The 61,712-nt window shown below is 43.2% G+C and overlaps 1 protein-coding gene across 2 annotated transcripts; it reads right to left on the bottom strand.

Moving 5' to 3' along the window:
* Nucleotides 1-1,381: 1,381 nt before the first annotated feature.
* On the bottom strand, nt 1,382-46,266 carry DISP2 (dispatched RND transporter family member 2). Of its 2 annotated transcripts, none has more exons than XM_075927093.1 (8): nt 46,159-46,266; nt 27,427-27,879; nt 24,163-24,192; nt 16,338-16,461; nt 11,814-11,929; nt 10,886-11,004; nt 9,109-9,206; nt 1,382-7,369 (listed from the first exon to the last, which is right to left on the bottom strand). In XM_075927093.1, exons 2-8 carry the CDS (start codon nt 27,741-27,743, stop codon nt 3,956-3,958), a joined length of 4,218 nt encoding a protein of 1,405 aa, XP_075783208.1. In that variant the 5' UTR covers nt 27,744-27,879; nt 46,159-46,266; the 3' UTR covers nt 1,382-3,955. The 2 variants fall into 2 exon arrangements, with proteins under 2 accessions (XP_075783208.1, XP_075783207.1); XM_075927092.1 differs by lacking the exon at nt 46,159-46,266 and adding an exon at nt 44,263-44,462.
* Nucleotides 46,267-61,712: the final 15,446 nt, after the last annotated feature.

The raw sequence follows: 61,712 nt of genomic DNA, 5'->3' as shown, positions 1-61,712 counted from the left end.
TCCCTGTGGGCCAGCGGCCCCAGACCACTCCATGTGGCTCTGCACTGCTCATGCACCTAGAAATATAGCTCAGCTCCTACTGGCAGTGTAGACATACCCTCAGGTCCTCTTGGCCAGAGACCAGCCAATGGGAGCTGAGAAATTGAACTGTACTACCCCCCCACTCCCTGACAATATTTCTCAGCTCTCATTGGCTGGTCTCTGGCCAAGAGGACCTGAGGGTATGTCTACACTGCAGAGTTTTTTCGGAAAAACATCAGTTTTTCTGAAAAAAAACACTACAATCATACCTTTTTCACAAAAAGTCAAAAGAATGCAGGGTTTTTTCTGACAATGGTAAATCTCTTTCTACAAGGAAGAAGCCTTTTTCTGAAAGAGCTCTTTTGCAAAAAGGTGTGTGTGGACGGGGACGAGGGTTTTCTTTTGAAAGAAGAGGCCTCCAGGAAATAACACAGGTGCCCTGGTGCCCACTCCGTCCATAGTAATCACAACTGAAATGCAAGATAGCGTCCAATGAATGTGGATGCTGTCTTTCGAAAAAGCAGATCGCTGTTTCGATGCGCTTTTTCTGTATGGACACTCTCTTTCGGAAGAAGTTTTTCTGGAAGATCTCTTCCAGAAAAGCTTCTTCCAAAAGAAGCCTGCAGTCTAGACATAGCCTGAGAGATCTTGCTGGGGCAAGGGTAGTGCATGAAACCTCCCTCCATCCTCGCAGTGCAGAGAGCCACAGGGAGCAGCCAGCCATTTTGAGTGTTGTTTCTCTATGCTGTAGAGGTAGGCTGTGGACTGGATCAAAAGGCCTGATAGGCTGGATTCAGCCCGTGGACCATATCTTGCCTGCCCCTACTCTAACACAAGCAGCAAATACTTTGATCATCCCTAAACAGCTGCCCTTAATGATTTCAGACATAAGAGGACATTTCAACTATTGAATTATGCATGTCACTGGTAGTGCATAATATGCACTACTATAAATATGCTACATGCACTAATATATTGTGCACTACTACTACTACTGACATGTCAGGAAACAACAAAAATAATGCACAAAGAAAATACAATACAATTTTAAACAAAATCTAGAAATTTTTGCAAAATGATTTTTTTTCCATTTTGAAAATTTGTGTGTAAAATTTCATCAAAATTGATACAATTTTGAAGGAAAAGAAGCTTTGTCAAAACAGCTTTTCCCAGCAAAACACTTTTGATAAAAATACTTCTGATCAGCTTTAGGCACAGGGCACTGATGTGGGAAAAAGTCCCTTCAAAGGTACCAGTGTTGAAAATGTTTATTATATGTGACAACAATAACCATCTTTTTTAACTATTTATTTTTAAATTATTTTAACAGATACAGTGATATTCACACTCCCCAAATAGTGAAAAATAAAGGTACACTACTCACAGATATGAATATATAGGCATGAACATGATCAATTAAGGCTGAAGCACATATTGTGGACTTTAGTACTTAAAAAATCCCAAGTAATAAGGTTTGTAATGGAAACTCAACACATCCAAAATTGCATTGTGGCTGCTGATTGCCCCTAAAAAGTGTCACAGACAGACATATAACTGTATTTTGGAAAACCCCCTACTTAAAAAAGAGAACTTGATCAGATTTTTCTGACACACCTCTCCCTATCACTTTCTTTCTTTTTAATAAGTAAGCCAAATCTTTTTTTCCCCAAATATCCTTTAGCTTATTGGCCTTCAAAGAGACTACAAACTCTTTGGAACTCAAAGCTTTGCTTCATTTCTTGAAAGAGGATAACTAGATAGTCTTACTTTTTATTTTTCTAAATACATAATATAAAGCATTCCCATACATCTAAATATTTATCTTGTTTTTGTCTTCCTTCTTGTACCCATATCTGATAGATAAACTTTTCTGATCAAGGATATCTCATACTCTGACATACCATTAGAATGACTGCCATTTTTAAAGTATGTAAGTCTTTGAAGAATCAGTGCCTGTGATAGAACACAGATATACTGATTCCCCCTCTGCCCTCCCGCCCCCACTGAGCCAAGACCAGCCTTGCTGTTACTAGTTTCATCAGGCTATTGTTACAATTATAAGAGTTATCTCTTACAGGAAGATATAATAGAACTGTTGCTAAGTTAATTGAAATATTACATTTAGTTATTAACTATTATTTATTTGTTTGTTTGTCTATTTATTTATTTATTTCCACAGGACTCATAATTTTTGCAGATACAGACTAACACAGCTACCCCGTGAGACTTTATTTCTCTGTAATTTTGCACTAATAGATACTGCTAAAGGATGTTTTTGCACAATCAGCTCTTCCCTTAGGCCCTAATTATGCAAGGTGATCTGTGCAGGTGTAAATCCTCTCACTTAGATCAGTTTGCAGAACTAGGACCACAGTTTTATATTTCAATCAGATGATTCTACTTTCCCATCCTCCTCTCCCCTGCCACTTGCCTCATTTGCACAGTGATATGGGCAAAAAAGAGATATTTGTAAAATCTGTCATTGACTTCCTTGAGGACTTGTATTATATTTGCTAACATCATTTTCATGTGGGCAAAAAATCATTGCAAACAATATGAGGTCCCCATTTACAGAATAATGAAGACACTATGTATTCTCAAGTCACTTTTTGTATTTATTACTGTAGCACTGAACTGCAAGTTCTAGGTGCTAAAGGGACTGATCTTCACTACCTATAGGGGATCTAGACAAACATAAGAAAATCAAGTTGGAAAACTGAATGCTATTATATACAAACCAGAAGGTCCAGTGTTCCAGTTTGAATTTCTTGCTTTTTAAAAATTTCTTAGCTCTTGCTAACTTGCATCAGCCAAGCTTGATGAGTTTCCCAGATACCTAATGGGAATTAATTGATAGCTACAGTATATATGTTAATTGATGTAAGCTGGGAGGTACAAATTTCCTCTTGCTGATTTCATAGGAAAGCACATTAGCCACATATAACATAAAGAAAACAAACTACAATATTCTTAGCAAAGGCACAATGTATCACAGTGTTCAGGAAAGTTTTTCATAAATATTTATTTTTATGGTGACTTTTAGAGAGAAAGCTTTTTCTTATTGTGACAGAGAAAGACAAAGGTTTTTTATGGTAAAGAGAAAAGTAAAATTCAAGATTAAGCAGACATGCCAACTTTTAAAATATTTTTACATTTTTGCCTGGGAAACTAGCTTTGAACGTGAAACACAAGCTGCCCAAGTTATAGAGGACAAGGAGATGTCTTTCTGTCAAGGAAAATCCCACGCTAAAACAGTATCAGAAGGAGTTCCCTCCAGTAAAACCAGTTGAAATCCTGATCTGAAAGATATTTGGGACTGGACTTTATAGTCTTCTCATTGAAGAGAAACAGACCACATCAGTTGAAAAACAGATTTAAACAAATATCTGAATACAGTTTCTTTAGGGAAATTTGTAAAACTGGACTGCTAATAAAAACAGAGATCTACTTCAACGGGAAAGCATTCTTTTTCAACAGTTCTCTCTCCAGCCATTAGCTAAATACAGGAAAGCATTCTTTTTCAACAGTTCTCTCTCCAGCCATTAGCTAAATACCAGTGATTAACAATTTTATATATATTTTATACATGGGATTTATGTCTTTAAATATCTAGAGAGCGTCACCTCTTTAGTCATTATTCCCTTCTTTCTTGTACTCAGCAGGAAAACAAAACCTAATCACTGTACACGCAGTCAGACAGTACAACTGTGAATATGGCACAGGCTGCTGGAAAGAAAAGATTTTTAATGCATTAAAAATTGTCTCTAATCTTCATCTTTTTTAGTATTAGATTTGCTGACTCTCTGAAAATGTGGACATTTCTGCAGCTGAAATATCCGTAGGTCAAAGAAGGAAAGAAGGAAAATAATTATATTTACAGTGCAAATAGGAAACTGTTTTATTTTGTAATTGAGTTTTGCTTTCTTAGGAAATTTCAGCTGCTATAACCAGAATTTTGTGCACTGGATCGTTTGATCCAAACATCAGGCATGTCTGGTTGACTGTTTGGTAGAACAACTGGTTCTTCACTCCCTAATCCCAGTCGGTTTTTCCAAGAAGAGCTGTTTTGCTGTGATGCTGGTGGAGATATGTCAAAAACGGTCTCTCTCAGGTCCAGCCTCAGGGTATCTCTCTTCCCGTTCAGGTGACCTCTCTCTGCTGCACAGCTGGAATTTGACACATCTAGGACATTTGGACAAGAACTAGCTGACTCAGCAAATTTTATGGTCTGCTCAAAATCACTGACAGATGTCTCATTGGAGACATCGAGCACATTAAAAGAACTGCTATGTGAACAAAGGCCTCTGTGAAATTTGTAAATTTCAGCTTCAGGGCGATTACTGTTTTCTGAGGTATAATCTGAGTGTTGTTGAACAGTATCTCTAGAACACTGAGATTTATTTAACTGTCCTTCATCTGAATTCAGATAGTCCAGCATGTATCCATCCCAGGCTTTTGGACCATATTTTTGACATCTACAATCCCTGCAGAGTCTTTCTCTATGAATTTCTGCTTCTGCTCCTGAGATGCCATGTTTGTAAGGAGAAGATGTTTGCAAGGCGGGACACTGACAAAGGTCTACGTGGTGGCCCAATAGAGTCTCCTGCAGATTCTGCCTGTCTGTTTCAAGAGAAGAATGGATTCCTATTCTGGGACACGTGCTATCTTGGAGCTGTATGTCTTCAGACAAGACAGAAGGACGATTAGACAATTTGCTTGTGGAAGTGCTGTTGTCAAAACTGTCACTAAGTTTTCTGGCCAAGGGCTGGAGCTCATACTGTTCATTTGCAGTGTTAGACTCCTGCACCTTCCGTAATCTGGTCTGCTTCTCTCCTCCCCCACAAGTAAAACTTCCATTCGGCCTGGAGTCATCAGAGTAGTCCTTCAAGGCATAAGTGCAAGGCCAAAGGATCTGACCACAGTTCTTCTCTGGGCCAAAGAAACAGCATAGAGACTGAAAAAAGAAGCTGGCAAATCCACAGCTGATACACTTGATCATCATTATGAAGATCCCCAGCTTCCGGTATGCCAGAACTGTGGCAGGCAGCATGATGACACCCGCAGAAAACAAAGCAGATGCCACCATAGCAGTGGCACAGCTCATCTGCTTCAGAGAGAAGGCCACTCGGCTCAGGCGATCAGAATGTGGGCACAAGTGGTAGGAAATACAGTAGTTCACGGTAAAATCAGTGGAGAGGCCCACGGCTGCTGAAATGAAGAGAGACTCCACTGCATTGAGCTGCCATTCCAATAGGACCAAAAGTCCGACAGTTACCAGGACAGTGCCTGTGATAGCTGTGACAGAGAACACGCTGAGAAGGACATTCCAGGTGGTGAGCAGCAGCACTACAAAAGAGATGGTTATAGATAGCCCTATGACCACCATTGTCTCTGTGCTAAGACTATGCTGGAGATTATATAGTTCTAGTTTACTGGTGTACCATCCATTCTGAAGCCCAATAGGGGCAGTCTTCATTTCCTCTGTTATCCAGTGGCCAATTTTATTGTAGAATTGTTTGGCTTTGCTGTAGTTGAAGCTGTAATGGTAAATAGTTTGAAACTGTAGTACCAAGGCAACTAGGTTTCCTTCCCCATCAAATCTAAGACCCAAGTCATAGGTTTCAGCCCCATCTCTGCCTTGTTCTGTGATCATCATTTTGATGCAGTGCAGGAAGACTTCACTTCCATATGGAAAGGGGAAGTGATTACAGCAGAGGTTGAAGCTGTGATCTTGCTGGGAGCACTGGCGACTGTCCATCCATGTGTGAAACTCCTCCATGAAACAAACTGTAGATTTCTGCTCCAGATCAGAATAGTAGAAAGTTTGATTCTTCACTTTCTGGCAGAATGCCAAGAGCCAGTTTTGAGCATCAGGACTTTGAATTGTAAATGTGGTGTCTTTCACCAGTGTGCCATTGCTTTTAGGGTTGAAATGATCCCCATTGTCCACAGGCAGTATGCCCCAAACTAAAGTGATGGGCATGCGTTGTCCTTCTCCATGCTCCAGTCTCTCAAACATGAACTGGTGACAGTATTCTGCATCATATCTCTCAAAGGGATGGCTTAATCTAAACATCTGGACAGATGGCATCTCTAAATTGGGAAGTTTTAGTTTAGGATTAAAACAGGAAATGTAGGCACCCCCTATTGCCAAGGCTGCAAACCAGCAGATCCAAATGTACCGGAACTTTATGACACCACATGGAAGAAGCTTCTCAAATAATAGCTTGGAGGTTTCACACAAGGTATTCTGGAGACCCCTGAGCACACGATGGAGAGAGAAAATAATTCTTTTATGCCCACTATAGTTCCAGTGGTCTTCAGGTTTATAAATGCAGTTTGTTGCAATGTAGCGTTCATATAACACAACAGAGGATGGAAGCCAAGTCACCATGAATACTAAATTCACCAATACACAGGTGCCCATATAGATGGCAAAGCAGCAGATGGCAATAATATTGCTCATGTAGCTGGCATAGAAAGCAGCACCTGTTGTAAAGGAAGATGCCAGCATGAGATACCCAAAGTGATGCATAGTTTGGCTCATCCACTGTAGGAGGCCTGCAGAAGGATTCTGGCTCTTGCTGAGGCTCCAGAGATCAAAAAACACAAAAGTGTGGTTGGCGCAAATGCTACTGAGAATGACAACAGCTGTTAGGTTTACAAAAGGGAAGTAGGTGAATCTGAAGGCCACCTTATACAAGAAGAAGGATATCATCAAAGAACTGACAACAGTTATAAGGACCATAAAAGTAATAAAGATTGAACGTAAATAAAGAATCATACTTAGAAAAATAGCTAATATTGCCAGGACTGGATACATGGTATCCAGTAAAAGATAGTGCTGGAATAGCTTCTGTTTAAGACCTAGGTCCATTCCAGTGATTGTGGTGTAATTATCAAACAGGTCCCACGACTCAAGGTTGTCCAGGTAGATTTTCATCATAGATTCTCCTTTCTTTGTGGGCAAAAACAGAAGGCTGTATTTTAGTGATGGCACTTGATATTCCATTGTCTGAAGACTGAGAAAGTCTCTGTCAACCAAGAAGTGAAGAAGCTGGTAAATACCATTGAACCGGGTACATTTTTCTGGTACTTTGGCACACTGAGAGTGTTTCTCTCTTCCAATCCTGGAACCTATGCAAGAAGGAATAAGGATGCCTTTGTGGTAGTCTGGTGCACAGGAACGGAGGAGTGCCAAAGTGTGGGAGACATCTGCTTGAGTAATCTCCAGACAAGATGACTTGTTGTGAAGGACAGCAATATAGTTACCTAGAGACCAGCTTGGGCAACAGTCATTGCCTTCAGTACGTTGACAGAGATTCCCAAAATGAACATGTGAGCGGATCTGAAAAACAGCCAAGAGGAGAACATCAGATTAGACTCTCGCTATAAAATGTTTTACACCACTGCCTTTAAACATCAGAGTGTTTAATTTCTCACAGGAATTATCCTGTCCTCCCCATGTTTATAAACCCTGGCTCCTCAACTTTCTGTTGACAAAATACAATACACTGTAACCATTGCAACAAGATGTTTGGGCAGCACTTTCTCCAAATGAAAGTAAATAAGTAGCCTCAGTTATGTATTTCTTGCACTGATTTAGGAATTGGGACCCTTCTTCAATCCACTGTCCTACTACTACTTGTGACAGCAGCTTTCCTCATTTTATATTTAGTCCCCTCTGGATTAGGACCACTATGATGATAATTTTTACACCCTTTACTCCTTTTCTCTTAAGTGCTTTTTTTCTGCACCTCAGTGACATTCCGTGAAAGACAAAAGCAGGAAGTATGGTGCTACAGATTCTCTTCCACCATGATCTATTCAAGCCTTAACACTGTTTCCCTATTAATTGCATAGGGCAGATACTAGTCTCTCCCTCCTTGGGAGCTCTTTTGCCTGGCACTTTCACAGAGAATATATTCAAACATCTTTTTCTTTGGAAAGGTTTCTTAGCCCCTTCAAATTTAACACTTCAGGCACACTGTCTGTTGGTATTTCTTATCACTGATAAACTAGCCCTAATTGAAACTCCTGTCTCCCACTCACTGTCCAGTACCCTGCTATGTCTTTCTATTACTGTAGAATAAGAACCCTCCCCCTCCCCTCCCCTCAGCAGCATTTGCACTTCTCCGCAAGCCAAGTTCTGTGTGGGGCCTTGGAGTTTTCTCCTCTCCCTGTTCTCACCAAGGAAGCCGGTGCTAGTGTGTTAATCTTTCGCGGGGGAAGGGGAGGATTCCAGGCTGGAACTCCAGGCATGTGGCAGCTCCAGCATGCCTGGCCTAAGCAGTCAGAGGTGGCTGTTCCCTGCTGGGATCTGGAACATCAGCCCCCAGCACCACAAGGAGTTGCTGCTTCCACCCCTGCCACCTGTTGGCTTAGCCCTGGCCCTCCTCTGGTGGCTGGAGGGAGGCCGAGAGACTGGGGGGGCTGGTCAGGTCTGGTTGTGGCTGGAGGGGAGGGAATGGGAGGCCCAAGAGATCAGGAGAGAGCTGGGGGGCGCTGGGGAGGAGGCCAGGGCTGGCTGTGATGGGGGAGGGGAATGGGGGGAATAAGAGGCCAGGGAGTGGGGGGGTGGGGCTGGGGAGAGAGATGGGGAGCCAAGGGCCCAGGGCTGCAGCTGGGTGTGTGTGTGAAAGACCGGGGTTGTCGTGGGAGGGAGGGCGTCTTGCTTACTCCCAAAGACAGAGGGTTGGCGAGTGGGGTTGATCTCATCTGATCTTTCTGTTTATATGGCCCTTCTCACTGCAGTGTGTGGGGTGTTAGACTCAGTATATGGTAATTACATTACATCTCCCAATATTCTATATAGTTTCTGTTTGATATGCTATCACCAGTTTCTTGCCTAAGCTTTGTGTGTGTACTATAAAATAGCTATCGCTCTTCACCTACCACTAAAATGCAACTGCCTCTGGGCTAAAGTAATTCTTTTGTTTATAAGCCTGTAAAATCTTCTGGCATTCTCCAAGATGAAAAATACTCTATCTTTTATATGATTTTTTTCTTGCTAGCTTTTAGTCAATGATTAAACCAGTACATTGAAATGAGACTGCATGTGTGTATATTCCCCATGGCATTACTAACCTTGTCCTGTTCAATTTGACACATGGACTGAATGGCTTGCAAGTTCCACAAGCTCCCAGCAGTTGTGGACATAAACACCAGCTGAGAATAACTCTTTCCTAAAACCCAGAAATATCATTAGGTAACTGAAGTTAGGTAACTTTTTAAAATAGTTACAATGTTCTTAAAAAATAGTGCTGTATGTAACTCCTACTGAGAATCAGTTGAAATGGAACAACATAGTTTATGGATCTTGATGAATGACAGGGCAATAAAATGTGCAAATTGCCTCATGTGACCTCTGCTCCACCACACTTTCCATCTATGTCAGGATCAGGAAAGAAGGGACATGCGACTCTATCACTATAATTTTCACTTGTGAATTTAATTTCTTTACAGTGAAACAAGGATACGTCTACACTGCACGCCAATTTTGAAATAAGCTATTCCGGAATAGTTATTCCAAAATAGCACATCTACACTGCAAGGAGACCTCACAATTAGTCTGAGGAAGGCTTCCCTAATGTAGACATGCTGTCTTGAATTAGAGCCTCAGGAGGCACTGGGGAGGAATAACGTAGAATGGTCCTGGTGAGGGGTAATTTCGAAATAGCAGCAGTAGAGCATCTACACATGCCTTATTTCGAAATAGCTATTTTGGAATAGGTGTTATTCCTCATAGAATGAAGTGTACATGTTTTGGAATAAGCTGTCCATTATTTAGTAATTATTTCAAAATAATGGAATGGCTATGTAGATGCTTGCATTGTTATACTGAAATAATGCTAGTTATCTCGAAATAACGGTGCAGTGTAGAAGTATCCCTATTGTGGATTTGATTCAGGCCAGCTGCTACTTCCTGACAAAAATCTGTACAGGGGATTGGGGTAAGGAGGATGGAAGATTGAGGCCCTGAGAATTCCATTGTATTCCATTGGCTGAACCACTTACTTAAGTAGATGATTTAAAGCAAGCAATTGAGAATTTGAAAATCTAAATGCTATTCCCAGAACTCTACTCACCTATGTTATTTCTGGCAAATCACTTAATCTCTCTGTGTTCAGTTTCCCCATCTGTACACTGGAATACTTAATTGACTCAGATCTGATTTTTTGTTCAAAAAAAGTTCAAAATAAAAACCAACACTTTTCATTTCATTTGATTTTTTTTGTTTTTCAATTTCTGCTGAAAAACATTTGAAACAAAAATTTAAAACCAAAATTAAATTTTTCTTTTGCATATTTGGTGTAGTCCCCCCTTTTCTTCATTGCTTTCCTCCATTTATTTAATAAAAAAAGGTAGTGCATAGAGGGGAGTGGAAGTGAGAAAACCCCCACTTGCTCTTATTATTTACTTTTGCCTATTGGAAAAGTGTGAAAAATATTTAATTGAGGCAAAGTGTTATTTTCATTCTTTTACTTTTTGCACACTGTTCCAATTGGGAAAGAAGAAGGAGAGAAGAGTGTGAAACCCAGAGATAAAATGGGTACTTTCCTGTCATTTCAACATTTTCAAAGAATTTTAGGAAGATTTTTTTTTAATTTTGAAATTTCAGTTAGCTCTGCTCACAGATAAATGGGAAGGCTTAATGAATTAATGTTTGCAAGTGCTGCAAGATCACTACATGAATACATTAGATAGCACAGAATTGTATCATGACTGACTGCTTTATCGGGCATTTTTTGAACACTTCTACATGTCCTGGATATCATATCTCTTTCTGCTCTTGCAAAGTTTCCCACCATCCCCTCTTTCTTGGTAGTTACAGTTTGAAGGTCTATATTAAGACTTCAGTCACCTGGCGGGCCACAAAAGAAACTGTCCTTTCCATAGTCTTGTTCCACCATTCGCCGTGTTCTTGTTCCTTGTTCACTACGGATAAATCTCTGCCTTCTGTTAATACCGATGTCACCATAGCTATCAAGAGATCAAAATTATCCTTGTATGGAACAGCAGGATTCAACATTTTCTTACAAATCCTATGGTTGATTAGTCAAGGGTTGTCATGCCATGCAAATGTGCGTTGATGAGACAGAATGCAACTGAAGTGGTCACTGGCCTAAAAAGAGGTCATGGTTTGAATCAGGAGTTAGATATTAGATTGTTGTACAGGTTTGACTGCAGCAATTTGCAATCATGAGTGAAGTTAGATCTCACATCACTCCTGTTAGGACTCATTCAATTATCTCTGCAGCTGCTTAAAGCTGTGGGTAACATTTTCATAAGTGTCTTAGTGACTTAAGTGACTTCATAGCAATGAAAGACTCATTGCATTGCCATGGTGGCCCAGGTCATCTGATTCAGGCTCATAGGCTGTGGGGCTATACAACTGTAGTGTAGACATTCAGGCTTGGGTTGGAGCTCAGGCTTTGAGACCCTGCAAGAGGAGAGGCTCCCAGAATCCAGACTCCAATCTCAGCACAAATGTCTATGATGCAATTTTTAGACCCACAGTTCAAGCACTACAAAGTAGACATATCCTTAGGATCTTAATTCCTATTTTGAAAAGTGATTTTAAGAATCCAAGTCTCATTGATAGCCAATGGATTTAGGCTCCTAAATAAATACTTCACTTTTGAAAAAGGGATTTAGTCTTGGGATGTTTGAAAATGTTTGTAAATGATTTTATAGCTCATCTGTAACCAGATTAAGTTGTCACATCAACAGTAAAGCAGTCTCATCATGGCATTGCAAGCACTGGAACCCAAAGAACTAAATCCATATACCTGTTCTTTTCAGTGTAGGGAGAAAGCGATAGGGTCTTCTTATAGCCTGTATGGGTTTGTACATTCTTCCAGACAATGAGTTTTCTGCCAATATCAGTATCTCGAGGCTCAAATCCCTATAGTCAAGCAAAAGGGTTTTATTAATTTGTCAGACTTGGGCTTTCATTTAGCTTGACCTTTCTTAACCCACCTCCTCCATGTCTGTCAGATGCAGAATGTTTCTGTGATTAGTAAAATCTAATCACATCTTTTGAGGCACACACAAGTTGAATTTATTGTAGAAAGGGGGGCATAGTCCATATGCAAAGCTACAGAAATATTATTTATCCTTTCCTTTTGGGTCAGCCATGAGATACCTACAGTTCATCCTGAACAGGCCAAGCAGGATTTTTCTCTTCCTTTCTAGGTAAGGGACATCATCAAAAATTTATAGTTGCAAAAGTAGGATTTATTTTCTTCCCTTTCTACACAATCTATAGTCCATATTGAAACCTTGACCAGAATGATTTTCTTCTCTCTCTCTCTCTCTCCTGGAAAGTTATCCCTTTTCTCATCCTAGAGCCTGTCTGATTCAGATGCTATTTTCCATGGTTTTAAAGGATTTTTTTAAGGTAGAAGGGATACGAATGAGGGTATGTCTACACTACAGCGCTAATTCGAACTAACTTAATTTGAATTAGTTAATTCAAACTAAGCTAATTCGAACTAGTGCATCTAGACCTAAAAACTAGTTCGAATTAGCATTTTGCTAATTCGAACTAGCATGTCCACATTGAGTGGACCCTGAACCGAGGTTAAGGCTGGCCAGAAGCAGTGCCGGCAGGGCATCAGATGAGGACTTAGAGCGTGGAGCTGCTGCCTCAGGCTAGCCGAGGGCTGTGCTTAAAGGGACCCAACCCTCATCCCGGACAGACAGTTCTCAGGGTTCCCTGCTTGCAAAGCAGTCCTAGCTTGGAGTGCCCTCAGTGCCCACACTCGGCACATCACAGCACTTGGCCATCAGCCCGGCTGCACTTGCCACAGGCTGCCATCTGGGGGGGGCCAATCGGGGGGCTGCAGGAGAGTTTCCACCCCGAGGAGCCCGCAGAGCCACCTCAGTCCTCCTTATCAGGGGCTCGTACCCCATTTCTCCCTCACATCCTTCCACTTACCAGTCCCTAGCCCCCCTTCCTGATGTACAAAATAAAGGACACGTGTGGTCAAAAATAGAAACTCTCTTTATTGAACGAAACGGGGGGAGACTGGGAAAAGGAGGTGGGAGAGGGGAGGAGAGAAGGTGGGAGAGGGGAGGGCAACTAAAATGATCAGGGGTTTGGAACAGGTCCCATATGAAGAGAGGCTAAAGAGACTGGGACTTTTCAGCTTACAAAAGAGGAGACTGAGGGGGGATATGATAGAGGTCTGTAAAAGCATGAGTGGTGTGGAGAGGGTGCATACAGAAAAGTTCTTCATTAGTTCCCATAATAGAAGGACTAGAGGATACCAAATGAAATGAATGGGTAGCAGGCTTCAAACTAATAACAGAAAGTTCTTCTTCACAAAGCAAACAGTCAACCTGTGGAACTCCTTGCTGCAGGAGGCTGTGAAGGCTAGAACTAGAACAGAGTTGAAAGAGAAGTTAGATAAATTCATGGAGGTTGGGTCCATGGAGTGGTATTAGCCAGGGGGTAGAAATGGTGTCCCTGGCCTCTGTTTGTGGAAGGCTGGAGATGGATGGCACAAGACAAATGGGTTGGTCATTGTCTTCGGTTCATCCCCTCCAGGGTACCTGGTGTTGGCCGCTGTCGGCAGACAGGCTACTGGGCTAGATGGACCTTTGGTCTGACCCAGTACGGCCATTGTAAGCTCAGGGCTCAGGGTTGGGGGTCTCAGTGGACCCCCTTGATTTTCATGCAAACCTGCTCTTGGGTGGCCAGGCTGGCAGCTATCCTGCCCTAGACGGCCACTTTCCTGTGCCTAGTGCGGAGATTGTGGACAAGGTCCACTATGTCTGCACTAGCCCAGGAAGGTGCCCGCCTCTTGCGGTCCTGGGCAAGCTCCCGGGAGCCGCCAGCCTGGTCCCAGGAAGAGGGGGTGGGCTGGGGGACATCGGGTGGGTGGCTCTGTGCCGTGCCAGGTGCAGGGTCTGCTGGCTGGGTGCTGGCAGGCTTGCACCTGGCACGGGCACCGTAGCCAGTCCGTGCCCCTTTAAGGGCTCCGGGGCCGGGAGGGGGGCAGAAGAATTTCCTTGATGGTGCCCAGAGTGGCCACCAGGGAAAGCTGGGGAAGGCTAGCCTCCCACTAGTTCGAATTAAGTGGCTACACAGCCCTTAATTCGAACTACTTATTTCGAACTAGGCATTAGTCCTCATAGAATGAGGTTTACCTAGTTCGAATTAAGCGCTCCGCTAGTTCGAATTAAGTTCAAACTAGTGGTTTGTATGTGTAGCACCTATCAAAGTTAATTCGAACTAATGTCTGTTAATTTGAATTAACTTTGTAGTGTAGACATATCCTGAGAGAGGAGAGATATTTGTAGAAATACATACAAATATTTGCAAGGGTAAACATCCAGAAAGGAGAGGCACTATTTAGGAGATACTAAAGAGGTACATATGTTGGAAATGAGGAAAGGAACATTAAGACTGAATAACAAGATGAATGTTTTAATGAACAGTGAAATAGTCTCTGAAGTAATGGAAGTATGTGAGGCCAAAGCAGAAGTGAATTCATCATCAGTAAAGTAGTCTCCTCATGGCAACACAAGCACTGAAACCCAAAGAATTAAATCCATATACCCATTCTTTTCAGTGTGGGGGAGAAAGTGATAGGGTCTTCCCATCCCATCCTAACTGTATCCTCTCTATCTTAAAAAAAAAGCAAAGATGCCTTTACTGAATGAGAGGGAGGTGCTAGTTTACCTCACAGGTTTCTTTTCCTCTGGTGGCAGATACTATAAACTGCTGAGCATTCAGAAGGAGTGTGAGACTGATTGATAACAACTTTAATGTCCACATAAAACAAGGAATGGTCCTGCAGCACCTAAGCATATATCTACAATGCACGCTAATTTCAAAATAAGCTATTCCAGAATAGTTATTCCAAAATAGTTTATTTCAAAATAGCACATCTACACGGCAGGGAAGCCTCACAATTAGTCCGAGGCAGGCTTCCCTAATATAGATGTGCTATCTTGATTTAGAGCCCCAGGAGGCACTGGGGAGGAATAACGTAGAATGGTCCTGGTGAGGGGCTATTTTGAAACAGCAGCAGTAGAGCATCTACACATGCCTTATTTTGAAATAGCTATTTCGGAATAGGCATTATAGGTTTAAAGATTTCAGAATAAGCCATTTGTTATTTCAAAATTATTTTGAAATAACGGAATGGCTGTGTAGATACTCGCATTGTTATTTCAAAATAATGCTAGAAATAATGGTGCAGTGTAGATGCACCCTTAGTGTACGTCTGCACTTGCTCCCTAGTTCGAACTAGGGCTGCAAATGTAGGTGACTGAAATTGCTAATGTGGAGGCAGGGAAAAGGGAATAAGGGAATTTGTGTGCAGCCATCTTTGTCTTTTTAGCAAGAGAGTGAGAGTCAGGCTAAGTTTGTGGCCTGACAACGCGAGAGCTGTAATAAGACGCTGCCTTCGCCTCTCGCCTCCATATGGAGATAAGGATAAAATGCTGACTCTGGCAGGGACCTTGAGATAAGGAGCATTTGAGTGGAACTAAAATAACTGTTAGCCATTGGTGTTTATAATGAAAAGGAGACTAATTGTTTAATGTTATTATATCTAATGGACAATATATAAACTGCTTCATAATTGTTTGTATTCAATGATCTGCTTAGCAGCAGCTTCTTCCCTTGCAATATTGCTCAAATAAACTGTCTCTGACTACTTGTTGCTCACAAACGCAGAGTGAAGGCTTGTTTTTTTCCACACTAATGAAGTGGGGATTTAAATATCCCACGCTTCATTAGCATGATCTTGCCGGAGTGTTACTTCGCTCAACAGCTGTTTTGAAAGTGAAAGTGTGCGCCAGGACACGTTCGGTCGAACCAAAGCCCTTGGATCATGCTAATGAAGCATGGGATATTTAAATCCCTTCTTCATTAGCAATTTCGGTCACCTACATTTGCATCCCTAGTTCGAACTAGGGAGCAAGTGGAGACGTACCCTTAGAGACTAACACAAAATGTAGATAGTATCAAGGGGTCCAAAGGTACAAAGAAACATCCCTTTCTCCATTCATCTTAAGAAGTGAGTTGTATCCATGGAAGCCCATGATACTATCTACATTTTTTGTTAGTGCTGCAGGATCATTTGTTGTTTTTTAAGTTATCGACTAACACAGTTACCCCTCTGAGACTTTTAATGTCCTCATGTATTTAAAGGCCTTCCCTTTTTTCCACTCATTTCCAAAGGAGTAGGGAATGTGGAAGTTTTATACTGTAGGAAGAAAACATAACTGATTGTTCCACAGATTTTCCTTATATTCCTATGTGACATGCCTGCCCAAAATCATCTGCAGGGACTTACCATCAAGGGTTCTGAAAAATCTGGTAGATTTCCAACCAGCAGGCCAGCTAAAGTACAAACGAGAACTGTCACTGAACAGAGCACAAGGACAGCAACGGGCCACTCAGCAATGACTTGAGAATAGCTGGAATTAAGAGAAAACAAAGCTGCTGTTAACCTTATTTTTAACATTAATATGAAACATGCTGTGTTACCAGCACAATGTTAGAAAAAGCATATATAATGCAATCAGGGCTTTGGGTATTTCTTTGTTGAAAAGCTCAGGGGTTCTACTGAACACATTCTGCCTGCAGTTGGATGGAGCATGCAGTTCTCATTAACTTGGGTAATTACACTTCCCTGCCTTTTCAATTGGAAACAATAAAAACCAGGCACTTGCATCCCTGGGCAAAATGTGTCTTTAAATATTTAACTGCAAAAATCCGCTTGGGAAGGTTAGTTTTTTCCCCTAATTCTTTTGTTCTCCTCTTTCCCCATTGCACAATCGAAACTATCTACAGCCAGACAGTCTAGTGTGTAACTGACAAGGAGCAGCATGAAGTGTGTGATCTCAACAGAATACACAATAGATAATAGCATCTCAATCTGCTGCCACAAGATATTACTGAGGCTAAGAACTTACTAGAATTCAAAAGAAAACTATAAATGTATGGGGATAAAAAGAACATCCGGAGGTAAATTATGGGATATAAATCCTCATGCTTCAAAACATACGACAAGCTCTCAGGCCAGGTCTAAAAGAGAAACTTTTGTGGGTACAGTAATACCAGTTAAGGGTGGGATTTTTTAAAAACATTTCTATACTGGCAAAAGCCCTAGCATAGATGCAGTTATACTGGCATAAACTGACAGAACTGGTATAAATTATGCCAGCAAAGCAGCCTTTTGCCGGTATAAACAATGTCTACATAGGACAGTTGCCTCGGGGCCCTGTGATTCAAAAAGGTTCTGGGCTCCTGGCCGCCACTGCTACCACAGGAAAGGCAGCAGCTGGAGCCGTGGGGCCTTTAAATCGCTGCTGGAGTGCCGTACTGCATGCTCCGGGCAGCTCTAAGAGCTAGTGGAACACACTCCAGGAAGCATGGAGGACTGGCTCCCCCCACTCTCACCCCCCATCTGGGAGCATGGAGTTGTGCCCCCCCAACCTTGCCCAGGGGTCCAGCAAGTCTGTTGGCCCTAATGTTTCTAATGTAGACCTCACCTAATTGCTGGGGGTTTTGTGTACCTTTCTCAGAAGCACTTTGCACTGGCTACAGTTTGAGACAGGACAGTGGACCATAAGAGCTGTTGATCTGATGTGGTATGTCATATTTCTGCCTCTCTACAGTTTAAGGACTATCTGTTAGCAAACAGTTTCTGGTGTATTTTAGATGTATGTATGAATTTACTGTTTACAGGCCTCAGGCATACAGGAGTTCTGCCTCTGCATTTCAGTCCTGATCTGTAATATACGACCTAGCCCAGTCCTATGCTTCTCTTGAGCCAGCTGAGCCCTGCCGCGGCAACGTGAGCTCACTCCGCACTCTGCGCGCACCGATCCCCATCCTGCACATGGAATCGGTCATAAAGCCGCCCACCTACGCTGCTTGCTCAGTGGCCGCAGCTCCACTGGGTCGTGGCGTCAGCTGGGAGGCGGGGGAGTGGGCAGCAGCTGGGACTGGTGGAGGGATGTGTGGCAGGGCTGGGGGTGGAGCCAGAGGGCAGCATGCGAGGGCATGCAAGGTCGGAGGGGAGGGGCCGGAAGGAATGATGCCCAGCGGGAAGGATAAAAGGGTGAGCATCTGGAGCGAGGGGGGAGGCATGGGATGGCGGCGAAGTCAAGCCAGGGCCCCCCCGAGGTGAAGGAAACACCAGGTGAGGAGTTTCCTGTACTTGAGGGGGGGTAGAAAGTAGCCCAGGGCAGGGCACTGGAATCAAAAGCCCAAGGACTGGTGCATTGTAGCCAGAGCCCCACAAGTGGGTATTGGTCCTTAGGGCCCTGGGCTGGGACCCATGAGAAGGGGCGGGCCCGGATCCCCTTACCCTCCCTCGTGAGCAGTCCACGCAAGGGGAAGATACCTCTACTTGCCAAACTGGATTGGCCCCAAGGGCCCCTAACTCTTCAGACAAAGATTGGAGACTTGGAGTATAGGTGGAACGGAGCACAGGAGAGGGGGTAGGACTAGCGGAGCAAGGGGTTACGAGGGGGAAGCCCCTTACAGCCAGACTGTTAATTGTGTCAAATAATGTTGCTTTTTCACTTGTGACTGAGTCTGGAATAGAACTTATGACCTGATTTTTAAACATTTAGACAGTTATTAAGCTTGAATGCCCCAAAATCAGGAATTTGTGAATGCAAATGGTCACGTGTACATTAAATTACCTGGAAAAACTTAAAAAAACCAACAAATAGTCTAGTAGCACTTTAAAGACTAACAAAACATGTAGACGGTATCATGAGCTTTCATGGGCACGAAAGCTCATGATACCATCTACATGTTTTGTTAGTCTTTAAAGTGTTACTAGACTATTTGTTGTTTTCTTAGTTTTCCCTGTTACAGACTAACACAACTACCCCTCTGAAGCTATTAAATTACCTATTTATGTGTGAGCCTGTGGTAATTTGATGCATAACTTTTTAAAAATCAGGTCCCTCAACCTCCAGAGGTAAATGATCCACTCGGGATTCTAACTGATATACACAGTAAACCACAAACTGACATCACTAAGAGGCTGAAAAATACCTGTTAAAAATGGTTTGTATCTTGCTGATGTTAGTTTAAAGGAATGTTGTTGATGAGCATTATGCCTCAAAATTACATTTTTAATGGACTGTTGTGAAAGGAATTACAGAAATGTTTTCATTTTTTTAATTTATGCATTTCTATAATACCATTTTTAAGAAATATTACATTTCACTGCAGTGCTGGAAATCCAAATGCAACAGCCTTGTTCTTGCAGTCAGAAAGGGTCCCTCCTGCACTATTTTCATTCTTTAAGCTAAGTTTCCCCAAGCATGATATTTAGAAGAATAACAAAAGGTAAAAAAATACTATAAATTAGCTATACTTTAAATTATGTGTTAGATAATTAAATGATTCATTCTAAAAATTAAGTATTCCTTAAATTAAATATTTTGCTATGGTTATACAAAAAGGATTTTTAAAAATAACTATGAGTATTATTTTGACAGTGTTACTTTAAGTATTCTCATTTCTTTGGCTTTAAATATGAGAAACATAGGGCAGGAGATAAGGTGACCAAGTAATTATTTTATTTATCATTTCTCATATAACATTTCTTCTGTAAGTTTGTCTGAACTGTCCAAATCTCTTTTCCATCATACATGATTCCATGTTGCTGCAGCATAGAGTTGCATTTTATAGTTCCTGACCTCTTTTAAACATTTTAGTTATTTAAATTTAATTGCAGAGTTTCTGGTGCATTAACACATGAAGAACTAGGAAGCACCACATGCACCTTGATAAACACATCTGCATCACAAGATGCTATAGGGAAATGCAGAGGTCTCAGACTATTACTGCTGTTACCCTCACAGGGAGCAATCTTATGTCGGAAAATCTTCCAGTTTGCTTTAATTCTGAAATGCAGGACCCAGAAGAATCTACTGAAGTAATTTCATAATGATAGCTGTATTGTGCTTTTCATCCATGGATCTCAAAGTATTTCGCGAAGATAGGTAAACGTTATCCCTATTTTCCAAATAAGGAAACTGAGGCACAAAGCGGTATAGACAGAGGTTGACAACCACTGGGGGCCCCCAGGCAAAGTGTGGGGGGGGGAGGGTTGGCTCCCAGGAAGGAGCAGGGCCTTGGGTGGAAGGGGCGGGCCGAGGACAGTAAGGGTGTGTCTAGACTACATGCCTCCTTCGAGGGAGGCATGTAGATTAGCCAGATCGGAAGAGGGAAATGAAGCCGCGATTAAAATAATCGCGGCTTCATTTAAATTTAAATGGCTGCCCCGATCTGCCGATCAGCTGTTTGTCGGCAGATCGGGGCAGTCTGGACGCGACGCGCCGACAAAGAAGCCTTTCTTCATCGGCACAGGTAAACCTGGTTTCACGAGGCTTACCTGTGCCGATGAAGAAAGGCTTCTTTGTCGGCGCGTCGCGTCCAGACTGCCCCGATCTGCCGACAAACAGCTGATCGGCAGATCGGGGCAGCCATTTAAATTTAAATGAAGCCGCGATTATTTTAATCGCGGCTTCATTTCCCTCTTCCGATCTGGCTAATCTACATGCCTCCGTCGAAGGAGGCATGTAGTCTAGACACACCCTAAGCTCTTAGCATTGCCCAGACTTTGGTGTGCCACCCAGCCCTCAGAGCCATGCGGAGTGGCACTCTGACTACAATTCAAAGGGAGCCAGGAGCTCCAGAGCCCTGGGGCAACTGCCCTCTTTGCCCTGCTCTGTCAGCAGGCCTGGGTGTAGTGACCTGGGTAAGGTGGCATGGAAAGTCAGTTTCCTGACTCCCGTTTGAGTGGGAGTCCTCTAGGCAGAGGCATAGCGAAGGGGGAACGGGGGGTGGGGGGGCAATTGCCACGCATGGGGGCGCCAGATTGGTGTGGGACTGACAGCGCGCATGCTGCTCTTGCAAGCTGCCTGCAAAGTGCTGCTGCGGCTGGCTCTCTCCAAAGTGCAAACCAAAGCAGCCAGCTGGGTGGGAGGAGCAGTGCTCTGAAGAAAGGTATGTTCCTCAGTGCTAGGCTAAGGGAGTGGGAAAAATTTGATTGAGGGAGTGCTCCCTCCGGCACTGGGGGTGCCTTGCTCTGGGGGGAGGTGGGAATGCATGCGGGGGGTGGCTTTGGGGCAGGGTTGAGGTGAGTGTATTGGGACAGGGAGCACTGTGGGGGGGCTGGCTCAGGGGAAAGGGGTGAGTGCCTTTGGGATTGGGAGTACTGGGGGGACTGTCTCTGGGGCAGGGATGGTTGTGTTGTACTTAAAAGTACTGCATGGGATCTTTTTTGGGGAAAAGGTAAAATGCCATATTTATTGGTAATATACACATAGCAGTCAATATTTATATGCATATAATCAGGGCTCGACAAATAATGCAGTCTACTCGCCCGTGGTGAGTAGATTGCAACCCGGAAGAGCCAGGTTCGGGCGATCTGCACATGCGCAGCTGGCGAGCGGGGCTCGCTGCAGTTCGGTGAGCCCTGCACATAAACACACACACACACACACACACACCCCTTGTTTTTACCAATAGCCAAATAGGTGTTCCACCTAATTGCTGGCCAGATTAGTTAGGTGGGGGAGGGTTGGAACCAGATCAATTCTCCCATGTTGACTGCAAGATACCTTAGGGTATGTCTACACTACCCCGCTAGTTCGAACTAGCGGGGTAATGTATGCATACCGCACTTGCTAATGAAGCCCGGGATTTGAATTTCCCGGGCTTCATTAGCATAAGCGGGGAGCCGCCATTTTTAAATCCCCGCTGCTTCGAACCCCGTGTAGCGCGGCTACACGGGGCTCGAACTAGGTAGTTCGGACTAGGGTCCTATTCCGAACTACCGTTACTCCTCGTGAAACGGGGTAGTGTAGACATACCCTTAGGGCTGTGTCTACATTGGCACCCTTTTCCAGAAAAGGGATGCTAATGAGACCAGTCGGAATTGCAAATGCCGCGGGGGATTTAAATATCTCCCGCAGCATTTGCATGAACATGGCTGCCGCTTTTTTCCGGCTCGGGGCTTTGCCGGAGAAAAGCGCCAGTCTAGACGGGATCTTGCGGAAAATAAAGCCTTTTCCGGAAGATCCCTTATTCCTGATTTTAAGAGGAATAAGGGATCTTCCGGAAAAGGCTTTATTTTCCGAAAGATCCCTTCTAGACTGGCGCTTTTCTCCGGCAAAGCCCCGAGCCGGAAAAAAACGGCAGCCATGTTCATGCAAATGCCACGGGGGATATTTAAGTCCCCTGCGGCATTTGCAATTCCGACTGGTCTCATTAGCATCCCTTTTCTGGAAAAGGGTGCCAATGTAGACACAGCCTAGCTGTATAGTGTCTTCCTTCTCATGCAGAGAGTCATCATATGCCTATGCAGTTATTCATCTATGGCACCTTCTTCTGGGTGTTTTTTTTAAATGCACCCCCATTCACCTTCAAAGAGGGACTTTCCAAAAGCAGGAACTTTCTGCTTACTCCCAAGGCATCCATAGGTCTAGCCTTCTTTCAATGAACCCACTTCACAGGTCCCATTGTTCTTATTGTTCTTGAATCTGGCTTCCACCTTTCTTCAGCCATTGCAAGAGATGCTTTTCTTTCATGCCTTATCCATTCACACCTCATTCATTCAACAGGATAATCAGTTTAGCAAAGAGGGAAGGGGGGCTAAAAAGTCTACAAGGGTATGTCTACACTACCCTCCTAGTTCGAACTAGGAGGCTAATGTAGGCATACCGCACTTGCAAATGAAGCCCGGGATTTGAATTTCCCGGGCTTCATTTGCATAAGCGGGGAGCCGCCATTTTTAAAACCCCGCTGGTTCGAACCCCGTGCAGTGCGGCTATACGGGGCTCAAACTAGGTAGTTCGAACTAGGATTCCTATTCCGAACTCCCTGTACACCTCGTGGAAGTTTGGAATAGGAATCCTAGTTCGAACTACCTAGTTTGAGCCCCGTGTAGCCGCGCTGCACGGGGTTCGAACCAGCGGGGTTTTAAAAATGGCGGTTCCCCACTTATGCAAATGAAGCCCGGGAAATTCAAATCCCGGGCTTCATTTGCAAGTGCGGTATGCCTACATTACCCCGCTAGTTCGAACTAGCGGGGTAGTGTAGACATACCCCAAGATATAAGGTTTCTATGTATAAAGGCTTAATACAAAGTTTCTATGTTCTGTAAAAGTATACAAAGTTTCTATAAAAAGACTTAATACAACAAACTAAATACTTATTGCAAAACTAAAAGGACTTGATACAAAGTTAAAATAAAAAAAATGAGAAAATGATTAATACAGAGATTAATGAGATTTACCTATAGTTTCATTGGTATGGAGGGGGCTGAGGTGCCTGATCTGGGGAAGGTGTGTTGTATTGGAATGGGGGGTACCTGTCTCTGGGCAGGGGTGAGTGTATTGGGGTTACTTATTTTTTTAAATAAAAGATACTTTATAACAAAAGGAAAAACTTAAAAAACAATAATCTGGTAGCACTTTAAAGACTAACAAATGTAGATCATGCATATCAGTTCACTGTAGCTAAGGCAAGAAAAATTAAACTTACTTAACAAAAGTTTTTAAATGTAATGTCTTGTTGCTTCTGGTGTTGAATGCGTATATGACTTTTCAGTCCAACGTTTCATCCAGCTTACTCCAGACATCAAGATAGTTCTGCTCTGATCTACTAACTGATCTTCTAATTGATCTAAGGATCTGTGGCTATTAGTAGAGTTTGTGATTTTTTTTCTTATGTTCTTATTTTTTTGCTGACTTAGAAATAATAACAGATCCACAGTAACAAATGATTGGGGAGGCGCAAATTTGGCCTTTGCCCCTGGGCGCAAAACATCCTCGCTATGCCTCTGCCTCTAGGCTTGGCTTAGACCAATCACAAAAAACAAATAAAGCTGTTGGCTGGGCCAGAGAAGACGCACACTCTGGGGAAAGATAATGAAGCTCTTCATGAGTGCAGGTTAAATTTATAACAGAAACAGATTTTTTTCAGACAGATGGGAAGCTCTTAATGAGGAGTTCTGCTCTTGCCTCTCAAGCTGTGCCTGTCTGGGATGTCACCAGGAATAATACACTGTGTTTCCTAATAGCAGGGTAGGAGAGCAATGATAATAGGGTAGCAGGACAGGAAGCATTTGATATTAAACATACCTTTTTGGCATCCTGAAAGCTTTGTCATGTCTGCAGACAGAAAGAGATTCGTTGGTTTATTATTTTAACATGAAGCAGCATGCAGTCCTGTTAATGAGCAAATTAACTCTTTCAGGAAATGTAAAACAAGAAAGCTGTACAGAACAGTTCCAGCTGATGAAAGCTGGCACTGCTTTAGGTCTGAGGCAGGCAGTCTAGTGCAGTGGTCTCCAACCTTTTATGCCCAAGATCACTTTTTGAATTTAAGGGCAACCAGGATCTATTCTGTCCCTTCCCTGACACACCATTGTATTATGGTGATGGTGACAGCTTTTCTAACTGCCAGCACTTCAAACTCTGCAAGGGCTTTTCAAAACCAGCTGCCTCTGTAGTTTAAATCACCAAGTATAAAGAATGTAGCTGATAATTTTGTTGCAGGTGTATGAGCTAAAATAGTAGCCTAGTCTCTCTGATAGCTGTGAGGCTCTACAGTGCAAACAGAGGAAAACATAGACTTTATTTTTATGTTACTAGATATAGCTCAAGAAAATAAAGGGCTAGAATGTGCCTAACCCCATACCAGAGTGCAGGGATAGATTCAGCATTATCTAATCTACCTCTGTTAGGGTCTTCTAAGGTGCCTGTCACCATATTAAAGGGCTTGAGAACTTTAGTATGATAATTGGTCCTAAAAATCCATGTGAAGCAGAGAGTGGCAGCACTGGGTGCAGAGTATTGGAGGATGTATACTGCACCCTGTTAAGCGATGTAGCACTCCTCTGTCTACTCTCACAGCACTTCCAGGGCACGTCTAGACTACCCTTGGCTTCCGAAAGAAGATATGCAAATTTGCTCCAAAAAATGAGGTTTACAGGGTTCTTTCAAAAAAGGAGAGAGGGGTTGCATGAAAAACCCCATCTAGACTGCTTTTTTTTAAAGAAAAAAACTCTTCTGAAAAAGGGATCAGAAGAAGATACGCAAATTTGCACCAAATTTGTATAACTTCTTTCAGAAGCTGAGGGTAGTCTAGACGTGCCCCCAGAGACATGCTTGTCTCAGGAACAATGCCATTGGCAGCTAGTGTTAGCGTTTTTCTCAGCCTCCACTTACACAACCCAGGCAGAAGCTTTCAGTCCTAGTTTAGTTCTTACTCAGAGGGCACATCTACACAGCAGGGCTAAAGTCGAATTAAGATAAGCCACTTCAGCCACATCAATTGCATAGCTGAAGTTCAAATAGCTTAATTTGGCTTTTGGTGCTGTCTACACAGCAGGAAGTCAAAGGAAGAACATTCTTCCTTCAACTTCCCTTACTCCTTGTAAAATGAGGGTTACCGGAGTTGGAGTAAGAAGTCCTCCATCTCAATGTTATTTTAAAATAATGGCTCACTGTGTATATGTTTTTACAATGGTTTTTGTGACTATATCCATACCTCAAGAGAGCCTGTAACCTGCTGTGTCCTGGCACCCCTGTTCTAAGGGAATATTCCTTCTACCAGAAAGGAAACCCTGGCAGCTGTTTGGATTTTCTAACACTGATAGCTGCACAGGATGAAATGCACTGAAATACTTAAGAACCAAAGAGTGTTGGGGTGCTTCTTAAGATATACCAGAAGAAAATATGGAAACTGTAAAATATGAGCTTGATTAGATTAAATGTCTTGATCTCAGTTTGAGGAATGCTGGCTTTATGTAATGACTAATGAGTCTTATTAGAATCAAAGGGTATGGCTACACTACCACCCTAGTTCGAACTAGGGTGGTAATGTAGGCAACTGGAGTTGCAAATGAAGCCTGGGATTTGAATTTCCCGGGCTTCATTTGCATAAAGCCGGGCGCTGCCATTTTTAAATGTCCGCTAGTGCGGACTCCATGCCACACGGCTACACGCAGCACGGACTAGGTAGTTCGGACGAGGAGTAATGGTAGTTCGGACTAGGAAGCTTAGTCCGAACTACCTAGTCCGTGCCGCGTGTAGCCGCGCAGCACGGAGTCCGCACTAGCGGACATTTAAAAATGGCGGCACCTGGCTTTATGCAAATGAAGCCCAGGAAATTCAAATCCTGGGCTTCATTTGCAACTCTGGTTGCCTACATTACCACCCTAGTTTGAACTAGGGTGGTAGTGTAGACATACCCAAAGTATGTGGTGAATCTGGGTGGGGCAGGGGCTAGGAACTGCTTGTATGTCCTATGCAAGGGCCACAGACCGTAGCACTACTCACTCCATGTGCTGTGGGGATGCTTACTGCCCCAAAGCAGAAGAGGAGCTGGTAGAGCCCTGGTTCCCATCTCCAGCTGCATCACCTCTCTGATACAACAGTTTCCCTTCCCAGCACACCACAAAACTCTAAGAAAGATTGAGAGAAGAGCTGTGCAAATAATAGGTAGTTTGTTTTACTGGCAAGCTTGAAAAACTGGGAAACCAATTGTTTCAGATCAACATGAAAGTGTTTTGAAATTTTTAGCAAATTGAAAGTAAGAAAAACATTGGTTTGGGTTTAACTGCATTTTTCATTTGACCTGAAAGGAAATGTTTGGTTAGATTTCAATCAATTTTTAACAGTTTTAATTCTGTGAAAATAAAATTAAAGAAAATTTCAAAATGAAAAGTCAGCTTGTAAAAAAATTGCAATGCTTTATTTAGAAAATGTCAAACAAAACATTTTTGATTTTTCAGAATTGTTAGGGTTTTTCCCTTCAATTGAAACAATTCAATTAAATTGATATCAGTTTGTGAAATATTTTGATGTCACCGAATTTGCTTTTTTCAACAAAAAGTTTTAGGAGAAAATGTTGTCCAACTCTAATTGTGAATAACTCTGGGTATGTTTAGACTACATGGCTCTGTCGACGGAGTCATGTAGATGAGTTTACTAGACATAGGAAAATGAAGCGGCGATTCAAATAATCACTGCTACATTTACATCAAAATGGCCCCCACGCTGTGCCGATCAGCTGTTTGGTGGCACAGCACGGTAGTCTGGACACGCTGCGGTCAACAAGGGAAGCCCTTGTTGACCGCTCTGTTATGCCTCGTGAAATGAGGTTTACTGGAGCGGTCGACAAAGGCTTCCCTTGTTGACCGTGGCATGTCCAGACTACCGTGCTGTGCCGCCAAACAGCTGATCAGCACAGCACGGTGGCCATTTTGATGTAGATGAAGTGGCGATTATTTAAATCGCCGCTTCATTTTCCTATGTCTAGTAAACTAATCTATGTGGCTCTGTCGACGGAGCCATGTAGTCTAGACACACCCTCAGTGATGTACATAGACTTTGGCTTACCTGACCGTTACAATGTGGTGCTGCACTGGTCGTGACTGCTGCTTGTCATGTGACCACTGTTTCCATTGACTTTCAGAGGTTTCGTGATGGGTAGCTGGTAAAGAATCCACACTAGAATGGTGGGAGCACAAAGTGGCCCTCTCTCCATGCCCTGGAAGTGGAGGCAAGGCGTAGCTGTCTCTGGACTCTTGCTGGTTGCAATGGTAATATAGGTCATGTTGATGTGAGTCCTGGGAGCTGGATGGCACCTGACCATTGGAGTGAACAGAGATTGGTCCAAGCATGCGGCTGGAAGAAGGCAGATGACCTCTCACCATGCTGGGAGATGCAGGGATAGGGCACCGATGGACTGGGCAGACTCTTTCCCAGGCAGTTCCACCATGGCTTGGTTCAGTCTTCCTGATCTCTGGCACATTAAGACAGGTTTGGCAAGGTTCAGGGTTAACTTTCCCTCTGTGAGAAAACATGGAACAATTTTATCATGTGCTATCGTGGTGGAAAGGCCCTGCATGGGATCACAACTCCCAGTCTAATGATTTTGAGAGATTAATAGATTTTCAAGTCAGAGGGGACCATTTGAGGTCAAATCCCACATAACATAGTTCCAGGGCCGTCCTTATGATTCCTGGTGCCCTACGCAGCCCAATCATCTGCACCCTTTCTGTTTCATGGGGGGGGGGCTGCACTTAGAGCTGTGAAGACATGGAGGCAGGAGCTGTGAGGGGCAGGCCTGTGGAGGGCAGGAGTAGGGCAGGGAGGCTGTCAGGGGAGCAAGTGGGAAGTGCCAGGTGGGGAGTGGTGCAAACTCTGAGCTGGAGGCAGAGAAGGGAGCAGCCACACAGCTGGCTGGAGATAGGCATCAGTTCCCCCTACTGGCCTAAGAGGAAAAAGCCAGGAAGTGGCAGCTGGGTGGATCTAGAGGGACCAGGGGATGAGGCTGGCTACGAAGCTGGCACTGCCCACACCTTGCTGTCCCATTCCAGCAATGGCCCTAGACATACACAGCATGCAGCTGCCTAGATCACCACTCAGTTTTGGGCACCAGTGGTGCCCTACGCTGCTGTATATGCTGCATATGCCTATGGACAGCCCTGCATAGCCAAAGAACTGCACCCAGCAAGTGCTGTATCAAGTCCATCTTTTGTGGTTAAGCTAATGACTCTAAATTTTTTTAAAGAAAGACATCTGAGCTGGATTCAGGTGAAAGCCCCTGATGCCTGGGAGTGGCACATGGCGTGAAAACAAGTAAGGGCCCCCAAGCCCCTCATGCCCAGCCCCTGTACCCCCAGTCTCCTCACACACACCCTCCCCCGCTGAGACCCCACACCCCCAGCCTGCTCCTGCACCCTCCCCTGCTCCTTACCCCTTTCCCCAGCCAGACACCTACCCCCAGCCTGCTTCTGCCACCTCCCCACTGGCTAGACACCCTGCCTCTAGCCTGCTCCTGCACCCTTCCCCCTGGTAAGACACCTCTCTTCAGCCTGCTCCTGCACCCTCCCCCTTACCATACTCCCAGCCCACTCCTGTACTCTCCTTTGATTCTGCCCTCCCCCTGGCTAGACATCCTACCCTCCATCTATTCCTGTACCCTAGTTCCCATCCAAACCTTGCCCCCTCACTCCCTCCTGTACCCCACCTTCTGCCCAGATTTTGAACTCCTATCCCTCTCACTGGCAGCCCTGTCCTGCACACTGAACCCCTCATTTCTGGCCCCACCCGTAGCCTAGGAGGGTCCATAAAATCCACTTACCCTGGAAGTATTAATCTGACCTGAGGCTTTGAACCTCAGTCCTCCCAGTCCCCCCACCATGAGGTTGGAGTACCAGGGAAGTGAGGTTTCAGTCGGGGACCACATCAATGAAGGTTGGGGGTTTTGGAGGGTGGGTTTTTTTGTTTTGTTTCTCACTTGTGTGATCCCCAACTGATTTTTCTGTGGGTCAGTGGCCCTCAACCCTAGAAAGGTTCCCCACCTGTGCCATAAATAAAGAAAATGTTGAAACCTTTGTGTTGGATATAATATTTTACTTTATTTAAAATGAAGCCAGGCCAACAAGGCCCCAGTCAGGGCCCAGTCTCCATCTGGCTGCATCATCCTATCCCTGGCCCTGATCCTAGGACAGGCCCAGCGGTCTGGCCTCCATCTGGCCGCAGGATAGGCTGGCGGTGGCCCTCCTCCTGCTGCAGCATGGTTAATAGGGGAGGCCACAATCCAGCTGCAGCAATCTTGGCCCAGCTCCTTATCCAGTCACTGTTGCCTGGGTGCAGCAGCCCAGCCCCAGCCATGTAAAGTAATCTGGCTTCAGGGCCCCCTCACATACTCTGTTTCCCACCCCCAGCACTAGGGATGTTAAATATCAGTTAATTGAATAGTCGAGTAACCTCATGAATTCTTATCGGTTACTCAACTATTTTATAGACTCCAGGGGAGGGGCCAGCAGCCAGTGCGCTGTGGTCCCACTCCCAAGGAGCTTCCTGCCATTCTGCGCTGCTGTCTCTATAACAGAGGCAGCAGCATGGGGTGCCAGGCAGGAGCTGGTTTATGAGGGGAGCCGTTTAAAAAACAGTTCCCCTTGCCGACCAGCTGCCTGTCGCAGAGGCAGCATTGCAAGGTGGCAGCAGCCCCTGTCCAGGGATGGGGCTGAGCTCCTAGTCCCAGCACGAGCTGGAACTGAGCCAGATTTGCCTGCCCATCTGATTCCTAATACACTTTAAGTGCAGAGCTGCAGCGGAGGTAGGTCCTGGACCCAGCGCGAGCCAGGACTGAGCTGCCTGCTGGCTAGCCTGCTAAAAAACTTACTGGCTGGGGGGAGGAGAATGCATGTAGTCTATACTATAGTATTAACTTATAAGCTTTTGCTTATCAGTTAATCGTCTACACTGTTACATCCCTACCCTGCACCCTGCCTCCTGCACCTCCCACACACCCCAACCCTCTGCCCTGAGCTCCTCATTCACACCAACCCTGACTCCTGCACCCTACATCCACAAATTGTTCCCCTAGCAGCAGCAGAAGTTCTATCAAATAAAGTCTGTGAGTACATTTCATTTATGATATTATTAATCATTATGTCAATTATCAATAATGTTAAGTTGTATATTTTCAGTCATGCAAATGGGCATTCTTATACTGGCTCTTGTTGACCACTTGTTCTGAATTTTTATGTAATTTGGCTCTTTGGTTTGAAAAGGTTTGAATATTAGACCCCTGGGCAAATATTTGGAATAGCACCTGCAGTTTGGCAGCAAACCACGGATCAGAAATTAAAGGGTATTCCTGGCATTCAGTGTTACTTGGATAATATACGTATTATGGGAGTCAGTGATGAAGAGCACCTTGAAGACCTTTAGGAGGCACTTGTGAAACTGTCTGGGCTTAGAGCAAATAAGGAAAAGGTGAATTTTCAAAGACTCAGTTAGGTACTATAGTCATATCATTGACAAAGATGGATTTCATAAATGACAAGAGATCGCTGAAGCTATCCCTAAAGCATCCCAACCACAAAAAGTATCACAATTACTTTCTTTTCGTGGAAAGGTCAGTTATTGCTTAACACAGCAACAATGTTACATCTCACAAATTAACTGTTTCACAATGGACAGAAATGGCATTTGTCTGTACAGTGCCTCCAAAGCCCTGAAAAGCTTCTTACACTCTATAATGGATCTTTGCTTCTTTTTTCATACTCAAAGGCCCATTGCTTTTGTTTCTAGATCTATATTACCTCAGCAGAATGCAACTCAAAAGAGAAGCTCTGAAGTTAGTCTGGGGGAAAAGTTTCATCAGTATCACTATTGGCAACAATGTACTCTAGTTATGGATAATCAACTTCTAGTCTCAATTTTTAACCCAAAGAGTATTACTAATGGCTGCTGCAGCACAATTACATAGGTGGGGTATGTTCTTTGGCATTCACTGTTATGGTATTGAGTTCAAAAGTATCAACAAATGTGCAAATTTGTTTATCAGGCATAAGCAGACTGTTGTGAAGTTCAGGTCACATTTACTCCAGAAATTAAAGGATTGGCCATTTGAGAATTGTAAAAACAAAAGTCCTTGTCCAGAATTGTGTGGTGTCTAGGGAAATGATTTACAAGTAGAGGAAATGGCAAAACAATATCCATTTTCTTTAGAAAACACAACACATGCCTAAACATATTCCTTTGCATACTTGAGAGTGGCCAAACTTGGGATGCATTATGCTAGCCCATTTATGGGACATTTTTTGATTGCAGTAAGTAACCTCTCTGAATGGCCTGAAGTATGCTATATGAATTCAACTAAATCACTGCAGATGTTAGAAGGGTTAAAACACTTGTTTCCAAGGTCAGAAGTTCCTAAAGAGTGGCACACTCTTTCAGCGTTCAGTGACACAAGAACTCAATTCACATCTGAAGAGTTCTAGCTGTTTGCCTGAAAACATATCAAATATGTCATATCAGCTACTTACCATTCTGCCACAAATGGATGAGTGGGAAGACTTATCCAGACATTTATGCAAGTGATTTGTACTATGGGTCTAGATAAAGGCAGCTTACAACACAAGAGTATGAGTTTTCTATTGGACTATAGGAATGCAAAACATGCCACCACAAATTGGATGTTTGTGGAATGTATTTTAAGATCTTGCCTGGACTTATTGAACCCTTGCTAAAGTAATGCCTGTAGCAGTCAACAAGATTGTCCCTAACATAGTGATGGGCAGCTGAAGTGCATGCAGATGAATGAGAGTATATAATCCTGTGGGACAGAAAACATGAAAAATGCTTACTTAATCTTTACTTCTGTCTTCTTATTATATAGCGGTCTTGTCTGAAACACACTAAGGGTGCATCTACACTACAGAGGAAAATAGAAGTTATTGCTGTGAATTGTCCAGGGTTCGAAGTAGCAGTCTAGTTAAGACAGTTAATTTGAAGTGAGGGGCACTCCGGTTGATGCAGGTAATCCTACTCTCACAAGTCAAAGGAAGAGTGTTCTTCTTTCCACTTCCTTTAGTGTAGACAGTGCCAAAAGCCAAATTAAGCTACTTCAACTTCTGTTACACAATTAATGTAGCCGAATTGTGTATCTTAAATTGACTTTGACATGTACCCTTCCAGTATACCCCAGTGACTTTTTCCTACTCTAGGGCTGCGTCTACACTAGCATGATTTTGCGCAAATACTTTTAACTGAAAAGTTTTTCCATTAAAACTATTTGCGCAAGAGAGCGTCTATACTGATGTGCCTTTGCACAAAAGATTTCTGTGCCTTTGCACAGTTCTCCAGCAGAGTTCCCACCAGTGCTGAGTAACAACGATCTTCCGCGTCTTACACAAGACATTCCTGTTAATACACCACAGAATAATTGTAACGTTTTTCACCACTGCATCACATTGGTATCTCCTATTCAGTTTGTGATCCACTATTACCCTGAGATCCTTTTCTACCATACTATTGCCTAGCCAGTTACTTCCCACTTTACATTTGATTTGTAATTCCTAAGAGCAGTACTTTGCACTCATCCTAAACAATTTTATCTTATTGATTTCATAGCAAATATCATATTTTTCCAGGCCACTTTGAATTCTAATCCTGTCCTACAAAGAATTTGCAATTCCTCTGAACTTGGTGTCCTGCACACATTTTATAAGTGTACTCTCCACTCCATTATGCAGGTCATTAATGAAAATATTAAATAGTACTAGACTCAGGACAGACCTTCGTAGGACTCTGCTGACATCTCCTTTAACTTACAGTGAACAATTAATAAATATTCTCTGAGGAGGTCTTTCAACTAGTTGAAATTATAGTTATTTCATCCAGATTTCTTTTCTCAGTTTATGAGAACATCATGTGGACTGTCAAAAACCCTACTAAAATCAACACACAGCATGTCTACTGCTTCTCCTCATCCACCCGTTCAGTAATCCTGTCAGAGAAGGTAATTAGGTTGGTTTGGTATGATTTGCTCTTGATAAATCAATGTTGACTATTTCTTATCCTCTAGCTGCTTTTAAAGTACTTGTTTAATAATTTGTTCCAGCATCCTTCTGGGTATTGAATAGTCTTTAATTCTCTAGGATCCTCTCTGTTCCTCTTTTTAAAGACAGATACTATGTTTTAGGGATGTAAAAATGTACACATATGTACACAGTTACATGCAGCTTCTCCCGCTGCTGCCTTTTATACAGAGACAGTGTGGAGGGAAGGCAAGCAGGGGCCAGTATGTGCAGGAAGCCAGCTTTTAAGCCATCTCCCTGTGCATACCAGCTCCTGCAGAGCCGCTACCTCCTCCTCTGTGCTGATGCCTCTATATCAGACAGGGCAGACCTCTATATCGGGGGGAGTAGCAGGTGGCTCTGGGAGCACCAGCTCCTACTTGTTCCTTCTCCTCCCCCCCATGCTGCTGCCTGAGATATCTAAATAAATGCACTTTAACATCCCTACTATGTTTGCCCTTCTTCAATCTGTAGAGCCTCACTTGTCCTCCACAAACACTCAAAGATAACTACTTAAATACAGCTAACTTTGTCAAAATTGTCTTTAACTTTTTTTCCCCTATTATGGCTTATGTTTCTTTCCCCTTGTTAATATTGTGTTAAGCATCTTCACTTTTTTAGTGAAGACAGAAACAAAATATGCATTACCTACCTCAGCCTTCTTGATGTCATCTATAATTAGCTCTTACTCGCTACTAAATAGTGGGCCTCCACTTTCCTTTATCTTTCTGCTGCTCCTAATGTATCTATAGAACCTCTCTTTATTGCCTATTATGTCTCACAAAGTAACTCGTTTTGTGCCTTAACTTTTCTGATTTTGTCCCTACATGCTTGTATTGTTCTTTTGTATTCATCCTTAACAATTTGTCCATGTGGCCATACTTTGTATGATTCACTTTTGAGTTTTAGGTAATTAAAAAGCTACTAATGGAGCTATAATTCCTTTGGATTAATCTTCCTAGCTTTCCTTCACATTGTGTCATTGTGTCATTTTGTTTATAAAAATTTTCTCTTTTAGAAACAGCCAGCTCTCCTGAACTCCTTTTCCCCTTAGACTTTCTTCCAATGGGACTATAGTTACTTATTGTCTGAGCTTGTCAGACTTTGCTTTGTTGCAGTTCATTGCCCTTATTCCGTTGCTCTCACTTCTTCCTTTACATGCAACCATGAAATCTGTCATTTCATGATCACTGTCAGCTGCCTTCTACCTTAAGATTTGCAACCACTTCCTCACTGATATCCAGAATCAGGTATAAAATGGCTGCCTCCACCTTCTGAAACAAGAAGTTGTCCCCAACACGTTTTGGTGATCTCACTTCTATGAGATATTTGGATTTTTCAAAATATTATACATCCATCTAAAATACAATTTTTCGTTTTTTAAACAGCTGGTGTTAGTGCACCAGGACCAGAAACTGTCCATTGGCTTTTCGTATCTAGAGTGGCTGAACATCTACTTTGCCGTGTCTGTCTTTATTACTGGAGGAGAAAAAAATTCTCATGCACAACCCTGTGAATCCAACTGGGGAGATGGGGGAAACATACGCAGTGAAGCAAAAATGACAGAGCATAGAAATAGACAGATAATCATTTATTCAGTTGCATCCAATTGTTGCTTAAATACATGAATATTCTTGACTCAAAACACTTCTGATCTCCCTGTTCACCATCCTGCCTGAAAAATAATGTCACTTTAAATTCTCCCTCCATATGTTCCTTCCCAGCTGATATGTTTGACTTTGACCTGACCAAGAACTTCATAGTTTATAACAACTTGAGCTAATTTAAATCTTTCCCTTAAGTCACCTGTTAATCATGGCTCATGACTAAATAACTGCAGTTCTGTCAATCATATATCATATACAGTATAAGCACCTAATTTTCATTCACCATCTTAACTGCTCTATGCTGTATCCTTTCCAACTTAATTATAGTGTCAGCTTGGTTATCCAAAAGTTTTAAGGAAAACCTGAAGCTTTTGGATAATAGTGGGTTTGGTAATCACCAGTATAGGCTTTGAAGTCTGCAGAGTCTACAATCCCAATTAGCTGTGGATCTGGAAGCCTTACTGTTTTATGTACTGCAGTCCTTGCCAGAGACATAGACAGGCTCATGTTTGTCTGCCTCTACCAGGCTATAACACTATTATTTTGCTGCATTGACAGAACCCTCTAATCATATTAAAGAAAAGAGGATGAAGGAGTTTGTGGTGTTTGTTTATTGGGGGGGAGGACTGGCTAGATTGGTGCATTTATGAATCATCTGCACACATGCTTTAATGATACTGGATAAGAAGCTAATGACACTGAAAGAAGACCATCTTCTGGAAGATCATTTCCAATTAGGGTGATGACATATATTCAACAGTTTGGGGACTGTGGGCAGGAATGTTCTCTCACACATAGAAAGGTAGCAGCCTACAGTGGTGACCTCATAGCCTCGTTTTGTCAAACCTAGCTGGATGTAACCCAGTGACAAAGAGAGGAGAGGGAGGCAGAGAGAAAGGACCAGATTGAAATTAACTGGTCTGGTTCTCCACCACTGCTGGTTGTGTTCCTTATCATGTTTGCCTCCCTCAGAAGCTGGCTCAGAGCTCCAGGGCTGGCAGCTAGGATTGCTAGGTTACAGTCGGAATGCCTGGTCGAAAAGGGACTCAGGTGGCTCCGCTCAGCACTGCTGATCAGACTGCCAAAAGTCTGATTGGAGGCACAGCAGGGCTAAACTAGGCTCCCTGCCTGCCCTGGCTCTGCACAGCTCCAGAAGTGGTGACATGTTCCTGCGGTCCCTAGGCGCATAGGCAGCCAGGCAGCTCTGCAGGTTGTCCCACCTGCAGGCACTACTCCCACAGCTCCTATTGGCCAGGAAGCATCTAGGGGCCACAGAGACATGCAGCAGCTTCTAGGAGCTACCTGGGAACAGCACTGCATGTAGCCTACACCGCTCGCCACCTTCTGCACCCCAACCCTCTGCCCCAGATCTTATCCCCTCCTGGACTCTGAACCCCTTGGGCCCAGCCTGGAGCCTCCTCCTGGACTCCATACCTCTCTTTCCTGAACCCAGTCCAGAGCCCACACTCCCAGTCAGAGCCCTTATCTGCTGCTGCACCCAACCTCCTGCCTCAGCCTGGTGAGTATAAGCTAGTGAGGGAGGATGGGGGACAGCAAGTGATGGAAGGAGGGGGGATGAGGTAAAGGAGGCAGAACCTCAGAGAATGGGTGGGGAAGGGGTGTGGCCTTGGCAAGAATTTCCGTGGTTGACAATCAGAAAGTTGGCAACTCTGCTGGCAGCTCAGACCTCCAGGTCCCACCCACTATCCATGGTGGCTCAGAGCTGCAAAAGCCCCTTCCACCCATGGCAGCTCAAAGCTCTAGGACCTCCACTGGGGCTGACGCAGAAAATGTCATGGAGGTCTCTGGAAGTAATGTAATCCATGACCTCCATGACATTATCTGACCCTTACTTATGCACAACTGCTGGTTTGGATTAAATTACCATCCTCTGGGAAGCAGTAGCCTTATGAAAATTTGGTCTCCACTGGAGGTTTCCTCTTTCACTAAGATGTTTAGACAATTTAAAATCAAATTTATGAAACTGCACTTTGTTATTTTGCTCTCCTGAGAAGATGTCCAAGCACAGACAAAATTTTGCACCACCTGAGGCATCAGCACAGCAAAAGAACAAAGCTGTATCTTTCTCTTCCCATGAGAAAATGCGCAGGAAATCTTAAACAATGAATGACTCCTAACAAGATTCCTTTTTGCTACATTACTACATCTTGGAAGGTAAAGCAATAAGGATGCAGAGCAAGCAGAAGGTGTGGCTTATGCAAGGAGGTAGGACCAAAGATCCATGAGACATAGTTTTAGCAGAGGGTCAAGCCCACAGATGTTAGCCCATATGCATCCAGAGTCTGGATCTGTGCCATGCTATCAAATTCCAAGACTGGCTGTATATTTGGATCAGGTGCTTCATGGCCTTGACTGGCCCCCAGCCTCTCTCACACACACAGGCCTGGTCTACTGTAGGACCTTAGTCCAAAATTAGCCCCCCAAAGTTGATTATCTAAGCTAGGGGCAGGGAACCTAAAGCTTGCATAGATCTGGCCCCTGAGGCTCAAGGTTTCCCCTGGCATTGGGGAGCCCACGCTGGTGCTCCAGCCCTCCTGCTGTTCCCCCCATCCCCTCCGAGGAGCTGGAGCACACAAAATCTATTAGCCTGAGCCCAACTGATTTTTCTGTGGGTCAGCAGCCCCTGACTCAAAAAAGGTTCCCCACCCCACATCTAAGCAATGCATCCACACTATCAAGCCCTTTATTCCAGAATAAAGGTTGTGGAATTCGAACTCTGTAGTCCTGCTTTTCACAAGGAATAACACTATTCCCAAACGTGTACATTCAAAATAACATTAGTGTAGACACTCTGGTGCTGCTAATTTGAACTAATTGGCCTCCGGGAGGCCTCCCACAGTTACCCAGAGTGCTTCCTGGGGCTCTGAGTCCGAGGCAAGCTCTGTTAATGTGGATGTGCTACTTTGGATTACATTCAATTCTTCCCCATAGTAAGGATACAGACCTTGGAATTTGCAAAATCGTGTGCTCAGAAGTCAAACTTGATAAATTCTAAATAATCACCTAGGCTGTGTCCAGACTCAGGGGTTTTTTCGGGAAAAGTAGCCTTTTTCCGAAAAAACTTCACCTGCGTCTAGACTGCAGCCGCGTTCTTTCTAAATTAAATCGAAAGAACGCGGCTTTTCTTTCGACGGCGGTAAACCTCATTGCACGAGGAAGAACGCCTTCTTTCGAAAGTGCTTCTTTCGAAAGAAGGCGTTCTTGAATGTAAATAGGGCTTCTTCGAAAGAGAGCATCCAGACTCACTGGGTGCTTTCTTTTGAAAAAGCGGCTTGCTCTTTCAAAAGTTCCGCGTGCAGTCTAGACGCTCTCTTTCGAAAGAGGCTTGCAGTCTAGACATAGCCCTAGTGTAGATGTGGTCACAATGTAAAAGCTGTAGAAGAAGAGTTAGTGCTAGGAAAATGCTGTGTAAATTGGCTGGTCCCCAATTCTTTCCCATTGGCTGACTACACCCTAGGCACATGGAACTGGGCTCAGGCTTTGTGGCAGGAGCAACTTCGTATGGCAGGGAAATTATACCACATAGCCACCAACTCTTTGCACAGCAACCCCATTTCTCCAGCATTTCTGGAATTTTGCTTCTCTCTGAGCCATGCAATGGGAGAGAGCATGAAGCTCAAACAGACAGCAGGGGAAGGAAAGGGGGAGGGAATGGAGGAGGGAACAAATCCAGTGTTTTTAAGGAGAGCTGTAACGTAGGTCTATGAGAATCATTCTGAAAATATTTGGATTTCACTATACTCTAAGGGTATGTCTACACTAACCCCCTAGATTGAACTTGAAACTGCAGGCTGTTCCCTCCATGCGGCTCTCATCTCTGGGAGGAGGAAGAAGTTTGTTTTGCCCCCATCCCATAGGCCAATCTCTCAGCTCCTATTGGCTAGTTGTTTCCAGCCAATAGGAGCTGAGGATTGGGCTGGGAACAAGAAGATCACACAAAGCCTTCCCCTGCCTGCAAAGCAGAGAGCCGCAGGAACTGCACTTTAAATCGTGACAGCTATATGCCTGAGGATCCCGGCAGGGTGGTCCGCAGGCCAGATCCAGTGGCTTGGCGGGCTAGATCTGACCCCACGGCCATATTTTGACCGGTCCTGCATTAGGCTTTAGGTCTTCCAATGTGGCTATAGAAAAAAGCCTTTTCCTTACACCAAGATAAAAAAAGCAAGAGACAATCTGTATCCCCCTCTCCCCCCAAATGACCCCCATTCATAGTAAGGATTAAATCCTGCAAAATTAAAAAAACAGTAAAAAATCAGGGTGTTGGTGTATTATTATTGTTGTTGTTGTTATTATTGTTTTTTGCAATGAGCTTTTCTTCTCTTAAAGTATGGATTTATATCAGTTTTCCTCAAATTAAAAAAAACTCTCCTGGGCTAAGGCCTAGTACCATATGCCAAGTTTCTGTCTAGACATGATATAATTTCTGTTCAGACTTACAACAGAAGTTTCTAGATGTGGCACTACAATGGGAATTTAAAGAGAGGTTTATAATAATATAATGACAGAGAGCAGTAGGAATGTGACACTGGAAACATAGAAATGTGACACAATGGTTGTGAGGGAATGAGTTCTCTGATTTTACTTTTTTAACATGATAAAAGAACCATATTTTAGACAGTGAGAGTTCACAGAACAGCTGAAAGCAGCCAGAAACAGGCTACTGTAGACATACCCTTACACACTGAAAAAAAATGCAGTTTTTTTTCATCATAGCAGAAGAATCTATGCTTGAGGAGACTTGCCATTTTTTTAATGGGACTGTTGAGTGTGTTAAGCAATAAGAAGAATTAATGAGATGGCAAAAGTCTGCCTCCTGTATTGTACTTTCCACTGACAAGAAAAGTGTAACATTACCATACCTCTCTTTTGATGATTACCAAATAGCTACTGATGCAATTTTATTCACACACACATATACCTATATACGTAATAAACAAAATATTTGAAATCCAGGGCTGGCTATTATTCACCCAAGAAGGTGAATACTGAAGGAATTAGCTGAAGAAATATTTGTGTCATTGGCTGGCATAATTATAAGCTCATGGATAACAGATGTCCCAGAAGAATGGAGAAGGGCTAATGTAGTGCCCATCTTTAAAAAAGGAGAGAAAAGGAGCCAAAGAACTATAGACCAGTCACCCTGACTTCAGTACCTGGGAAGCTAGTAATGTATAAAACATTCAGTTTGCAAATACCTGGGGAATGACATGAGGAATCAATAGCAGCTAGCATGGATTTGCCAAGAACAAATCAAGCCAAATCAGTTTGATTTCTTTCTTTGACAGGTTAACTCAGTGGTCCCCAACGCAGTGCCCGCGGGCGCCATGGCACCCACTGGGGTTTTTATGTGCACCCGCCGAGTGATCAGGGCTGGCCCAAGCCATTCTTGTGTCCTGGGCATGGGGCACATGCACCAGGCATGCGGTGCATGCGCGGCACTGGCCCTGGGCATGTGGCGCATGCGTGGCCCCTCCCTTGGGTGCATGGCACATGCATGGCCCTGTCCCCGGGCGCCCGGCAGCCCCAAAAGGTTGGAGACCACTGGGTTAACTTGTTTGGTGGATGGGGTAATATACCTGACTTCAGCAAGGCTTTTGACACAGTTCTAATAAGTTAGGGTACGTCTACACTTGCACCCTAGTTCAAACTAGGGATGCAAATGTAGGTGACTGAAATTGCTAATGAAGCACGGGATTTAAATATCCCGCGCTTCATTAGCATGATCTCGCCAGCGCGTTACTCCGCTGAACAGCTGTTTTGAAAGTGAAAGTGCACACCGGTCCGTGTTAGTTCGAACCAAATCCCTCAAAAAATGAGGAGTAATGTTAGTTCAAACCAAGGGGTTTGGTTCGAACTAACGCATCCCGCGCACTTTCACTTTTGAAACAGCTGTTCAGCGGAGTAACGCGCCGGCGAGATCATACTAATGAAGTGTGGGATATTTAAATCCCCGCTTCATTAGCAATTTCGGTCGCCTAAATTTGCATCCTTAATTTGAACTAGGGAGCAAGTGTAGATGTACCCTAAGCTGGAAAAATATGGGTTTGGCAGAACTACCATTAAGTGGATTCATAATTGGTTAAACAACCATAACCCAGGATTAACAATTAAAGACATGGAGTCCTGTCGCACCTTAAAAACAATCAAATTTATTAGAGCATAAGATTTCATGGGATGCAGCTCAATTCTCTGATGCATGAAGTGAAAGAAACAGATGGCAGGGAAACACATACGAGATGGGAGTGTTACATCACTGTTAATGAGGCTAATTCAATCAGGGTGGATGTGGCCCACTTCCAACAGTAATAAGAAGGTGAAAATACCCAAAAGGGAAAATTATTTATTGTAAGGAGCTAGCCATTCCCAATCCCTTTACAGACCCATTCCGATGGTGTCAAATGTGCATATGAGACTCCTTGTTTTTGCTGCAACAGACTAACACAGCTACCTCTCTGAAACCATTAATGATATATTAGATTGGAGGGAGGCCTCAAGTGGGTTCCATAGGAATCTATTCTGGGTCTGGAGTTATTTAACAACATTATTAATTACCTGGATGAAGGAACAGACAGCACACTGATCATCTTTCCAGCTGAGACAAAGCAAGGGAGGATTATCAACACTTAGAAAGATAGAGCCAACATTCAGAGAAATCTTGAATGGGCTATAGACAACAAAATGAAATTCAATGAAAATAAATGTAAGGTGCTACACTTAGAGAAGTAAAACCAAATCTAGAACTACAAAATAAGGGATAATTGGCTTCATAGTAGCACTATACAGAAGGATCTGGGAGTTGTAGTGGATCACAACCTCAACATGAGTCACCAATGCAATGCTTTTTTAAAAAAAAAAATAGATTGCATTAACAGAGGAACAGGCCTCAGCTAGAGTACTGTGTCCAGTTTTAGTCACCAATGTATAGAAAGGATGTGGAAAAACTGTAAAGGATCCAGAAGTGAGTCACAAAGATCATCAAAGGGATGGAATGCAAGGCATATGAGCAAAGGCTGAAAGAACTGGGTAGGTTTAGAGGAGATTGGGGTGGCGGGGACATGATACCGGTCTTCAAATACTGGACAAACTGCCATAAGAAAGGTGGATAAAAGCTGATCTTTCTTGTAACAGAGAGCAGGAGAAGAGACAATGGGTTCAAGGTATAGCATAGTTGATTTTAAAGGAAGGATTCAAATGTTAATTGAACGTTATTACAATAAATTCTGTTGTAACTGAGCATGATGAGACTACAAACCACAAGAGTGGAGTTCAAGTGGAGTCTGATTCTGCCAGCCATTTTTACTCACACATATAACTCATGCATTTAGTCCTATTGATATCAGTGGAGATGCTCCCCTGAGCAAGGATTACTATGTCACCAGATTCCCAAGATCTAAAACAAAAATCTGATGTAAAATGGGTATTGGAAAGGTTCATTTTCAGAATAGTACAGGAGTATTTTATTAACCAAAACACGCAGACTTCTTGCCTGAGATTTTCAAAGCTATCTAAGGATCTATGATTGTCCAGTTTCCTTAAGCAGGTTTGAATAATCTCAGCACTAATGTAAAGTTTATTATTTGTATTAGGCAAAAGTGAAATTCTTTGCCTCTATTAATATATTTAGTTAAGTTTGATTTTCTGCTATGCACAGATCAATTAGAAAATCTAAATAATGTGGAAGATCTATGCATTCTGAATAACAAATAAAATCGGTTTAAATATTTAGGGCTTCTTTTGCCCTATAATAACATGCCTATTGTGTTTCTTAGAAAAATTATTGTAACTGTGCATATATGCATAGTAACTGATTTTGTAGTCTGCAGAGTTTTTGTTTAGACTGTGATTAAAGTCTTTGGAGGCAAGGAATGTGTCCTCTTTTGTGTTTGTACATCACCTAGCACACTGTAGATTTTAAGAGAAGCACATAATAAGTACTAAGAATAATGTCTTTAACATTATATAATATTTTGTTATAGAATTTATAATTAATGAAGCTAAATAATGTGCTCAGGCAAATACAGACCATATTAATACATGGGGCTCACAGTTTTGTATCCACAATCATTTGGAAACAGATAAATAGCATTTGACAGCAAAATATCTGATTAGCTCTCTGTCACTCTGGTATAGATTTATCTCCAAATCCAAACCCACAATGTGTATGTCTCCATACTTAAAGGCAGAATCAGTCTAATAAAACAGGTAGGTATTCCTAATGTTTTTATGTTTTAAATTCCCATGTCACATCACTGTCTTCCCTTATGCCCATCTTTCAGCATTTGGGTAATATCTGGTTAAATTGTATTCTCTTGTGCCTAGCAGGGAAAAATACCATTCACACATCTGTAACTATTATGAATTGATTCCCTCTTGCTTGTTATAAATGAGGTGGTTACTATAGGATAGGTCATCCCCAGAAACAGTACAGTACTACCCCACCTTAATAGCCCTGCTCATTATTTCTTTGCAACTCAATCTATTTCCCTTGTTTGTGCAATCTCCAGGCAGCTAAATTATGTATTGCACCGTTTGAGAAAATCCTTTCTGAGGCCAGGCAGTTCTTTTCAGGGATCTAGGGCACTGTGTGTCGTTTTAATTCTAGGATAAAGACCAAACCAATCTGGAGACAGATGTGCAGAGGGCCTTGTTTGATAACACCCGGGAAACACAGTCGGGGTTAGTCCCATCCCCATGGAACTGGAAAGCCCTGCGTTTAGTCGCTGGTCTCTTCTTGAGGTGCTACTGGATGATCAAAGCCCATCGCAGCTGGAGCCTGCGGTTATGCTCGCTCGCCACCAGCCACCAGCTGCGCGCCCTTTTTGCCACTCGCTCCCAGCTGCACCTTAGCGCGGCCTGAAAGGGACAGGGGGAACCCAGCTGAGGGTGTGATGGCTGGCAGCCCCCGTGGGAAGCTCCCTCCCCCACCACCGATCGCCTGGGCTCTGAAGGGCAGACAGCAGCCCTCACTACCGGGCCCGCGCTGGGCAGGTGGCATGAGCCGCGGCAGGGGGGACACAGCCGAGGAGGCAGGGCGGGACCGCTCTCCAGGAAAGCGGAGGAGCTGGCGGGAGGCAGCGGGTCCCCGGGCGCCTCGGACAGGCTGGGAAAGGAGGCTGTGGAGGCAGCCGCAGGGCTGGAGCTGGCGCCGGGGCAGCGGAAAGGGAGCCGCGGGCGAAGGGGCTCGGGCGAAGCGAGGGAGGCCAGGGACGCGCTGCTGCGGGTCATACCTGGGCGAGCAGGTCCCCTGCTCCCGACGCCTCCCCTCCTCCCGCTCCTCGGCTGCTGCTGGCTCTCCCTCCATGGCCTCCGCGCCCAGGGGCGGCTCGGCCGGGCTTGCTGCAGGTCTGGCCGCCGGGGGAAGGAGCTGTCCGCTCGGCGGTGCTGAACGCCGCTCCCCCCGCCCAGCCGCCCAGCCTCGGGCAGAGCGCGTGCGCCAGCGCCCCGGGAGCCGGGCCGGGAGCGGGGCGGGGCCACGGACTGGAAACACGCTGCTGCCGGCGCTGGCCCCAAGAGGCGGGGCCGGCGGGCACTGGCAAGCCCCTGGCGGCTACTCCCCGGGGCCCTGGCAGCACAGGGGTGGGGCAGCGAGCTCCACATGGAGACCTTCCCTTTGCCCAGCTGGTAAGTAGGCCTGCTCCAGAGACAGACAGCGCGGCCTTCGCCACAGCCGCCTCCGCTGCGCACACACTTCCGCACGAGCTAGCTGGGCTTCAGGCCGCCCTCCTCCCACGTTCCTACGTCTCAGACTAGTAGCGTGTTAGTCTGTAACTTTAAAAACAGTAGCCCTGTGGCACTTTAGAGATTAACAAAATATATAGGCTACGTCTAGACTGGCATGATTTTCCACAAATGCTTTTAACAGAAAAGTTTTCTGTTAAAAGCATTTACGGAAAAGAGCGTCTAGATTGGCACGGACGCTTTTTCGCCATTTTCGTGATTGGGGCTTTTTTGCGCAAAATAAATCTGAGCTGTCTACATTGGCCCTTTTGCGCAAAAGCTTTTGCGCAAAAGGACTTTTGCCTGAACGGGAGCAGGATAGTATTTCCGCAAGAAGCACTGATTTCTTTCATGAGATTGTCAGTGTTCTTGCAGATATTCAAGCGGCCAATGTAGCCAGCTGGCAAGTTTTTCCACAAAAGCAGCTGCTTTTGCGGAAAAACTTGCCAGTCTAGACACAGCCATAGAGTATCATGAGCTTTTAGAGGACCGCAGGCCTGTGTTTTACAAGGATCTTAGCAAGGGGATGCATGTAGGTAACTTTCCAGACCTAGAACAACTTAAAAAACAATGGTTTTTTTAGTTACGGATTAATATGGCTACCCCTCTGAGACTTTCCAGCTCTATGGAGATAAGGTTTTTAGGAGGTAGATGTCTAGGGAGAGGTTACCTCTGATCAATGACTCCGTAGCTGATTTTAAGAGCAGAATAGGAGTGTTGGGAATTAAGTCAGTGAAAGTGGCCCTCCCTGGGGTTTGGGAAGTAGGAATGTAAGCAACTAGTTGACTATCCCAACAAGCATATGTTTATCAGATAGCCGACTACTGACTGGACTAGTTGCTTCCCCCCCACCCTTGCTGTCTCTATCAGAGAGGCAGCAAAGGGGGGGAGCAGGAGCTGGTGCTGGGGGGGAGCTGACTTAAAAGCATCATCTCCCCGGGAGGGAGGGGGCAGAGGAGGCAGAGGCATATCAGGGAACTGGGCACGAGCAAGGAATCAGCTGATTCCCATCTCACACTCTATTCCCCCCCACTACGCTTCCGCCCTCATTTTCCCTGGCTTATCAACTAATTGACTAACTAAACCCACCTTTCAAGTTTGAAGTGTCTGTGTTAACCTGCACAATTTTAGTGCTGCTTAAGAGAAGAAGTTTGCTGAAAATAGATGCTACTTTTAAAACAATGTCTGAACTGGATTCACAGTAATAATTTGTGTTACAAAGACTATGAATAACCAGGATGTTTCCCTTTCTCAAAAGTATATTGATAAGTATGTTTATGTATGGGTAGAAAAAACTGACTGCCTTTGTACTGCAGCGTGTGAGATGAATGCCACATAACACAGTTTGGGCTGAGAAAGGAAAACTTCACTAGACAACAACAGAAGATTCATTTGCAGCAGCTCACCTCAGAATTTTTTTCTTGATAGTGATCTTGCTTGTGGTTTTCTCATAGCAGTGACCTTGACCTTTCTCATGCCCATGAGCGCAGGCACGACTACGGTATCTTCCTACCTTCAATTGCTGTGAAGGAAAAAAAAAAAGCAAAAAGGGAATTGAATACTGTGCTGAGTATCTTGGTAACTCCCACTAATCCACTAGCTGCTTATAGTAAGTCCTTCCTGCCTTAATGCCCTAGATGTTTTAGAGGGTGTAAAAAGGCCTATTCCTTTCCTGGATACTAGAAAGGAGGACTCTCTCTTGCAGTGGATGAAGTGCTTTTATAATCCAGTGGAAGTGGAATTCCAAAGACTGAGTATGAAGACCACCAGTGTCCCTAACAAGACATTCCCTGACCAAGTAGAGATGTACTAGCTACACACTGGGGAAGGAATCACCTTTACTGAGTATCAGTTATGAAAGTGTTTCCCTGCTATCATCAAGCAAAGGGCTTGCTCATTAGTATCAAATACATTTCAGTTATTAGATCAAGACTAGCTTATGTGGCCCAATGAGAAAAATTAAAACTTCATGTCTGCTGAAAAGATTGGGTGGGATTTATTTGATGGTGAAGACTCTTCTTACTATTTCCTTTCCTTTTTCCTTCCTCCTAGTGCTATAAAATAAAACAATCAATAGAATACTAAAGAAAGATTGAGAAATGGAATCATCAGATCCCATTGTAAATATGTTGTTACTTTTATAGCTAGCAATTTCATGCAGACTATAATCTATTTCTGTGGCTTTGTTTTTATGGGCTGGGTTAGTAACATTGTAACTTCAAGTTCTCCTTGTTCTACCTGCTTGATTTGAGCAACGTAGCTTGAGCAATTCAAGCTATGTCTACACTACAAAGAAAAGTAGGAAAAAATACACAAATTGTGAGCCTCAATTTACGTATCTTTTTCCGATTTTCTTCCAAAAGAGGCTTTTCCGACATTTGGCCTGTCTACACAGACAAAATGTCAGAAAAAAAACCTCTTTCAGAACATCCCTTCTAACTCGTAAAACGAGGTTTATAGGGATGCAGACAAAACGCGTCTGCTTTTCAGACATTTTTTTCAGAAAAGCGGACATGTTCTTTGGATGTGGCAGAGGTATCCTGGAAAAGCTCTGTAGTCTAGACGTACCCTCAGTGTCATATGTAGTACCTATCTGAGAAGAAGTAAGGTCTTGTGGTTAAGGCAGTGGACTTGGCTTCAAGAGATCTAGGCTCAATTCCCAGTTGTGCCACAGAATGTCTGTGTGATTTTGGACAAGTCACTTAAACTCTCTGTGCCTCAGTTCCCCATCTGTATAATGGGGATAGTGATACTTTCTTCCTCCCTCCCTGTGTCAGTCTTGTCTATTTACACTATAAGCTCTTTCAGGGCCGGCTTTAGGAAGTGTGGGGCCCAATTCGAACCATTTTGATGGGGCCCCGGCAGCTGGGATTTTTTTGTTGACCAAAAAAACCCAAACAAACCACACACACATTTTGGTTGAGCGAAAAAAACAAAAACCCCAGCACGCAAAGAACCAAGTCACGGCCCCTTTAAATCCGCAGCTACAGTGCAGTCCCGCCTTCCACCCAAACCCAGGGGCCGACTCCCCCTCCCGCGGTGCACAGAAGCTGCCATGCTCCTCCTCCAGGGCCGACGCCCGGCACACTTCCAGGTTTAGGGTGTAGGGCCCTTTTAGATTCCCTTAGCTCTTTGGCCAGGAATAGTTAGTTTCCTGCTTTGGGTTTGTATACCACCTAGCACAATTGGCAATTGGGGCATATAGGCATGACCATATTACTACCATTACTACTAACTAGTTCATATGTATATCAAAGTCCCTTTTACAACAGTTGTAACACATCCAAATGCTGGAACAGTTGTGTGTGAAGTCACACATTGTTCTTCCTTTGCTCTTCGCCATTGAGATATTTGGCTGTGCGCCATGGGATCTCAGCCAAACCACATGTCCAAGGTTTGTCAGTAATTTAGACAGGTCCAGCTGTTCTCTGTTTCCTTTCCTGAAAGAAGGTTTTAACCACTGGGGATGGAAAGAGAGAGGAAGAAAAAAAACAAAAGTGAAGGGAAAGATAACTAAAATAGAGAAGAGAAAGAAAGAAAGAAAGAAAGAAAGAAAGAAAGAAAGAAAGAAAGAAAGAAAGAAAGAAAGAAAGAAAGAAAGAAAGAAAGAGGGGAAAATATAGATGAGAAAGGAGAGAAGAGAAATAAGTTAGGAGGGATGTATGAGATGAAGAGGGGATAAAGGCGATGAAAGAGGCTGAGATGCAAGGGCAGGATTTAAATATACTATAAATTGAAAAAAGCCTCTTTATCCATCTGGTGGAAGTCATGTTCCTCCTTCTCCTTTGGCTTCATACAGCCTGGCTGGTAGGGGCAGGAGATAGGGAGTGCTGGGTGAATTGGATTACAAAGTCCACTGATTAGGAATGTGTGCTTATTTGCAGTCAAATAATGAGTTTTCTTACCTGTGGCATTTTCACTGTGTAAAGGAAAAGAAAAATAACTTTGTATTTGAGCTTTGACGCTGTATTTGATTTGGAGATATTCTTTCCGTGTCTTTGCATAGTTTCTTACCTTCACTATCACCACAATCACAATGCACATGCCTGTTACAAATAATAAACAGGTCATGCTGGCCTCCTTTTACTATTCAAGAACTAGTTTGGAATTTACTGTGGGAGAAGTAAACATTATAATTCCATGCTCATTTCTCTTAATTAAAGAGTTCTCTAAGATTCTTGGTTAGAAACTCCTGAAACATCCAGGGCTGAATTCTGCTCCTATTGAAGTGAGTTTCAAAGCTCCCATTATCCTCGATACAGGATCAAGCTCCAGACATTTTCTAATCCCTAGGACCTATAGTTAGGAGATTCTTTAGGGAGGCATAAGGAACACTGAGTAGTGGTGTTTTCCTTTTTTGTTTGCAGTGTTGTTGTAGCTATCTTGGTGCTAAAATTGTAGAGAGAAGGTGGATGAGAGAGCATCTTTTATTGGACTAACTTGTGTTGATGGCCTGAAAAACAGTTCTAAATAACTTGAAAGCATCTCTCTTTCACCAATAGAATAATAAAAGATATTATCTCACCCACTTTGTCTTTCTAGTGTTTTCCTTGGCATCTGTATGGTGGATCAGATCAAGTGAAGGAAAGCTCCTCTCATCTGTTTTAATGCATCTAGTTCACTTCAATGCAGCTCTGGACATTTCAGTGTTAGTCATCCACTGTTCTCCTTCCCAACTCAGGATAGCTCAATTCATAATGTCCTGGCTCAGATTAGCACAACTCAGCAAAGTATATTCCGGTTAAAATTAGATCATCAAAACACATCCAATGCCAGAGCAGGGTAACATATTCCAGCCCATCAAAGCTCAGACAAGAATGTGCTAAAGTGAATCAAATTAATTTCTGTAGCTAGCCTCTATATATGCCATTTTGGATTGTATATTTTCAGTTCTTCTATAAGATATATTTAATCTGGCTCAGGATTTCTCTGCTCAATTCTTTTTTACCTTTTCTGGATTTGGCTGCATGATTCCTGGGAGTTAAATTAAATTGATGCACTTTGTTCTGAAAACTTATCCTTAAGTGTCAGGCACTGAGAAGAAAATCTAAACAGAGCCAGAAAAGAAATCCAGGCCTTGGACAAAGCCTAGCAACATTAAAAAACAAAACAAGATTCTCATCCAACCCCTCAATGCAAACACCAATGATATAGGACTAGACAGGCACAGACACACACCATTGTGGACGAATACACACAAAACTGCATATGAACGTACTCACATATTTTAAAGCCAAAATGAACCATTATGATCATTTCAACTGCTCCCCTGCATAACAATGACCATTGTATTTCACTCAATAATTTCTTCAAATCCAATAACTGGCACTGGTAGGCACTTCTCTTTGTACATTTGTCGGTCTTAATACAGGGGCTGACTGGAATACAGTCACATACAAATCCTTAAGCACAGGCATGCATGACGTGCAAAGACAGACAAAGCCATGCTGACACACAGAATCAAACAGAGCTCTCTGTACTGGCACAAAAAGCTCAGTGCCAGCTGTCAGCATAGAAGCAATTAGTTGAGATGGGCAAAAATCTTTAGCACCAAACTTTCTTTTGTCAGCACTGAAATGTTTCATAAATTCATGTCAGCTTTATCAAACTGTCTCAGGCAAAGAATCCTGGAAAAAGCCATTGTTTCATTTTAACATGTTCAAAATGAAATGTTTCAATTTTTTAGTTCCAAACAACTTTTACTGAAAGACTTCTTTTAACAAAAAGCAATCACATAATTTTAGAAATGTTTGAAATAAAAAATATTTTGTTTCAGATTGAACAAGCCACTTTGGTTTAACTTTCCAATTTGCCAAGGACTTGGTAAAAATTGTTGAGGAGTTTATCCAACAGTAATTTAATTTTGGATTTTTCTGGATTGCCAGCAAAACAAACAAAAACAAATCCATTTTTGCCAACCTCCGCCAATGTAACAATCATGTATCCTGTGGCTTAATAAACCCTTTCTTGCCCCAGCCCACTTGGACCAAGTCTACATTAGAAAATGTTGCTGGTACAGTAATGTTGACTGGGGTATGGTTTTAAAAAATGGCATATTTACACCAGAAAAAGCCCTTGTGTAGATGCAGTTATACTGGCATATAAATGCCTTTGCTGGTATAACTTATTTTTGCTTAAGGCACTGGTATAAACTGCACTGATAAAAGCACTTCTTTGTTGGTACAAGCTGCATCTATACTTGGAGGCTATGTCTACACTGCTGGTTTTTTGGGCAATGGGTATGCAAATGAGGAATGAATTAGCATATCACTGTGCCTCATTTGCATAATTTATGCAAGCAATTTTTGCCCAAAGGGTTTTTGCGGGAAAAAAATGAAGTGTGGATGTTTTCTTTTTGCACAAAATCCCCTTTTCACGCCAGATCCTTATGCCCTAAAAAAGAAGGTTTACCGATCTGGCGGGAAAAGGGGTTTTTAGGCAAAAAGAAAACGTCCACACTTCTCTCCCCCCCCGCCCCGGGGGCAAAAACAGTGTACATAAATTATGCAAATGAGGTATATTGATATGCTAATCCACACCTCATTTGCATACTCAGTGCCTGCAAAACCAGCAGTGTAGACATAGCTGAAAGGTTTGATGGTATAACTCTACCAGCATAAATAAACTGGCAACCCTTTCTTCGTGTAGATCTGAAATGCTTCTATTCGTTATCATGCTACCTGGCCCTGAGGAACAGCCCCTGCATGGCTGCTGATGTGTGAACTCATTACACAAACCAAACTTCACCTCCTCTGCACCAGGCTTATTTTACAACAGCAACACAGTTAGTGCTATTTGCCCTTTGCAGCTTCTGAGGTGTTGAATATACAAATGGCAATGCACTGCAGTCACAGTTTGAATGCCAGGAGTTGAATCAGACTCATTCACATTAAAAGCCACCCCCATAAAGGCCAGACATGTGTCAAACATTTCAGAGCTGTGTGTCTGAAGTGCCTAGATCTTATTTAATCTTCTAAATAGAAGTGTTCTGATTTTCAAGGTGCTGAGTATCTTCAGCTCTCCTTGATGGGTGCAGAAAATATTCAGTCACATGTGTATGTAGAGATGCACATTCTCATCAGAGACTCACCCTTGTATACTTGCAGCCTGGGTTAAAGTGAAGCAAATTTGCTGTTTTTTAGAAGGGTTTTATTTGGTTTGTAGGAGCATGTGGTATATTGATAATTCATGCTCTTAGTACTGTAATATAAGCATAGAAATGTTCAGATCAATTGGTATTTTTTCTTAGATTTCTGTGTTATAAATATACTCACATACACATACAATGATTTACACACAGAGGCTAAAGCTATGATTACTTACCAGTACAAGCAGAGAGCAAGATTTATTGTGCTGAATTGTAACAGTTATATACATGCATTTATATACATGCATAGTTATGCATAGCTCACCACACCCATTAAAGGTATGTCTACAAAGGTGAGCTTACCAGAGGAAGATATAGATACAAGGTAGAAAGACATAGAGGTACATTACTGTCATTTAGGAGAAATGAAGTAGATTTCTACGGTCAAAGGAGTGCTGTAGAATAGAGGGAAACACAGACAGGGCATTAATCCTTTCTTACACAGAGCACAAGAAATGACCAACTAACAAAGCTGTTATAAGAGAAGAGCTGCTATTGCTGGAGTTGAATAAGTCATGATCTCAGCAGTCTGTGCCAGAAATAGACTTCAGTGTTTCCAATGCAATGTTAGTCATGATTATTATGAAGGAATGTGTTTACTTGTTAAATGCAGACAGTGTGCCATGTATCATATGCAATCCAAATCCTGCTGGGATACAGGAGGCCCCATTCTGTAACTTACGCTGATTAGCACTCACATGAGTAGTCCTGGGTAAGTCAGTGCTGCTCAAAATGAGTGCCAGCTGCAGACCTGAGCTCAGACTGAACAGAACAAGGTGATTTTTCTGGTGTATTTGAAGGACACTCAGGGTGCGTCTACACTGCACCATAGGTCAAAATACAATGTACAATTTGAGCTACGTAAATTGTGTATCTTACTTCGATGTTATTTCAAAATAGGCACTGTCTCCACAGCACTTATTTTGAAATACATCGCTATTCTGAAATGCCCCATATCCTTCATGGAATGAGATTTACAGGGACTTTGGAGTAGTGAGCCCATTATATTTCAAAATCCCAAAATAACACTGCAGTGTATATGTAGCCAGTGTTTTCCCCAGGAATTGAAATTGGGGGGGGTGTTTGAATTTATAGGGGAGGTGTCAGAACCAAAGAGGTGGCTTCTCGTGTGTCTGATACTTCCATTCCTTCAACTGATATGCTCATTAGTTCATTCACATGATCAGGCATAAGGTGACTTCTTTCAGAAAACAAAAGTCTATTCAATGATGAAAAAGAACGCTCAACTGTAGCTGTTGTGACTGGGAGTAGCAAGAGATGAATTCCTACTTCTTTCATCCCAGGAAACATAGCACAAAGATCCGGTCGAGCCACTAGTGATGATAAAAAAGAAGTTGAAGTCAAATCTTCATTCATTCGTCATATGATATTCCACTCTGTGTTCAAATTCTGAATTATGTCCCGAGCACATGGCAGTCCCATTGCTGGTAGTGCCTCACTCCACTCAACTGTTGATGTTTTATAGGACAGGCATCTGTAAAAGCTACGTAGAGGTTGAGTAGAATCTAGAAGTCACTGTTGTAGATTTTTAAGAATCTAGTCTGTGTACTTTTTCAGTTGTCTTAAAAAACACTTCTTGTCCTCATCACTTAAGGATTCAATATAAATGACTTCATTAATCAACTTCTGGACTGAAATCTTTGCTTCTTCCAGTACTTTTTCAATGGATAGCTCTCTGATTGATCCAAATGTAGCTTCTATTGCTGGACAAAGATTTACTGCTGTTGTAGCAGATGCTTGGATGGCATTGTTTAATGACCCAAGTAGTTTCAACAGTAGATTTACAAGAGAGAGAATGGCAATAGTCTTCTCTGAATGTAGTAGCAAAAGTAATCCACCAGCCTTACTACTTAGATCCATCCCATCTTGGTAGATAATTTCCAAAGCAAGTAATAATGGCTGGAGTAATTTTAATTAAATATTATTTAATCCTTCACATAACACAAGAACTAGCAGTCACCCAATGAAATTAATAGGCAGCAGATTTTAAACAAACAATTGGAAGTACTTCTTCATACAACAAAGTCAACCCGTGGAACTTTTTGCCAGGGGATGCTGTGAAGACCAAAACTATGACAGGATTAAAAAAAGAACTAGATAAATTCCTGGAAAATAGGTCCATCAGTGGCTATTAGCCAGGATGGGGAGGGATGCAATACCATGCTCTGAGTGTCCCTAGCCTGTTGCCAGAAGCTGGGAATGGGCAACAAGGGATGGATCCTTGATTGCCTGTTATGTTCATTCCCTCTGAAGCACCCTCATTCCCTTCCGACCACTGTCGGAAGACAGGATACCAGGCTATGTGGACCACTGGTCTGACCCAGTGTGACCATTCTTATGTAAAAATTAATTATAACAACAAAAATGTTTAGTACAGAAACTTCCCAACATAATGACCTCTCAAGATAGCAATGATGTGAGATAACAAACTTGGCAAATAATACATTTTAAAAATCTTGGCCTAATAGGAAACACATTTATATAAGTTTCCATTCCCAGTTACAAATCTAGCATTCTGGAGCAGTCACTAAAATATAGTCCAAAAAACAAATGTTTATTTAACGTGCCCCTCATTTTTCCCTCCACCTCACCCCACTCACTGGTGTTGTCCTTGGTCAGTGGAGACTCAGAGTTCAGAGGTGCTTTCACATGAGTACACCTCCCAGGTGGGGGGCAAGAAGGCACCTTGCTTGTTCCTCCAGCTGCTCACTGTTCACTCTGGCCACTGTTGTTCGTTGTGCCACCATTCACTCCATTGCTCTGTTGCCAATGGCACTGCACCATCACCTTCTGCTGCCACCTGTGACCTCTGCGAGTTGGTCTCCTGAGGTTCCACCAGCTCTTAGTGATTTCAGCTGAGCTCTCAGTGGGGGAACCTCGCTGCTAGTGCAGTCTGGGCTGTTTCTTACACAAAAACATTGTACCCACAGGAACATTGTCTCCACAGTAAGACTAAGCACTTAGACCTGATTATCAGTGATTTCAACTGTAGTGGTCACTTAACAAAACAAAAGACTATATCATAGAATACTAGGACTGGAAGGGACCTCGAGAGGTCATCGAGTCCAGTCCCCTGCCCTCATGACAGGACCTATATGGAGTGAGACCGTGAGCCAAAATCTATCGCTTGGGCAACACAGCTCTGTTTGCTGTACACCTAGGTAGATTAGGTGTGAATGTAAATACAATCTGGTCCTGAAGCCTTTCCCCCCAACCCCCAGCTCATCACTAGCTGTCAGGGAGAGCTTGTTTTGACTTTGCTTACAAATCATAATTTGAAATTATTAGGTTGGCCAACATCATCAAAATGAATGCACTGACATTGTCATAAAAAACAACAGCTGTATAAGGAAGCTAGTCTATGTTCATACTTTTCAAATCTAGTATACTTTTTCAGATACACATATCTTATCATACACCGTATATGCTTTTAAAGTGTGTATTAATGTTTCCATTTCAATTCAGATTTCCAAACAATCACTAAATTGGCATGTAACTAGTTCACAAAATTGAGGGGGGGTATAAATCCTCATGGGAAGATGTAGGGAAATCCCTGGATGTAGCTTGATTGTGTAAGCCTGTGGTCACCAGCTGGTCCATCGTGATCGACCAGTTGATCGCGAGGCCTCGATCAGTTGATCACAAGGTGTTTGAGCCCACCCATTTCCTCTCCCCCAGAGAAGCCCCACTACCTACCTCCAGTGAAAATGGAGGTAGTGCCAGCTTCCCGTGGGGTGGATGGAAGTCCTGCAGCTTTGCGCCACTTCCGGGTGTTCTGGAAGTGCACTGGCTGCTCCCTTCCCTAAGTTCTTTGGTGTGCCAGGAACTTGCCTGGGGGAGTCCTCAGAGGAGGCACGCAGGGGTGTCGGCCCTGGAGGAGGTGTATAAGGGTTGGGGATAGCAAGTGATAGAGAGGAGGAGAATAGAGAGGGCAGGGCTTCAAGGAAGGGGTGGGGTCTTAGGAGAAGGGTGGGGCAGTAGATCTTTGCTTGTCCTGAGATTTTAAAAAGTGATCTTGGGTGTAAAAAGGTTGGAGACCACTGGTGTAAGCCATGTTCTGATTAGCCATCAAAATTATACCCCTGCTCCCAGAGGGACTTCATAGAATCATAGGGTTGGAAGAGATCTCAAGAAGTCAAATCTAACCCCCCTGCTAAAAGCAGGATCAATCTCAACTAAGTCATCCAAACTAGGGCTTTGTCAAGCTGGGACTTACAAACCTCTAGGGATGGAGATTCCACCACCTCCCTCGGTAACCTATTCCAGTGCTTCACCACCCTCCTAATGGAATAGTTTTTCCTAATAATCAACCTAGGCTTTCCCCACTGCAACTTGAGACCACTGCTTCTTGTTCTGTCATCTGTCACTACTGAGAACAGCCTCTCTCCATCCTCTTTGGAACCCCCCTTTAGGTATTTGAAGGCTGCTATCAAATCCCCCCTCACTCTTCTCTTCTGCAGACTAAATAAGCCCAAATCCCTCAGCCTCTCCTCATAAGTCATCACTGAAACATTCCTGGGATGTGTCCCAGGCTCTGCCTTAGGTAAGTCTCGCGCAGGAAGATGTTCAAAAAGTGAGGAATGTGAACATTCTGATCTGGGTGCTCTGTCATTTTAAAGAATTTTTAAAATTAAGAGTGCGTGGTGCAGAAGGTCACCACTTCAGCTCCTATTCCAGGCATTCATGCTGTTGGGCATTCTGAGACTAACTGCATGCTCAGGCATTAGGTCTTTCAGGAGGCTGCATTTAGGGCCAGCCTTAGACCAAATGGCGCCCGCCCCCTCATTTGTTAAATTTTTGATTACCTTATTTTTAATTGCATTTGTAGGCCATTTCACAACTTTGCATGCATGATTTATCCCTATCATATAAGATAATATATATGCATACCATGATTGTAGGTATGAATTTATACATGCCATATATAAGCAAATAAATATTTGTTTCATCTAAGCTCATAGCACATCTGTTATTCTTAAAATTTAAAAGTTTCTATCATCAAGAAATTGAACTGTGCACCAACATTGGGTGGACCAGTATTTAACAGAGTTACAGTAAAAGTGACAGCCTTAGAATGGCAACCCTAGTCCTTTAGTTCAAAGGTCATTTGTCTCATCTTTGCCCTCATGAACTGAAGCACAATGTCATAGAAATCCAAAGACTGGCCAATCGCATTTTCAAGTGATAAAATAGCACATGATATCAATCTCTCATTGGCCATCATCATTTGAAGATATGTTTCAATGAGAGAGAGTTTCAAAAACCCATGCTCCCGAATTGTGACTTTGACCTGCAGCATGAGCAGAATCCTCAAAGCTATCCACACAGTAGGAAAAAAATGTTTGTCAACTCGGCATCATGAATGAATTGGAGACCTTGAGGTAGAGAGTGCTTCCTATGTGGCAAAATGTGACAAATATTGTCCAATTCAGTAGAGGTTTTTATCATTTATGTCTGAACATTCCCTGTGTGTCAGCATCTGTTGAAGGTCCTACAATTATTCAAGTGTTTCCCTGTCCACTGTCAGCTTACTAAAGTCATACAAAAACACTCTGCTTCCCATCATCTCATATCTGATGTCGTCTCCATCTCTTCTTCTGGATGAATATCATTTTCCTTGAAGACAACTCCGCTTCCCATCATCTCATATCTGATGTTGTCTCCATCTCTTCTTCTGATGAATATCATTTTCCTTGAAGACAACTCCTAAGTTTTCCATCATTTCTTTGGAAGCAGTGATGGCATCTTCAAATCTATTTTCTCTTTAGGTCACAATGAAATCAATGCAGCTTCTCATCAAAAAAGTAGTGTTATGATATCCATCAACTGTGGTTGTAATGCTTTGCTTGCAATATTTACTTGGAAAGGCTACAGTGCCAAACCAAAATTTATTAAGATCAGAAATGTGAAGTCAGTAATTTGGCTTGCCAGGCTTTGTGCCTTGTGTTGGATTCTGTCCTTGACTTAGCATTATTGAGCAAGTCCCATAGGTGTTATATACCTCAGTCACTTGGTACCTCACTGAACTTATGCTGAGAATGTGGCGCTCCCAGTGAATGTCATTTAGTGGTTTCACAGTCAGATGTGTGATTGTGTCTGTGAAGAGCTTCCACCTGATGTATATTCTTTGTAGTACTCCAAAGAGAGTCTGAATCTAAAGATGACATTACATCTAACACAATCAGGTTGAGAGAATGGCAGCCAAAAATGCATGAAGTAAGTCCTTGGATTCAGCGTAAGGTTCCTTCGCTGGTCACCACTATTTTTCCCTTTATGTTCATGCCATTATTATCACTTTATTTTATTCTCATTCAGACTTTTATTAACAGTTGTGTTAAGGTTTTTTCAGTAGAGTCATCCACAGATTGGAAACTAATCAAGTGTTCCTTTACTTGGATATATCTGTCCACCTCGTCAACAAATTTTGCTGACAAGACATAGATGTAAATGACATCTTTTCACTGTGACTAATGCCAGGGATACAGTCCATTATTACGGCATAAATTTTGCTATGCTAAGCTGCATCAATATGTTATCAAGCACCTTACTCACCTTACTCGCCAATTTGTTTTCAATTGTTTTGCTGCAGTAATGGTCCATACCTTCTTTATGACCTACTCAACATAGGCACTCATCCATAACATCATTGTATTCCCCAGGGAACTGTACCAAAACTGAGGAAATTACTTTTATGTTCAGTGAACAACTTATCCAATGAGCCCCAGAAAAGCCAAATTATTCTTTGCAAATTATTCTTTGAGATCAGATGCTTAGGCATGTTCCTCCAGTGCTGGGTTTCTACATTAGTAATGTCCTGGGCTGTGTCTACATTGGCATCCCTTTCCGGAAAAGGGATGCTAATGAGACACTTCGGAATTGCAAATCCGTGGGGGATTTAAATATCCCCCGCGGCATTTGCATTTACATGGCTGCCGCTTTTTTCCGGCTCAGGGTTTTTGGCGGAGAAAAGCGCCAGTGTAGACGCAATTCTCTGGAAAATAAGCCCTTTTCCAGAAGATCCCTTATTCCTACTTGAATAGGATCAGGATCAGATGTATCAATTTGTGGAGTGCAATTTTTCTCACTACTGTTTTGGTCATCATATGGGGCTGATTCTTCTTTGCCAATACTCTCCTTTTCATGGTGCCAGCCTGAGCATAGCAGAATTCAAGCCAAAGGTTAGTTTCAGCAGGAGACAGGGAAAAGAGATTGCTATCTGATGCACAGAAAGACCTGTTGGCCACATAGATTCACTAGAATTGTGCTAGTATCAGAATGTTAAACTAGGTCCAGCTCATGGCACTCCATAGAGGCTGTTATTAGTAAGTTTATAAAATATCCTCCCTCATCCTGACTGCTATGTTTCTGTCACTTTAAGAAGACTCTCATCCAGAACTTTCTTTGTCTTATAAAAAAAGGGATTTGTTTAGAAAAATTGTTCTCCTTAACCTCTGGTGATAGGACAAGAAATTGCATTTAGAAGGTTTAAATTGCATCAAGGGAGGCTTGGGTTGGACATTTAGAAAGGCTTCCTAACTAGAAGGGTAGTTAAGCAAAGATATATATTGCTTAGAGAGGTTGCGGAAGCTCCATCATTAGAGTTTTAAGAGCAGGTTACACAAACAACTTTCAGGGATGATTTAGCTAATGCTTAGTCCTGCCTTGAGTGTAGGAGACTGGACTAGATGACCTCTTGGTCTTTCTCTACCAGTCATATGACTCTATGATTTTATGATTATTTCAGTTACAGCTGGATTATACAGCAAGCCTTTCTTTCATAGCATATCATATGCTCTTTCAATGTCTAAAATGACAACTATCAAACTCTCTACTCTGCATGATTTTTGGTATTTCTGTTTCTAATCTTACAACAGTGCATCTTCCTGTACAAAAACCATTTTACACACAGTTTATAATTTCATTTTTCCAAGTATGCTATTAATCTCTAAGGTGCCTCCACATAGCACCCTTACCTCAAAATAACTTATTTTGAAATTTGGTGCTATCTACAGAGGTGCTCTTCCAAAATGTCCCTTATCCCTCGTGCAATGAGGTTTACAGAAATGTTGGAATAGCGAGCCCATTATATTTTGATATAAGAGCTTGCTCTTAAGATGCAGAATAGCTATTTTGGGATACTGGAGGTATCTTGAAATAGCTCCACTGTGTAGATGTAGTCTAATTTATTATTATTTCCATAATTTTACCCATATATGATATGATATGGCATAGATCTGTACACATAATAATTTTTTTACAGTTCCCTTGTGAGTAATTTGTAAAGTTCCAGGGAGGAATTCCTTTAGTGTTTTCAGCATTGCTTTGGCATTGATATGTAATTAGAATTTCATCATCTTCATAGATTTCCCAGCTGCATTTACTTGCTATTGTGTTTGTTGCAGTTCCCAGATCTAACTGTAAAAATATTTCTTCCACTGAAATAAACCTAGTAGCTGCTCCAGTATTGAGCAGTACCAGATTATGCATGTCAATAAACTGATCTAGGCATTTGCCGTTATAATCGGTTTTCCTGCTTTCTCCTAATTCATTATTGCTATTAAGGTCAGTATATAATATAGGATCTTTGAAATCATAGACTCAGGGTATGTCTACACTAGAAAGTTAGTTCGAACTAACGGACGTTAGTTCGAACTAACTTTCCTATGCGCTACACTAGCGCTCCGCTAGTTCGAATTTGAATCGAACTAGCGGAGCGCTTAGTTCGAACTAGGTAAACCTCATTTTACGAGAACTAACGCCTAGTTCGAACTAGCTAGTTCGAACTAAGGGCTGTGTAGCCCTTTAGTTCGAACTAGTGGGAGGCTAGCCCTCCCCAGGTTTCCCTGGTGGCCACTCTGGCCAACACCAGGGAAACTCTATGCCCCCCTCCCGGCCCCGGACCCCTTAAAGGGGCACGGGCTGGCTACGGTGCCCGTGCCAGGTGCAAGCCTGCCAGCACCCAGCTAGCAGACCCTGCACCTGGCACGGCACAGAGCCACCCACCCGATGCCCCCCAGCCCACCCCCTCTTGCCGGGACCAGGCTGGCGGCTCCCGGGAGCTTGCCCTGGACCGCAAGAGGCGGGCACCTTCCTGGGCTAGTGCGGACATCGTGGACCTCGTCCACGATCTCCGCACTAGGCACAGGAAAGTGGCCGGCTAGGGCAGGAGAGCTGCCAGCCTGGCCACCCAGGACCAGGTGTGCATGAAAATCAAGGGGGTCCACTGAGACCCCCGACACTGAGCCCTGAGCTTACAATGGCCGTACTGGGTCAGACCAAAGGTCCATCTAGCCCAGTAGCCTGTCTGCCAACAGCGGCCAACCCTAGGGACCCTGGAGGGGATGGACCGAAGACAATGACCAAGCCATTTGTCTCGTGCCATCCCTCTCCAGCCTTCCACAAACTTTGGGCAGGGACACCACTCCTACCCTCTGGCTAATAGGACTCCATGGACGCAACCTCCATCACTTGATCTCACTTCCCTTTCAACTCTGTTCTAGTTCTAGCCTTCACAGCCTCCTGCAGCAAGGAGTTCCACAGGTTAACTATTTGCTTTGTCAAGAACAACTTTCTCTTACTAGTTTGAAGCCTGCTACCCATTCCTTTCCTTTGGTGTCCTCTAGTCCTTCTTTATGGGAACTCATGAAGAACTTTTCTGAATGCACCCTCTCCACCCAACCCCTGCTTTTAGAGACCTCTATCCTGTCCCCCCTCCGTCTCCTCTTTTCTAAGCTGAACAGTCCCAGTCTCTGTAGCCTCTCTTCATCTGGGACCTGTTCCCAACCCCTGATC

The sequence above is a fragment of the Pelodiscus sinensis genome, chromosome 4 (assembly GCF_049634645.1).
Source record: "Pelodiscus sinensis isolate JC-2024 chromosome 4, ASM4963464v1, whole genome shotgun sequence".
In the NCBI taxonomy this organism is placed as follows: Eukaryota; Metazoa; Chordata; order Testudines; family Trionychidae; genus Pelodiscus; species Pelodiscus sinensis.
Note: the sequence above shows the minus strand (reverse complement) of the source record. Positions and strands in the feature narration are given on the sequence as shown.

Coding starts and splice junctions, on each gene's coding strand:
- DISP2 (XM_075927092.1), bottom strand. CDS start 44,336: ATGGAGGGAGAGCCAGCAGCAGCCGAGGAGCGGGAGGAGGGGAGGCGT. Junction 9,207..10,885: donor TTTCTTTTGTGGCCCGCCAG/GTGACTGAAGTC, acceptor TCTGGGTTTTAG/GAAAGAGTTATTCTCAGCTG. Junction 7,370..9,108: donor GTCAAATTGAACAGGACAAG/GTTAGTAATGCC, acceptor GCTGTTTTTCAG/ATCCGCTCACATGTTCATTT.